The sequence below is a fragment of the Drosophila miranda genome (assembly GCF_003369915.1).
Source record: "Drosophila miranda strain MSH22 chromosome Y unlocalized genomic scaffold, D.miranda_PacBio2.1 Contig_Y3_pilon, whole genome shotgun sequence".
In the NCBI taxonomy this organism is placed as follows: domain Eukaryota; kingdom Metazoa; phylum Arthropoda; class Insecta; order Diptera; family Drosophilidae; genus Drosophila; species Drosophila miranda.
Window position 1 is genome coordinate 862,897 of NW_022881625.1, and position 68,808 is coordinate 931,704.

Here is a 68,808-nt window from a genome sequence, read left to right on the forward strand (position 1 = left end):
CCGGCTGCCCGCGAAGGTCGAGCCTCTCTGAATTTTTTTCTGCGTCTTCTGCTCCCTCGCTCTGTGCTGCGACGGATCAGCTGCTTGGAGCGCCGCTGCTTCGCCAGCCCAAATTGCTAGGCGCCAAATCTAGTGCAGGGAGAAAGAACCGTCTAACGTATTCGCCCCGATAGATCTGTGGTATCCCACTTTTTGTTCCTCTTACCCGTCAATCTTGGCCCCAGTGGCCGACCTAGCTTCAGTTATCGTAGTCCCGCGACTTTTGCTTTGCTGCTGCTGGATACCACTCGCGCTTTGACAATATTCTTTTCTTGACTTTGGAACTTTTTCATTAATGATTTTTGCCTGAGCCTGTTCGGGGCGATGTTGGTCGCTCGACATCCAATTCCAAAAGGAAGATGGACACGCTCCCATCCACTATGAGACCGGGCGGATCCGCTGGATGACGTTCGAATGTCATCGCTTTCTCCTCTTTCTCTTCACCTGCCATCAGCGTTAACTCACCCCCAGAGGGAGCCAACCTTTCAGAGCACCGTTTAAGAGCCCTGACTCCAAAACCCCCTGTAGCAGCGAGACTACGGCTGCCCATACAACGCCGTTGGCGGTCAATTTAGTTTACGCCCTCAGCTACAAGCCTCTTACAAAATACCCCCTGCCAAAGTCAGACTTGGGGATATTGCCTGCCTTGAGGAATCCACAAGGCTGACTGGCTTGTAGCTACACTTGCCGGATATCCTTCCGATGAGCTTTCCTTGCAGATCTTCCAGCTCATAAATCGAGTTCCCCACTTTCCGTCTAACTCGCGCCTTAAGAAACATTGGCCCTAGCTTAGCGTTGTAGCCGGCTTGAAAATTGCTTTGTTTAAAATTTCGCCGTAGCACTTCCTGCCCCACCTGGTACGATACTTCCTGTGTCCTCAGGTCATAATGCCGTCGATTTCGCTCCCATTGCTTCCGCATCACTTCACACGCTCTCTTTCTGACGATATCCAATGAATCCTCACGTGTGAAGGTAGCTGCCTTGTCCTCTAACATCCCGAATTTCCTCAGCAAAGAATACGTTGCGCCTGAAGACACCATCTGCTGGTCTAAAACCATATAGTAGGGCGTGGATCCTAACCCTGAGTGAACCGCCGACCTCAACGCACAGCATATTTTGCTAAGACTCTCATCCCAGACTTTCTGGTCACTGCGAATATACGACCGAATGGCAGCGATGACCGAACGGTTGACTCGCTCCGAAGCATTGGCTTGGGGAGCGTGGACAGCTGTTAGCGTGTGCGTTATTCGATGCCTTCTGAGCAGGCCTTGAAACTTCTCGGATCGAAATTGCGATCCGTTGTCAGATACAATTCCCTCTGGAACTCCGAAAGTATGGAATAACTCCTCCTCTAAATACCTCAGCACAACATCCGCATTTAATTTTTTTACAGCCTTGAGGAAAACAAATTTTGAATAATGGTCCAGGACAATAAAAATTCCTATATTTCCACTGCGAGACCTAGGATACGGACCTAAGAAATCAATATAGAGACGCTGGAAGAACCTTTGCGACTCGGCCGCTTTTCCCATCGGTGGACGTAACGGAGCGTTTGGAGCTTTTGACATTTTACATTGCTCGCAGGCTGCCACGTAGTCTTTTACGTCATTGACGAGTCCGGGCCAGAAATAATAACGCCGAATCCGCTCGAGTGTCTTGTGGACTCCACCATGGGAAGCCAGCGGATCATCGTGTGCTCTCTTAAGCACTTCTTTGACCATCCCCCTGGGTACCCACAACTTCCAAGCAAACGCGTCGTTAAGGATGTCTCCTTTTACATGCTCGGATCGCCGATAGATCAGAGAATCAACTATTTTAAGGTCGGGGAGTTGAGCCATATTGCTCTTAATTCCCTCCATCAGTTCCAAATATTCTCCCGATTTAAAATGAGCTGACTCAATGTCCACCAGCAAGCCATTGCTGAAATCCACTGCAGCCACTTGGTCATATGGGACCCTGGACAAGGCATCCGGAACAACATTCAGCTTCCCTCTTCTGTGTTGGATACTGAACCGGAAACCTTGCAGTTTTAAAGTCCATCTCGCTAACCTCGAATTCAAATCACTTTGAGACATGAGCCATTTCAGCGAGGCGTGATCCGTAATTACAGTGAACTCCTGACCCTCTACATAGGCTCTGAATCTTTTTATGCTCACCAGAGCAGCGAGACATTCCTGCTCTGTAACCGTATAGTTTCTTTGGGCTTTGTTAAGCTTCTTCGAAACAAAGGCTATCGGCAGTTCTTCCCCTTCGACCGACTTCTGTACCAGTACTCCGCCTACCCCGCTTTTACTGGCGTCGCAATGTATAAAAAATGGTTTGCTGAAGTCCGGACTTTACAAGACCGGAGCACTGCAAAGCATGCCCTTTAACCGCTCAAAAGCTTCCTTGGCTTCTGTTGTCATCACGATACAGACGCAAAGTTGTTTATGAATTTTCGATACCACCCTGCCAATCCCAGAAAGCTTCTCAACGCTTTCAACGACGTCGGCAATGGAAAATCCGAAATAGCCGAGACTTTTTCGGGGTCAGTGCGAATACCACCCTCTCCTATTATATGCCCTAGGTATCTCACAGAGCGCACACAGAATTTACTTTTCTCGATATTTAAGGTCAAGCCAGCTTCCCGAATCCGCGAGGCCACGGTGTCCAAAACGAGTAAATGTCTCTCAAACGTATCCGACACCAGCAATAAGTCGTCCAAATAAACGAAGACTTCGTTTCTAAGCGACGCAGGAATGACTTTATCCATTAAGCGTGTCATGGTTTGAGAGGCATTACAGAGACCAAACGGCATGACTTTATAATGATACAAGGGCCTCCCTGGAACCGTGAATGCAGTTTTACACCTAGATGCCGGATCCAAGGGGATCTGCCAATATGCATCCTTCAGGTCGAGACTACTTATGAACACTGCCTTCGGTAAACGGCTGAGAATGCCATCTATTTGGGGAAGGGGGTACGCATCTTTTTCCGTAACCTCATTCACTTTTCTGCTGTCCAAACAAACTCTGACTTTTCCCGGTTTCCGGACAAGTACTACTGGCGAGGACCAAGGACTCTCAGATTCCTCAATCACTTCTAGTTGAAGCATCCTGTCAATCTCAGTGTACAATAACTTCTCAATTGCCGGGGAAACTGGAAAATGACGCTGCTTAACGGGCTTCGCGTTTCCAGTGTCTATTGAGTGTGACAACACCGAAGTTTTCCCGAGACCCGATGTCGCAAATGATGGAAAACGTTGGACCATTCCCTGCAATTTCAATTCCTGAATGTCTGTCAGAACGTGCTGCTCTGTGGCGGCTGATATTTCCGCCACCTCTAAGGGTGGGGCAAAAGATCGAACGACATCCAAAAATCAATTCCTAAATAAACATCCTGACTTAACGAAGGGATTATGTATATATCTAATTCTTTACTTATACCTTTATACTCTATACTAGTCCTAAATTTACCAACTATTTTCTGATTACTTCCATCAGCGGTGCATGCCTTGGACAGCACCTTTTTAAACGGCTTCCTGCTGATAATATATTCTTTGGCCAGTTTCCCTCCGATGCAAGTCAGAGCAGCCCTGTATCGAGCAAACCCACTCGCTTATTATCCAGAAGACCAACTTCAGCATAAGGGCGTTTGTCCCCTTTGTTTCTTCTAATGCTATTTATGTACTTTACTGACTCCCAGAATTTTTTTAACCGCCGACTGCTGCGAGAACTTGTATTTGCTTTGTCGCCAAAGCTCGGAAACCCAATCTTCCTAGTATTTTCCAGCTTAGTATGCCAAAAATACTCTGGCTGACCAGCCGAAAGGGAGTGTGTCATTTCCCGCTCCCCACCACTGCTATATATCCTCACTCCTTTGTCGCCGCTTGCCGGTTGGGAACACTGGTCAGTGGACGAGATGCTGCAGTGCTCCTTTGCGCGTTTTTTTGGCATCGCGCACATGAAGGTTTATAGGCATTAGGAATACCGCATCCATAGCAAAAAATTTTCCTTTTTTCCGCGCAGTCTTGATACCTATGCCCCTCCTTCCTGCAATTCCAGCATACGAGAGCAAAAGCGCCTATCTCATCCTCTACCTCTCCTTCAGAAAATTCTACGGCATCATCGATGTTCGCTTCCTCCCAGAGCTCTGATATCTGATCTTAAAGACCGATGGTTTCTGATAACCATGATTCTTACGGACTTCTTCTAAAAAGCATTCCCTTTTCCTGCATATATCCCTCAAGGTTTCCATCGAATCTACCCGTATGTTAAGAATTTCATGCTGAATTTCCGGACGTAAATTACGCCTCACAATTTCAATCAGCGTCTTCTCACTAAGAGGCTGGGCGAGTCTATCAGTTAGCTTTAGGATGGCATCGTAGAAACTTTCGAACGTTTCTTTTTCCCTCTGTTTTCTATCCCTTATCATTTGGCGGATATCCACATCCGTTCTGGAGTCTCGGAATTGCTTCCTCAACGCAGCACAAAGCTCCTGCCAACGAACTACTCCTACCGACTTGTGATATCGCCAAAAGAAATCAGATGCCTTGCCATCAAATAGCGAATTCGCATTACCACACAGAAGTGAGAAATTTCCCTCTAACGTCTGATGAGTAAGGGCCTTAACTCTATAGATAAAGCTATCGATTCCTATTGTATCGGTGGTTCCTGAAAATCTTAATTTCCAGTTCGAAATTATGTGGCCTACTTTGTCTGGTCTTTGGGCCAATTCTGAACCTACCGATCGGGCGCTGGTAGCACGCGGAGGTAACCCCGGATCTGGTTGCTGCCCATTGATTCCTAGTAGCTGCTCCAAAGAAGTATTCCTGCTAGTATTTGGATTTGGCGTTTGTCTTTGCTGCTCCATATTATTTATGTGAGCTTCTACATTGGTTTGAATGAGATTCGCCATTTGTTCTGTCAACTGAGTTAACAGCTCGTTCTGCATAGCCTTGACAGCGGCTGCAATTTCGGCAGACGTCTGGCTCATCTCGACGATGGACGGGTTCTCGCTCGCACTTAGCTCTTCACTTCTCGTTTCGGCCAAATCTGATAAGCTATCTGCTCTTGGGATTGGTACGAGTCTAGATTGCTGCCTCGTTAACACAGATGTGCTAGCTTGATTTGTAATGGTTTGAGCTATGCAAACCGAATCACAAGTTGGGCAAGTTGTTTTAACAGTGAAATGCGTTTTTATACATGCCTTATGAAACGGATGCCCGCACTTCGTTTTATAATTTTCCCCAGTTCCCAACTCGGACTTGCATAAGCTGCATTCTATGCTTCGAGGAGGCACCCCTTTTCGTGGCGATCTATCCAGACCCATAGAACTATTTAATTTCTTCCCAGAATTAATTACATCATATTGCGGAATAACCCCCAATAAATGTATCAAATCTATTTATGTAGCCTGTATAATGAATGTACATATGTGAGTATATATAAAAAAAATATAACAAAAATAAGATATAAAAAAATTATAAAAAAAAATATAGAAGAAAATATAAAAATGTTTCTATAAAACAAATATATAAAGAAATTTAATTCTTTGAAATTATACCATCAAAAGAAAAGAATGATCTCCCGACTCCTAATAGCTCCCTGCAGAAGCTGCACACCAATTGTCCGCTTTTTTTTGGTAACGTCTAATAGCAAATTTATGAAACTGACCAACACAAATGAATCGTGGACAGGAGGCATTTCATGACAAAAAAACTCTCCTTGTTTCCTACTCGACTCAATTTCTCGATCACAAACAAATAGAAGAACTGCCATGTTTCCGTTCCAGTCCATCTGCCGTGGTCAGAGATTCATCCCTAAGGTTGAATCAACTTGATTTCCAATCGTCAGAATGGCTTTTCAACAAATAAAAGATAAAGTTAAGTGAAAACTATCGCTAGGTAAATGTGGTCAGAAGGCAACTGCTCGCAGCCGACCCATTCTGAATTCCTATGCATTCTATCCCAGTCGTCCCTTCACTTGTTGAAAATATAGAAATCCCGCTCGAACCCACATCTCACTGGACAGGTTATCGCCTCTGAGGCTAATTTGCCTGCATTCCAAGTTTTTGTCATGGTTCCATGCTCGCAGAAAACTTTGTAGTCAAACAGATATTTGCCATCAAAGCTATACGCTAACCAGCGTAAACTTTACGGACAGCTACCCTACGCTATTCACTCAGACAATACAAGGTTGTAAATAAGACAGATGGGAAAGAAGACAATTGTGGTCAATGTAATGTGTGAGTCCTCCTGGTATTAATTAATCGGAGTCAATCCGATGTACAACACAAGGTGGCCCCACGTTGGGCACCAAAAATAAAGATTTTCTTATTTATTACTAATGTTTAGCCCGATAGTGTCCCGTGAGTGCTATCCGGCGATTGCCTAAGCGCTCTCGGCGATACGCGTCGGTACCCCCGACCCCGTAGTAATTCTTAGTTCGACAGCGTCCCGTAAGTGCTATCCGGCGATTGCCTAGGCATTCTCGGCGATGCCTGTCGATATCCCCGACCCCCGTAGTAATTCTTAGTTCGGCGGCGTCCCGTAACTGCTATCCGGCGACTGCATAGGCATTCTCGGCGATACTTGTCGGTATTTCCGCATAGCAAAGTTCCCCTTTCCGAGTCGTATTAATTCTTAGGCCGACAAGGTCCCGTAAGTACCGTCCGGCGATAGCCTAGGTACTCTCGGCGATACTTGTCGGTATTCCCGCATAGCAAAGTTCCCCTTTCCGCGTCGTAGTAATTCTTAGGCCGACAGGGTCCCGTAAGTACCGTCCGGCGATAGCCTAGGTACTCTCGGCGATACTTGTCGGTATTCCCGCATAGCAAAGTTCCCCTTTCCGCGTCGTAGTAATTCTTAGGCCGACAGGGTCCCGTAAGTACCGTCCGGCGATAGCCTAGGTACTCTCGGCGATACTTGTCGGTATTCCCGCATAGCAAAGTTCCCCTTTCCGCGTCGTAGTAATTCTTAGGCCGACAGGGTCCCGTGAGTACCGTCCGGCGATAGCCTAGGTACTCTCGGCGATACTTGTCGGTATTCCCGCATAGCAAAGTTCCCCTTTCCGCGTCGTAGTAATTCTTAGGCCGACAGGGTCCCGTGAGTACCGTCCGGCGATAGCCTAGGTACTCTCGGCGATACTTGTCGGTATTCCCGCATAGCAAAGTTCCCCTTTCCGCGTCGTAGTAATTCTTAGGCCGACAGGGTCCCGTAAGTACCGTCCGGCGATAGCCTAGGTACTCTCGGCGATACTTGTCGGTATTCCCGCATAGCAAAGTTCCCCTTTCCGCGTCGTAGTAATTCTTAGGCCGACAGGGTCCCGTGAGTACCGTCCGGCGATAGCCTAGGTACTCTCGGCGATACTTGTCGGTATTCCCGCATAGCAAAGTTCCCCTTTCCGCGTCGTAGTAATTCTTAGGCCGACAGGGTCCCGTGAGTACCGTCCGGCGATAGCCTAGGTACTCTCGGCGATACTTGCCGGTATTTCCGCATAGCAAAGTCCCCTTTCCGCGTCGTAGTAATTCTTAGGCCGACAGGGTCCCGTGAGTACCGTCCGGCGATAGCCTAGGTACTCTCGGCGATACTTGTCGGTATTCCCGCATAGCAAAGTTCCCCTTTCCGCGTCGTAGTAATTCTTAGGCCGACAGGGTCCCGTGAGTACCGTCCGGCGATAGCCTAGGTACTCTCGGCGATACTTGTCGGTATTCCCGCATAGCAAAGTTCCCCTTTCCGCGTCGTAGTAATTCTTAGGCCGACAGGGTCCCGTGAGTACCGTCCGGCGATAGCCTAGGTACTCTCGGCGATACTTGTCGGTATTCCCGCATAGCAAAGTTCCCCTTTCCGCGTCGTAGTAATTCTTAGGCCGACAGGGTCCCGTGAGTACCGTCCGGCGATAGCCTAGGTACTCTCGGCGATACTTGTCGGTATTCCCGCATAGCAAAGTTCCCCTTTCCGCGTCGTAGTAATTCTTAGGCCGACAGGGTCCCGTGAGTACCGTCCGGCGATAGCCTAGGTACTCTCGGCGATACTTGCCGGTATTTCCGCATAGCAAAGTCCCCTTTCCGCGTCGTAGTAATTCTTAGGCCGACAGGGTCCCGTAAGTACCGTCCGGCGATAGCCTAGGTACTCTCGGCGATACTTGTCGGTATTCCCGCATAGCATAGTCCCCCTTTCCGCTTCGTAGTAACTCTCAGGCCGGCGGGGTTCCGTAAGTACTGTCCGGCGATAGCCTAGGTACTCTCGGCGACACCTGTCGGTATTATCGCATAGTAAAGACCTCCGTATTGATTCTGAGTTCGGTGGGGCCCTGAAGGCGCTATTCGGCGATAACCGGAATGTGTTTTCTTTTACAATGGATTGCGTCTTTTCAGTCCGTTCCCGTCCTCGAAACGGGCTTCATATAAGTGGCGGCGCAAGGCTGATCCTCATATCAGCATCAGCATAGGCCCTGTAGTTGGCTGGGTGCGTACCGCCGCAACTTTGGCATTTAGCTGGGTGCGGTGGACGAAACCACCGCACTTTACACAGACGAAGCCGCGTTGACAGAAGTTGTTAAACCGCCGCAACTTTGGCATTTAGCTGGGTGCGGTGGACGAAACCACCGCACTTTACACAGACGAAGCCGCGTTGAGAGAAGTTGTTAAACCGCCGCAATTCTCGCATTTAGCTGGGTGCGGTGGACGAAACCACCGCACTTTACACAGGCGAAGCCGCGTTGACAGTAGTTGTGTGTGGTTTAAGAAATCTTTGTGTTTTATGATTCTCTTTGTGGTTTGTGATTTGAATATATGTTTAGTGGCGCACAGAATTTTAATTTACATTGGCGAGAAAGAGGAAATAAAGCTTGTTGGTAGTGGTTGGGAAGGGGAATGTGAATGTGTGTGGGGCGAGTTGGGAAAATGGCTGCTTGGCTTGGCGTCGGCATTTTAATGTATTCCTTATTGGCGTTAATTAAGAATTTTTAACAGTTTAGTTGGGCGGCAAACAAGTTAAGGGGCTCGTTAGTCGCCCGACGTGTCACACCGCTTCATCTGCCTCGTCGATCATCTGTAACTGTATCTGTATCTGTACAAAGGAGCCTAGAATTTCTTAGATCTGTGTTCTTCTACCATCCTCTACATGGATTGGTTCCACATTAATCCTAAAGATGTACAAATTTTATAGCTTGAACAAAAAAAAAAAAACACATACAATATCGCATATCACATATTATGTTTTTTGTAGAGAGTGGGAGGGGGAGGGTTCCAAAGTATTTACACGGTCCAATGTTTGCACGTGTAATATAATGGAGATTCTCTTGGTAAAGATTTTATTCGTAATTTATTCGCCCAACTATCGAGAAAGACTCGCGTGTGCCGTACGATACGATATCGTCTGTGGGCTATATATGTATGTATATTGATGTGTGCATATGTATGTACAATCCGAAGAGAGGATTACTCTTGTTTTGTTCTCTTTCCTAGATGAACCTAGTGGTTCTGGAAGGGGGTGCTTAAACCTACGACGAAAGCTATAATCCAGTGGATGGGTCGGAATAGGTGTCCTGTTCCTCCGCTCAGACATAGACCTCTCCTGTCTTGGCCTCGGGACTGTGTTTGGCGAGGGTTGAGTTAGCACTCGTGGCCGTTGCCGTGGCGCCGCTCTGGGGCAGGGCGATCGTGCCACCGGATGAAGAGTTGTCCACTGTATCCACTGTGGGGGCTCCTGCCGAACGCACCGAGGAGCGCACTGTGGGGTCCTGCAGGTTGAAGCTCAGACTGAAGCTGTTGTTCCGCGAAATGTTGCCGTTGCCGCTGCCGTTCAGGGGCTTCACGGACAGGAGGGCCGTGGTGGTGATGCCGCCGCCGCCGCCCGCACCCGGCCCCACGGTCATGCCGTTGCTGGAGCCACTGTTGCTGTAGCCGTCCTGCTCCTGGGCCAGGTCCACGATGGACAGGGACGGAGGAAGCACTGAATGGAGAGCGAGACGGGGATCGTGGTGATGACGTCATTGGGCTCGTAGCCACTGGCCGTTGTCGTGATGGTCGGCAGCTGGGCGTTCGCCGCGATGGGAAGGATGCTCAGGGTCCCCGTGGGAATGTTGTACCCGCCGCCGCTGCTGTTGGCCATCGTGAAGGGAAACGACAGCGTGGTGGTGTTCGTGGCAGCGGAGAGGGCTACGGAATCGAGAATCGAAGGGAGAGAGATTGTGGTTGGAGTATCTGAATCTGCATCTGCGGGAGTATCTGTGCCCGGTACTCACTGCTGTGAACTCGCTGTAAATGATGACCACTGCGGGCAGGGTCAACGCCTTGACGCAGCACATGAGGAACCCAAAGAAGAGCCACGCGATCTCCCCGCAGGTGGAGAAGCGGAAGAGCTGCAGGAAGCCGATCGGCTGTGTGGGCTCCAGTCCTGCGGCCACCGGCGCCTCATCCAGGGACTTGCCATCGGTTGTCGTCGTGCCAGAAGCCTCGTCCATCTATCGGTACGACGAAGGACGGAGGAATAGTGTTACTCGAGCCAAGACCCGCGATTTATTCACAGACACGGACAGAGACAGACGGCACGCAAAGGTTAATTCAATTACTGCCACACTCTCAGAGGCATGTATCTGTATCTGTGGCTGTGGCAAGGGTACAGCAGCTACTTTGTATCTTTTGCCATAGTTCTCTCTCATTGACCCGCGGGGTTAACGAGTAATAGAATCTACCGTTTATTATTGGACATTCCAACGCCAATTTGGAGCGATTCGATTCGATTCCCTTTCAGAGGCCCGTACAGAAATCTGTGTGGCGCCATTCGCCCCCCTGCCCCCACTCCTTGTCGTGGGATGGATGATCACCTTTTAATTGATTTTCAACACTTTGATCCTTCAGATACTGTATCTATGCACTGATTTCTGCAGAAGATCCGTTACTGCTCACTCGGACCGCCCAAGCGCTGGATTCCCCGATGTGGATGCTGGACAGAGTACTCGGGCTTGGGCATGAGTACTCGTGAGTGTATCGTATCAATCGCTCGCTTTGGGGTTCACAATTCTATTTGATCTCCGCTTTCCGCTCTTGGGGTAGGTTCCGCCGAAAGAGGCGCTTCAATTTACAATGAGAGCAAAAGAGACATTCTGTAGAGGGTTTTTCTTTTCTTTGCTTTTCTTTTCTTTATTCTTTTTCTTTCATTTGGAGGGTGGAAGGTGCAACAATCTAAAACGGAGGCAGACTCTTGAGCCTCCTGCTGGTGCGGAGAGCTACGGGAGCGACTGCGGGAGCGACTCCGACCGACTCGCCTTCATCGTCCGAGCCCCCGAGCATTACGCTGTCCAAAGTAGTGCGGGACGCCCGCAGTGTCATCATGTGCCGGGGCTGCGTTCGCCCAAGGTGTTGCGCACCTTCAGGCAGCTCTTCTGCGACAGGGTTCTTTTTTTTTCGCCCGTACCCAGGGCGAGGACGCGGCGCTGGCACTCGCCGAATGCCACGGCATGGCTGCTGGTGGGCCCGTCGTCCTCATTGCCGGGCCGTTCAAAAATCGTCTCGAAACCGGTGGGCCTCGACTTTGCGATGGTCTGCGATGGCGCCTGAGAACCGGTGGTCGGCGTCAGGCTGGGCTTCTTGGCCAGGCGGCTGGGACTAAGACTGGGCCTGGCGGCGCTCTGGCTCTTGCTCTTGCAGGCGCGCGGCGGCATTTGGCGCCGAACCATAGTCGCGGTTGCCACAGATCCTGTATCCCCCGGTATACTCCCGGCTGAAATGAGACGAAATGAGAAATGAGTTACGACTGTCCGATGGCCGCAGAACCGAGTACTTCCTTTACCTTTAGCTTTGCCTTCAAGTTTTTTCTTTGCAGGCATTTCTCGTATCTTTTTCCGGCTTTTCCGTCTCCTGGGTAAACCTTTCGACTTCTCAAACGAGCAACGAGCAACGAGCCTCTTTGGGTTGAGGGCTCTCAGTGCTCCACAGGGGAGGGGCTGAGAGGCTGGGGTGTGAGCCGCCAGCAACCAAGCGCGTTGCTTTATTAATATTTGTGGGCAGTATATGTCTTAATTTAATTTCAATTCAACTTTAAACGACACTCAAACACACACTAGTACATTTGATGGCACATTAATTTACAAACATATAATCTGCAGCAACGAAACACTTGTAACATCGACTAGGCCCGCAGCCAGTAGGGGGGGGGGGGGGGGGGGGGGGGGGGGGGGGGGGGGGGGGGGGGGGGGGAAGGGAAAAAGAAAAAGAGAGGGACAAAATTTTCGGCACTTTGACGGAGGGACTAAACCTCAGACACGTCTCGACTCCACAACGTTCACGACACGACTTTCCATTTGCAAGTGTGTGTGTGTGTGTGGTGTGAGTCAAGAAAGTGAAGTGGGGCCACGCTCAAAAGTATGCTGTCTCTTCTTTGTAATTCTCCCTAACTTTAAATCTGATTTGCAATCCCCTGTGAGTTCGTCAACTTGATGTTTTGTTGGCTGTAATGCGGTATGTGGTCTTCAGTCCCCTCTACTACCCTTGCCGCCTGCTGAGGGCAGACGACTAGGAATGTAGCATGTACATGTGGGCGGGCAGTTTATAGGGGGCTTAGTTGTTTTATGCGAAGACTAGCATTTTTGGCTCAATTTAGGCCGTAGTGGTGGTGTGGCGGCAACTGATGCTGATTTGAAAGTCGATTTGAAACCGATAATCAATTGTCAGCACCGTTGCCGCCGAAGATTTATCACAGATTGTAATAATTTTGTAGTGGGGTGTCGGAGAACCGCACTAATTACGAAAATAACAATGGGGGGGGAAGAAGGGGTTAAAGAAATGAGATCGAAAATTTAGAAAGTGCAGTGTTGCAACACGTAGTCAATTGAGGAATAGATAAAGAGAAAAGGTAAACAATGCAGGTGCTTTGCGTGGAAAATAAGAGGAAATATACTAAATAAAAAGAGACAAACACTTGCAGAAATAACAATACAGATAAGTAGTAGACTGGAGTGAAGACGACGGAAAAACAGGTAATAAAAGAGATACTACACTGGAACAAAGACGAGACAAAACAGGTACAATTGATTTACGTTTACAATATTACAATAAACATAACAATTTAAAATAATGTCTATATCTTTTTCTATAATTACAGGGAAGACAAGAAACAGCGGAGCATCGGCCGGCATAGCAAAACACAATGCTTGTAAAGACATTGCGTTGCATACCGGCCGACCACGTCGTCACCCCTGGTCGTCGAAATTGGCGTCGTCCGAAGTCGTCAGAAGTAGGTGCAATTAGCACCTCGTCGTCGTTGTGGCTGTGGCTGCCCTCTTGGAGAACCAGTGGCACTGGTCCGGCCACCAACTAAGGACGATGGCGGACACGACACACATAACTCGAACGGCACAGGTCCGGCCGCCCAAGTGTAATGGATGTTTGTGTGTGTGTGTCTGAATGGCTGGCGGTAAGTATTTTGAGAGCCCTTTTTAATCGTATGTGTGGCTGATGGATTTTTCCTTTTCCAGGACCATAGGGCACTCTGAATGCCATGGCACTGGATCCGGCCACCAACTAAGGACGATGGCGGACACGACACACATAACTCGAACGGCACAGGTCCGGCCGCCCAAGTGTAATGGGTGTTTGTGTGTGTGTGTCTGTTTTTGGCTATTCTAGCAATCACCAACGCACTGCATTCGATTTGAATTTGTCAGGCCGTATGATTTTGCAAGTGTGTATGGCAGCATTTTTATTCGTTTATGTTTTATTTAATGGCTTTGATGGCGGCAGCGTCCGTTGTTCCTTTTTGTTGTGGCATGCGAGTGATATGCATACCTGCCCCGTATGATAAAGATTTTCGCCGTAATGTTTAGCCCGATAGTGTCCCGTGAGTGCTATCCGGCGATTGCCTAAGCGCTCTCGGCGATACGCGTCGGTACCCCCGACCCCCGTAGCGTCCCGTAAGTGCTATCCGGCGATTGCCTAGGCATTCTCGGCGATGCCTGTCGATATCCCCGACCCCCGTAGTAATTCTTAGTTCGGCGGCGTCCCGTAACTGCTATCCGGCGATTGCCTAGGCATTACTTGTCGGTATTTCCGCATAGCAAAGTTCCCCTTTCCGCGTCGTATTAATTCTTAGGCCGACAAGGTCCCGTAAGTACCGTCCGGCGATAGCCTAGGTACTCTCGGCGATACTTGTCGGTATTCCCGCATAGCAAAGTTCCCCTTTCCGCGTCGTAGTAATTCTTAGGCCGACAGGGTCCCGTAAGTACCGTCCGGCGATAGCCTAGGTACTCTCGGCGATTTTTGTCGGTATTTCCGCATAGCAAAGTCCCCCTTTCCGCGTCGTAGTAATTCTTAGGTCGACAGGGTCCCGTAAGTACCGTCCGGCGATAGCCTAGGTACTCTCGGCAATTCTTGTCGGTATTCCCGCATAGCAAAGTTCCCCTTTCCACGTCGTAGTAATTCTTAGGCCGACAGGGTCCCGTGAGTTCCGTCCGGCGATAGCCTAGGTACTCTCGGCGATACTTGCCGGTATTTCCGCATAGCAAAGTCCCCTTTCCGCGTCGTAGTAATTCTTAGGCCGACAGGGTCCCGTAAGTACCGTCCGGCGATAGCCTAGGGACTCTCGGCGATACTTGTCGGTATTCCCGCATAGCATAGTCCCCCTTTCCGCTTCGTAGTAACTCTCAGGCCGGCGGGGTCCCGTAAGTACTGTCCGGCGCTAGCCTAGGTACTCTCGGCGACACCTGTCGGTATTATCGCATAGTAAAGACCACCGCACTTTACACAGACGAAGCCGCGTTGACAGAAGTTGTTAAACCGCCGCAATTTTCGCATTTAGCTGGGTGCGGTGGACGAAACCACCGCACTTTACACAGGCGAAGCCGCGTTGACAGTAGTTGTGTGTGGTTTAAGAAATCTTTGTGTTTTATGATTCTCTTTGTGGTTTGTGATTTGAATATATGTTTAGTGGCGCACAGAATTTTAATTTACATTGGCGAGAAAGAGGAAATAAAGCTTGTCGGTAGTGTTTGGGAAGGGGAATGTGAATGTGTGTGGGGCGAGTTGGGAAAATGGCTGCTTGGCTTGGCGTCGGAATTTTAATGTTTTCCTTATTGGCGTTAATTAAGAATTTTTAACAGTTTAGTTGGGCGGCAAACAAGTTAAGGGGCTCGTTAGTCGCCCGACGTGTCATACCGCGTACAAAAGTGGCCGTGTGTCCATGGCTGTGTGTCCATGGCTGGCCAGCATTTCGGTGATGTATTGAGTCTCAATACCCACGCTACAAGGAGTGTAAACAGCAGCCTGAACAAGAGCCACGAGGAGGGGAATAGTCGGATCTCTCCCACTCCGACCAGTGACGCCGATGTGATCAACAACTCTCCCCGGCCAGCCCGAAGCCAACGCCTACAAGGGAGACCGAGAGAGAGGCCGCCGTCGCGAAACTGAGAGAGAGTTTTTCATTTAAAACAATGGGGGGAGCAACACCGGAACCAGATCCCACAGGAACACGACGAGCATCACTAGCATTAATACCGACGTCACACGAAGGGGAAATCGCAGCCAACAGAGAGCCAGGGCTGGAGCGATCCCATACCTTTGTCACACGAAGGGGAAATGGTAGCCGAGAGCGATCCCAATACCCACGCTACAAGGAGGGGAAACAGCAGCCGAGGAACTCCAGCGCCACCGCTCCTATACGCCATCTACTTATTTGTATATGTACTAAATTCAAATAATACATGCCATATTTTACATTTTACATGTAGTTGAAGTGTTTTTGGCTGAACAATGGGAAGGTAACACTAGTTACAGTAGTGGTAGGTATTCGGTATATTTTTTGCAAGTATTTTGAGTAAAGAAAGTTAAGATAACACTAGACTTAACATTAAAATGTGTTTTCTTTTACAATGGATTGCGTCTTTTCAGTCCGTTCCCGTCCTTGGAGCGGGCTTCATATAAGTGGCGGCGCAAGGCTGATCCTCATATCAGCATCAGCATAGGCCCTGTAGTTGGCTGGGTGCGTACCGCCGCAACTTTGGCATTTAGCTGGGTGCGGTGGACGAAACCACCGCACTTTACACAGACGAAGCCGCGTTGACAGAAGTTGTTAAACCGCCGCAATTTTCGCATTTAGCTGGGTGCGGTGGACGAAACCACCGCACTTTACACAGGCGAAGCCGCGTTGACAGTAGTTGTGTGTGGTTTAAGATATCTTTGTGTTTTATGATTCTCTTTGTGGTTTGTGATTTGAATATATGTTTAGTGGCGCACAGAATTTTAATTTACATTGGCGAGAAAGAGGAAATAAAGCTTGTCGGTAGTGGTTGGGAAGGGGAATGTGAATGTGTGTGGGGCGAGTTGGGAAAATGGCTGCTTGGCTTGGCGTCGGCATTTTAATGTATTCCTTATTGGCGTTAATTAAGAATTTTTAACAGTTTAGTTGGGCGGCAAACAAGTTAAGGGGCTCGTTAGTCGCCCGACGTGTCACACCGCTTCATCTGCCTCGTCGATCATCTGTAACTGTATCTGTATCTGTACAAAGGAGCCTAGAATTTCTTAGATCTGTGTTCTTCTACCATCCTCTACATGGATTGGTTCCACATTAATCCTAAAGATGCACAAATTTTATAGCTTGAACAAAAAAAAAAAAACACATACAATAATCGCATATCACATATTATGTTTTTTGTGGAGAGGGGGAGGGGGAGGGTTCCAAAGTATTTACACGGTCCAATGTTTGCACGGGTAATATAATGGAGATTCTCTTGGTAAAGATTTTATTCGTAATTTATTCGCCCAACTATCGAGAAAGACTCGCGTGTGCCGTACGATACGATCCATTACGATACGATATCGTCTGTGGGCTATATATGTATGTATATTGATGTGTGCATATGTATGTACAATCCGAAGAGAGGATTACTCTTGTTTTGTTCTCTTTCCTAGATGATAATATCGTATCAGTGGTTCTGGAAGGGGGTGCTTAAACCTACGACGAAAGCTATAATCCAGTGGATGGGTCGGAATAGGTGTCCTGTTCCTCCGCTCAGACATAGACCTCTCCTGTCTTGGCCTCGGGACTGTGTTTGGCGAGGGTTGAGGTAGCACTCGTGGCCGTTGCCGTTGCCGTGGCGCCGCTCTGGGGCAGGGCGATCGTGCCACCGGATGAAGAGTTGTCCACTGTATCCACTGTGGGGGCTCCTGCCGAACGCACCGAGGAGCGCACTGTGGGTTTCTGCAGGTTGAAGCTCAGACTGAAGCTGTTGTTCCGCGAAATGTTGCCGTTGCCGCTGCTGTTAAGGGGCTTCACGGACAGGAGGGCCGTGGTGGTGATGCCGCCGCCGCCGCCCGCACCCGGCCCCACGGTCATGCCGTTGCTGGAGCCACTGTTGCTGTAGCCGTCCTGCTCCTGGGCCAGGTCCACGATGGACAGGGACGAGGGGAAGCGCTGAATGGAGAGCGAGACGGGGATCGTGGTGATGACGTCATTGGGCTCGTAGCCACTGGTCGTTGTCGTGATGTTCGGCAGCTGGGCGTTCGCCGCGATGGGAAGGATGCTCAGGGTCCCCGTGGGAATGGTGTACCCGCCGCCGCTGCTGTTGGCCATCGTGAAGGGAAACGACAGCGTGGTGATGTTCGTGGCAGCGGAGAGGGCTACGGAATCGAGAATCGAAGGGAGAGAGATTGTGGTTGGAGTATCTGAATCTGCATCTGCGGGAGTATCTGTGCCCGGTACTCACTGCTGTGAACTCGCTGTAAATGATGACCACTGCGGGCAGGGTCAACGCCTTGACGCAGCACATGAGGAACCCAAAGAAGAGCCACGCGATCTCCCCGCAGGTGGAGAAGCGGAAGAGCTGCAGGAAGCCGATCGGCTGTGTGGGCTCCAGTCCTGCGGCCACCGGCTCCTCATCCAGGGACTTGCCATCGGTTGTCGTCGTGCCAGAAGCCTCGTCCATCTATCGGTACGACGAAGGACGGAGGAATAGTGTTACTCGAGCCAAGACCCGCGATTTATTCACAGACACGGACAGAGACAGACGGCACGCAAAGGTTAATTCAATTACTGCCACACTCTCAGAGGCATGTATCTGTATCTGTGGCTGTTGCAAGGGTACAGCAGCTACTTTGTATCTTTTGCCATAGTTCTCACTCATTGACCCGCGGGGTTAACGAGTAATAGAATCTACCGTTTATTATTGGACATTCCAACGCCAATTTGGAGCGATTCGATTCCCTTTCAGAGGCCCGTACAGAAATCTGTGTGGCGCCATTCGCCCCCTGCCCCCTCTCCTTGTCGTGGGATGGATGATCACCTTTTAATTGATTTTCAACACTTTGATCCTTCAGATACTGTATCTATGCATTGATTTCTGCAGAAGATCCGTTACTGCTCACTCGGACCGCCCAAGCGCGACTGCTGGAACACCGTCCGCGGAGCCACCCATTTATGATGATTCCCCGATGTGGATGCTGGACAGAGTACTCGGGCTTGGGCATGAGTACTCGTGAGTGTATCGTAATTGATCTCCTCTAATTGATCTCCGCTTTCCGCTCTTGGGGTAGGTTCCGCCGAAAGAGGCGCTTCAATTTACAATGAGAGCAAAAGAGACATTTTGTAGAGGGTTTTTCTTTTCTTTGCTTTTCTTTTCTTTATTCTTTTTCTATCATTTGGAGGGTGGAAGGTGCAACAATCTAAAACGGAGGCAGACTATTGAGCCTCCTGCTGGTGCGCAGCACGAATGGTGCCGGCTGATTTGTACCGGCATTTCCTCCAGCGGGAACGACTTCGGGAGCAGCTACGGGAGCGACTGCGGGAGCGACTCCGACCGACTCCGACTCCGAGCCCCCGAGCATTACGCTGTCCAAAGTAGTGCGGGACGCCCGCAGTGTCATCATGTGCCGGGTGCTGCGTTCGCCCAAGGTGTTGCGCACCTTCAGGCAGCTCTTCTGCGACAGGGTTCTTTTTTTTCGCCCGTACCCAGGGCGAGGACGCGGCGCTGGCACTCGCCGAATGCCACGGCATGGCTGCTGGTGGGCCCGTCGTCCTCATTGCCGGGCCGTTCAAAAATCGTCTCGAGACCGGTGGTCGGCGTCAGGCTGGGCTTCTTGGCCAGGCGGCTGGGACTAAGACTGGGCCTGGCGGCGCTCTGGCTCTTGCTCTTGCAGGCGCGCGGCGGCATTTGGCGCCGAACCATAGTCGCGGTTGCCACAGATCCTGTATCCCCCGGTATACTCCCGGCTGAAATGAGACGAAATGAGAAATGAGTTACGACTGTCCGATGGCCGCAGAACCGAGTACTTCCTTTACCTTTAGCTTTGCCTTCAAGTTTTTTCTTTGCAGGCATTTCTCGTATCTTTTTCCGGCTTTTCCGTCTCCTGGGTAACCCTTTCGACTTCTCAAACGAGCAACGAGCAACGAGCCTCTTTGGGTTGAAGGCTCTCAGTGCTCCACAGGGGAGGGGCTGAGAGGCTGGGGTGTGAGCCGCCAGCAACCAAGCGCGTTGCTTTATTAATATTTGTGGGCAGTATATATCTTAATTTAATTTATGTACATTTTTGTGTTTGTTTTACAATTCAACTTTAAACGACACTCAAACACACACTAATACATTTGATGGCACATTAATTTACAAACATATAATGTGCAGCAACGAAACACTTGTAACCTCAACTAGGCCCGCAGCCAGCAGGGGGGGGGAAGGGAAAAAGAAAAAGAGAGGGACAAAATATTCGGCACTTTGACGGAGGGACTAAACCTCAGACACGTCTCGATTCCACAACGTTCACGACACGAGTCAAGAAAGTGAAGTGGGGCCACGCTCAAAAGTATGCTGTCTCTTCTTTGTAATTCTCCCTAACTTAAAATTTGATTTGCAATCCCCTGTGAGTTCGTCAACTTGATGTTTTGTTGGCTGTAATGCGGTATGTGGTCTTCAGTCCCCTCTACTACCCTTGCCGCCTGCTGAGGGCAGACGACTAGGAATGTAGCATGTACATGTGGTCGGGCAGTTTATAGGGGCTTAGTTGTTTTATGCGAAGACTAGCATTTTTGGCTCAATTTAGGCCGTAGTGGTGGTGTGGCGGCAACTGATGCTGATTTAAAAGTCGATTTGAAACCGATAATCAATTGTCAGCACCGTTGCCGCCGAAGATTTATCACAGATTGTAATAATTTTGTAGTGGGGTGTCGGAGAACCGCACTAATTACGAAAATAACAATGGGGGGGGGGTGGGGAAGAAGGGGTTAAAGAAATGAGATCGAAAATTTAGAAAGTGCAGTGTTGCAACACGTAGTCAATTGAGGAATAGATAAAGAGAAAAGGTAAACAATGCAGGTGCTTTGCGTGGAAAATAAGAGGAAATATACTAAATAAAAAGAGACAAGCACTTGCAGAAATAACAATACAGATAAGTAGTAGACTGGAGTGAAGACGACGGAAAAACAGGTAATAAAAGAGATACTACACTGGAACAAAGACGAGACAAAACAGGTACAATTGATTTACGTTTACAATTTTACAATAAACATAACAATTTAAAATAATGTCTATATCTTTTTCTATAATTACAGGGAAGACAAGAAACAGCGGAGCATCGGCCGGCATAGCAAAACACAATGCTTGTAAAGACATTGCGTTGCATACCGGCCGAACCCGTCGTCCCCCCTGGTCGTCGAAATTGGCGTCGTCCGAAGTCGTCAGAAGTAGGTGCAATTAGCACCTCGTCGTCGTTGTGGCTGTGGCTGCCCTCTTGGAGAACCAGTGGCACTGGTCCGGCCACCAGCTGGGAGCCAGGAGTAGACGGCACACATATTACTGTGGCGACACGGGTCCGGCCGCCAAAGTGAAATGGATGTGAGTGTGGGTGTGCGTCGGCAATTGTGGCCCTAATGTAGAGCGAGTGGCACTGGTCCGGCCACCAACTAAGGACGATGGCGGACACGACACACATAACTCGAACGGCACAGGTCCGGCCGCCCAAGTGTAATGGATGTTTGTGTGTGTGTGTCTGAATGGCTGGCGGTAAGTATTTTGAGAGCCCTTTTTAATCGTATGTGTGGCTGATGGATTTTTCCTTTTCCAGGACCATAGGGCACTCTGAATGCCATGGCACTGGATCCGGCCACCAACTAAGGACGATGGCGGACACGACACACATAACTCGAACGGCACAGGTCCGGCCGCCCAAGTGTAATGGGTGTTTGTGTGTGTGTGTCTGTTTTTGGCTATTCTAGCAATCACCAACGCACTGCATTCGATTTGAATTTGTCAGGCCGTATGATTTTGCAAGTGTGTATGGCAGCATTTTTATTCGTTTATGTTTTATTTAATGGCTTTGATGGCGGCAGCGTCCGTTGTCCATTTTTGTTGTGGCATGCGAGTGATATGCATACCTGCCGCGTATGATAAAGATTTTCGCCGTAATGTTTAGCCCGATAGTGTCCCGTGAGTGCTATCCGGCGATTGCCTAAGCGCTCTCGGCGATACGCGTCGGTACCCCCGACCCCCGTAGTAATTCTTAGTTCGACAGCGTCCCGTAAGTGCTATCCGGCGATTGCCTAGGCATTCTCGGCGATGCCTGTCGATATCCCCGACCCCCGTAGTAATTCTTAGTTCGGCGGCGTCCCGTAAGTGCTATCCGGCGATTGCCTAGGCATTCTCGGCGATACTTGTCGGTATTTCCGCATAGCAAAGTTCCCCTTTCCGCGTCGTAGTAATTCTTAGGCCGACAGGGTCCCGTAAGTACCGTCCGGCAATAGCCTAGGTACTCTCGGCGATACTTGTCGGTATTCCCGCATAGCAAAGTTCCCCTTTCCGCGTCGTAGTAATTCTTAGGCCGACAGGGTCCAGTGAGTACCGTCCGGCGATAGCCTAGGTACTCTCGGCGATTATTGCCGGTATTTCCGCAAAGCAAAGTCCCCTTTCCGCGTCGTAGTAATTCTTAGGCCGACAGGGTCCCGTAAGTACCGTCCGGCGATAGCCTAGGTACTCTCGGCGATACTTGTCGGTATTCCCGCATAGCATAGTCCCCCTTTCCGCTTCGTAGTAACTCTCAGGCCGGCGGGGTCCCGTAAGTACGGCGACACCTGTCGGTATTATCGCATAGTAAAGACCTCCGTATTGATTCTGAGTTCGGTGGGGCCCTGAAGGCGCTATTCGGCGATAACCGGAGTGTTCTCGGTGAAACCAACTGCCCCGTCCCACGCTACGATCGCCCCCGTCCGCGGGACTGCGGCCCCGTCCCCCATCGTCGGTCCGAAATACGGAGTCCCGGCAAATTATTGCTGTAATTTCGACCCTGGAGTAGACTGAGATATGTACCCCAGCCCAGGATCGCTTCCTTACAAAAGTTAAGGTAACACTAGACTTAACATTAACATGTGTTTTCTTTTAAAATGGATTGCGTCTTTTCAGTCCGTTCCCGTCCTCGGAGCGGGCTTCATATAAGTGGCGGCGCAAGGCTGATCCTCATATCAGCATCAGCATAGGCCCTGTAGGCCCTCGGCGCATTTTAATGTTTTCCTTATTGGCGTTAATTAAGAATTTTTTACAGTTTAGTTGGGCGGCAAACAAGTTAAGGGGCTCGTTAGTCGCCCGACGTGTCACACCGCTTCATCTGCCTCGTCGATCATCTGTAACTGTATCTGTATCTGTACAAAGGAGCCTAGAATTTCTTAGATCTGTGTTCTTCTACCATCCTCTACATGGATTGGTTCCACATTAATCCTAAAGATGCACAAATTTTATAGCTGGAAAAAAAAAAAAAAACACATACAATAATCGCATATCACATATTATGTTTTTTGTGGAGAGGGGGAGGGGGAGGGTTCCAAAGTATTTACACGGTCCAATGTTTGCACGGGTAATATAATGGAGATTCTCTTGGTAAAGATTTTATTCGTAATTTATTCGCCCAACTATCGAGAAAGACTCGCGTGTGCCGTACGATACGATCCATTACGATACGATATCGTCTGTGGGCTATATATGTATGTATATTGATGTGTGCATATGTATGTACAATCCGAAGAGAGGATTACTCTTGTTTTGTTCTCTTTCCTAGATGATAATATCGTATCAGTGGTTCTGGAAGGGGGTGCTTAAACCTACGACGAAAGCTATAATCCAGTGGATGGGTCGGAATAGGTGTCCTGTTCCTCCGCTCAGACATAGACCTCTCCTGTCTTGGCCTCGGGACTGTGTTTGGCGAAGGTTGAGGTAGCACTCGTGGCCGTTGCCGTTGCCGTGGTGCCGCTCTGGGGCAGGGCGATCGTGCCACCGGATGAAGAGTTGTCCACTGTATCCACTGTGGGGGCTCCTGCCGAACGCACCGAGGAGCGCACTGTGGGGTCCTGCAGGTTGAAGCTCAGACTGAAGCTGTTGTTCCGCGAAATGTTGCCGTTGCCGCTGCCGTTCAGGGGCTTCACGGACAGGAGGGCCGTGGTGGTGATGCCGCCGCCGCCGCCCGCACCGGCCCCACGGTCATGCCGTTGCTGGAGCCATTGTTGCTGTAGCCGTCCTGCTCCTGGGCCAGGTCCACGATGGACAGGGACGAGGGAAAGCGCTGAATGGAGAGCGAGACGGGGATCGTGGTGATGACGTCATTGGGCTCGTAGCCACTGGCCGTTGTCGTGATGGTCGGCAGCTGGGCGTTCGCCGCGATGGGAAGGATGCTCAGGGTCCCCGTGGGAATGGTGTACCCGCCGCCGCTGCTGTTGGCCATCGTGAAGGGAAACGACAGCGTGGTGATGTTCGTGGCAGCGGAGAGGGCTACGGAATCGAGAATCGAAGGGAGAGAGATTGTGGTTGGAGTATCTGAATCTGCATCTGCGGGAGTATCTGTGCCCGGTACTCACTGCTGTGAACTGGCTGTAAATGATGACCACTGCGGGCAGGGTCAACGCCTTGACGCAGCACATGAGGAACCCAAAGAAGAGCCACGCGATCTCCCCGCAGGTGGAGAAGCGGAAGAGCTGCAGGAAGCCGATCGGCTGTGTGGGCTCCAGTCCTGCGGCCACCGGCGCCTCATCCAGGGACTTGCCATCGGTTGTCGTCGTGCCAGAAGCCTCGTCCATCTATCGGTACGACGAAGGACGGAGGAATAGTGTTACTCGAGCCAAGACCCGCGATTTATTCACAGACACGTACAGAGACAGACGGCACGCAAAGGTTAATTCAATTACTGCCACACTCTCAGAGGCATGTATCTGTATCTGTGGCTGTGGCAAGGGTACAGCAGCTACTTTGTATCTTTTGCCATAGTTCTCTCTCGTTGACCCGCGGGGTTAACGAGTAATAGAATCAACCGTTTATTATTGGACATTCCAACGCCAATTTGGAGCGATTCGATTCGATTCCCTTTCAGAGGCCCGTACAGAAATCTGTGTGGCGCCATTCGCCCCCTGCCCCCTCTCCTTGTCGTGGGATGGATGATCACCTTTTAATTGATTTTCAACACTTTTTGATCCTTCAGATACTGTATCTATGCACTGATTTCTGCAGAAGATCCGTTACTGCTCACTCGGACCGCCCAAGCGCGACTTTTCTATCATTTGGAGGGTGGAAGGTGCAACAATCTAAAACGGAGGCAGACTCTTGAGCCTCCTGCTGGTGCGCAGCACGAATGGTGCCGGCTGATTTGTACCGGCATTTCCTCCAGCGGGAACGACTTCGGGAGCAGCTACGGGAGCGACTGCGGGAGCGACTCCGACCGACTCGCCTTCATCGTCCGAGCCCCCGAGCATTACGCTGTCCAAAGTAGTGCGGGACGCCCGCAGTGTCATCATGTGCCGGGTGCTGCGTTCGCCCAAGGTGTTGCGCACCTTCAGGCAGATCTTCTGCGACAGGGTTGTTTTTTTTCGCCCGTACCCAGGGCGAGGACGCGGCGCTGGCACTCGCCGAATGCCACGGCATGGCTGCTGGTGGGCCCGTCGTCCTCATTGCCGGGCCGTTCAAAAATCGTCTCGAGACCGGTGGGCCTCGACTTTGCGATGGTCTGCGATGGCGCCTGAGAACCGGTGGTCGGCGTCAGGCTGGGCTTCTGGGCCAAGGGAAAAGAGAGGGACAAAATATTCGGCACTTTGACGGAGGGACTAAACCTCAGACACGTCTCGACTCCACAACGTTCACGACACGACTTTCCATTTGCAAGTGTGTGTGTGTGCGTGGTGGGAGTCAACGCTCAAAAGTATGCTGTCTCTTCTTTGTAATTCTCCCTAACTTAAAATTTGATTTGCAATCCCCTGTGAGTTCGTCAACTTGATGTTTTGTTGGCTGTAATGCGGTATGTGGTCTTCAGTCCCCTCTACTACCCTTGCCGCCTGCTGAGGGCAGACGACTAGGAATGTAGCATGTACATGTGGGCGGGCAGTTTATAGGGGGCGTAGTTGTTTTATGCGAAGACTAGCATTTTTGGCTCAATTTAGGCCGTAGTGGTGGTGTGGCGGCAACTGATGCTGATTTGAAAGTCGATTTGAAACCGATAATCAATTGTCAGCACCGTTGCCGCCGAAGATTTATCACAGATTGTAATAATTTTGTAGTGGGGTGTCGGAGAACCGCACTAATTACGAAAATAACAATGGGGGGGGAAGAAGGGGTTAAAGAAATGAGATCGAAAATTCAGAAAGGGCAGTGTGGCAACACGTAGTCAATTGAGGAATAGATAAAGAGAAAAGGTAAACAATGCAGGTGCTTTGCGTGGAAAATAAGAGGAAATAAACTAAATAAAAAGAGACAAGCACTTGCAGAAATAACAATACAGATAAGTAGTAGACTGGAGTGAAGACGACGGAAAAACAGGTAATAAAAGAGATACTACACTGGAACAAAGACGAGACAAAACAGGTACAATTGATTTACGTTTACAATATTACAATAAACATAACAATTTAAAATAATGTCTATATCTTTTTCTATAATTACAGGGAAGGCAAGAAACAGCGGAGCATCGGCCGGCATAGCAAAACACAATGCTTGTAAAGACATTGCGTTGCATACCGGCCGACCCCGTCGTCCCCCCTGGTCGTCGAAATTGGCGTCGTCAGACGTAGGTGCAATTAGCACCTCGTCGTCGTTGTGGCTGTGGCTGCCCTCTTGGAGAACCAGTGGTACTGGTCCGGCCACCAGCTGGGAGCCAGGAGTAGACGGCACACATATTACTGTGGCGACACGGGTCCGGCCGCCAAAGTGAAATGGATGTGAGTGTGTGTGTGCGTCGGCAATTGTGGCCCTAATGTAGAGCGAGTGGCACTGGTCCGGCCACCAACTAAGGACGATGGCGGACACGACACTCATAACTCGAACGGCACAGGTCCGGCCGCCCAAGTGTAATGGATGTTTGTGTGTGTGTGTCTGAATGGCTGGCGGTAAGTATTTTGAGAGCCCTTTTTAATCGTATGTGTGGCTGATGGATTCTTCCTTTTCCAGGACCGTAGGGCACTCTGAATGCCATGGCACTGGATCCGGCCACCAACTAAGGACGATGGCGGACACGACACACATAACTCGAACGGCACAGGTCCGGCCGCCCAAGTGTAATGGGTGTTTGTGTGTGTGTGTCTGTTTTTGGCTATTCTAGCAATCACCAACGCACTGCATTCGATTTGAATTTGTCAGGCCGTATGATTTTGCAAGTGTGTATGGCAGCATTTTTATTCGTTTATGTTTTATTTAATGGCTTTGATGGCGGCAGCGTCCGTTGTTCATTTTTGTTGTGGCATGCGAGTGATATGCATACCTGCCCCGTATGATAAAGATTTTCGCCGTAATGTTTAGCCCGATAGTGTCCCGTGAGTGCTATCCGGCGGTTGCCTAAGCGCTCTCGGCGATACGCGTCGGTACCCCCGACCCCCGTAGTAATTCTTAGTTCGACAGCGTCCCGTAAGTGCTATCCGGCGATTGCCTAGGCATTCTCGGCGATGCCTGTCGATATCCCCGACCCCCGTAGTAATTCTTAGTTCGGCGGCGTCCCGTAAGTGCTATCCGGCGATTGCCTAGGCATTCTCGGCGATACTTGTCGGTATTTCCGCATAGCAAAGTTCCCCTTTCCGCGTCGTAGTAATTCTTAGGCCGACAGGGTCCCGTAAGTACCGTCCGGCGATAGCCTAGGTACTCTCGGCGACACCTGTCGGTATTATCGCATAGTAAAGACCTCCGTATTGATTCTGAGTTCGGTGGGGCCCTGAAGGCGCTATTCGGCGATAACCGGAGTGTTCTCGGTGAAACCAACTGCCCCGTCCCACGCTACGATCGCCCCCGTCCGCGGGACTGCGGCCCCGTCCCCCATCGTCGGTCCGAAATACGGAGTCCCGGCAAATTATAAATATTGCTGTAATTTCGACCCTGGAGTAGACTGAGATATGTACCACAGCCCAGGATCGCTTCCTTACAAAAGTTAAGGTAACACTAGACTTAACATTAACATGTGTTTTCTTTTACAATGGATTGCGTCTTTTCAGTCCGTTCCCGTCCTCGGAGCGGGCTTCATATAAGTGGCGGCGCAAGGCTGATCCTCATATCAGCATCAGCATAGGCGCTGTAGTTGGCTGGGTGCGTACCGCCGCTACGGAATCGAGAATCGAAGGGAGAGAAATTGTGGTTGGAGTATCTGAATCTGCATCTGCGGGAGTATCTGTGCCCGGTACTCACTGCTGTGAACTCGCTGTAAATGATGACCACTGCGGGCAGGGTCAACGCCTTGACGCAGCACATGAGGAACCCAAAGAAGAGCCACGCGATCTCCCCGCAGGTGGAGAAGCGGAAGAGCTGCAGGAAGCCGATCGGCTGTGTGGGCTCCAGTCCTGCGGCCACCGGCGCCTCATCCAGGGACTTGCCATCGGTTGTCGTCGTGCCAGAAGCCTCGTCCATCTATCGGTACGACGAAGGACGGAGGAATAGTGTTACTCGAGCCAAGACCCGCGATTTATTCACAGACACGTACAGAGACAGACGGCACGCAAAGGTTAATTCAATTACTGCCACACTCTCAGAGGCATGTATCTGTATCTGTGGCTGTGGCAAGGGTACAGCAGCTACTTTGTATCTTTTGCCATAGTTCTCTCTCGTTGACCCGCGGGGTTAACGAGTAATAGAATCTACCGTTTATTATTGGACATTCCAACGCCAATTTGGAGCGATTCGATTCGATTCCCTTTCAGAGGCCCGTACAGAAATCTGTGTGGCGCCATTCGCCCCCTGCCCCTCTCCTTGTCGTGGGATGGATGATCACCTTTTAATTGATTTTCAACACTTTTTGATCCTTCAGATACTGTATCTATGCACTGATTTCTGCAGAAGATCCGTTACTGCTCACTCGGACCGCCCAAGCGCGACTGCTGGAACACCGTCCGCGGAGCCACCCATTTATGTTGATTCCCCGATGTGGATGCTGGACAGAGTACTCGGGCTTGGGCATGAGTACTCGTGAGTGTATCGTATCAATCGCTCGCTTTGGGGTTCACAATTCTATTTGATCTCCGCTTTCCGCTCTTGGGGTAGGTTCCGCCGAAAGAGGCGCTTCAATTTACAATGAGAGCAAAAGAGACATTCTGTAGAGGGTTTTTCTTTTCTTTGCTTTTCTTTTCTTTATTCTTTTTCTATCATTTGGAGGGTGGAAGGTGCAACAATCTAAAACGGAGGCAGACTCTTGAGCCTCCTGCTGGTGCGCAGCACGAATGGTGCCGGCTGATTTGTACCGGCATTTCCTCCAGCGGGAACGACTTCGGGAGCAGCTACGGGAGCGACTGCGGGAGCGACTCCGACCGACTCGCCTTCATCGTCCGAGCCCCCGAGCATTACGCTGTCCAAAGTAGTGCGGGACGCCCGCAGTGTCATCATGTGCCGGGTGCTGCGTTCGCCCAAGGTGTTGCGCACCTTCAGGCAGATCTTCTGCGACAGGGTTGTTTTTTTTCGCCCGTACCCAGGGCGAGGACGCGGCGCTGGCACTCGCCGAATGCCACGGCATGGCTGCTGGTGGGCCCGTCGTCCTCATTGCCGGGCCGTTCAAAAATCGTCTCGAGACCGGTGGGCCTCGACTTTGCGATGGTCTGCGATGGCGCCTGAGAACCGGTGGTCGGCGTCAGGCTGGGCTTCTTGGCCAGGCCAAGGGAAAAGAGAGGGACAAAATATTCGGCACTTTGACGGAGGGACTAAACCTCAGACACGTCTCGACTCCACAACGTTCACGACACGACTTTCCATTTGCAAGTGTGTGTGTGTGCGTGGTGGGAGTCAAGAAAGTGAAGTGGGGCCACGCTCAAAAGTATGCTGTCTCTTCTTTGTAATTCTCCCTAACTTAAAATTTGATTTGCAATCCCCTGTGAGTTCGTCAACTTGATGTTTTGTTGGCTGTAATGCGGTATGTGGTCTTCAGTCCCCTCTACTACCCTTGCGCCTGCTGAGGGCAGACGACTAGGAATGTAGCATGTACATGTGGGCGGGCAGTTTATAGGGGGCGTAGTTGTTTTATGCGAAGACTAGCATTTTTGGCTCAATTTAGGCCGTAGTGGTGGTGTGGCGGCAACTGATGCTGATTTGAAAGTTGATTTGAAACCGATAATCAATTGTCAGCACCGTTGCCGCCGAAGATTTATCACAGATTGTAATAATTTTGTAGTGGGGTGTCGGAGAACCGCACTAATTACGAAAATAACAATGGGGGGGGAAGAAGGGGTTAAAGAAATGAGATCGAAAATTCAGAAAGTGCAGTGTTGCAACACGTAGTCAATTGAGGAATAGATAAAGAGAAAAGGTAAACAATGCAGGTGCTTTGCGTGGAAAATAAGAGGAAATATACTAAATAAAAAGAGACAAGCACTTGCAGAAATAACAATACAGATAAGTAGTAGACTGGAGTGAAGACGACGGAAAAACAGGTAATAAAAGAGATACTACACTGGAACAAAGACGAGACAAAACAGGTACAATTGATTTACGTTTACAATATTACAATAAACATAACAATTTAAAAAAATGTCTATATCTTTTTCTATAATTACAGGGAAGACAAGAAACAGCGGAGCATCGGCCGGCATAGCAAAACACAATGCTTGTAAAGACATTGCGTTGCATACCGGCCGACCCCGTCGTCCCCCCTGGTCGTCGAAATTGGCGTCGTCAGACGTAGGTGCAATTAGCACCTCGTCGTCGTTGTGGCTGTGGCTGCCCTCTTGGAGAACCAGTGGTACTGGTCCGGCCACCAGCTGGGAGCCAGGAGTAGACGGCACACATATTACTGTGGCGACACGGGTCCGGCCGCCAAAGTGAAATGGATGTGAGTGTGTGTGTGCGTCGGCAATTGTGGCCCTAATGTAGAGCGAGTGGCACTGGTCCGGCCACCAACTAAGGACGATGGCGGACACGACACACATAACTCGAACGGCACAGGTCCGGCCGCCCAAGTGTAATGGATGTTTGTGTGTGTGTGTCTGAATGGCTGGCGGTAAGTATTTTGAGAGCCCTTTTTAATCGTATGTGTGGCTGATGGATTTTTCCTTTTCCAGGACCGTAGGGCACTCTGAATGCCATGGCACTGGATCCGGCCACCAACTGAGGACGATGGCGGACACGACACACATAACTCGAACGGCACAGGTCCGGCCGCCCAAGTGTAATGGGTGTTTGTGTGTGTGTGTCTGTTTTTGGCTATTCTAGCAATCACCAACGCACTGCATTCGATTTGAATTTGTCAGGCCGTATGATTTTGCAAGTGTGTATGGCAGCATTTTTATTCGTTTATGTTTTATTTAATGGCTTTGATGGCGGCAGCGTCCGTTGTTCATTTTTGTTGTGGCATGCGAGTGATATGCATACCTGCCCCGTATGATAAAGATTTTCGCCGTAATGTTTAGCCCGATAGTGTCCCGTGAGTGCTATCCGGCGGTTGCCTAAGCGCTCTCGCGATACGCGTCGGTACCCCCGACCCCCGTAGTAATTCTTAGTTCGACAGCGTCCCGTAAGTGCTATCCGGCGATTGCCTAGGCATTCTCGGCGATGCCTGTCGATATCCCCGACCCCCGTAGTAATTCTTAGTTCGGCGGCGTCCCGTAACTGCTATCCGGCGATTGCCTAGGCATTCTCGGCGATACTTGTCGGTATTTCCGCATAGCAAAGTTCCCCTTTCCGCGTCGTAGTAATTCTTAGGCCGACAGGGTCCCGTAAGTACCGTCCGGCGATAGCCTAGGTACTCTCGGCGACACCTGTCGGTATTATCGCATAGTAAAGACCTCCGTATTGATTCTGAGTTCGGTGGGGCCCTGAAGGCGCTATTCGGCGATAACCGGAGTGTTCTCGGTGAAACCAACTGCCCCGTCCCACGCTACGATCGCCCCCGTCCGCGGGACTGCGGCCCCGTCCCCCATCGTCGGTCCGAAATACGGAGTCCCGGCAAATTATAAATATTGCTGTAATTTCGACCCTGGAGTAGACTGAGATATGTACCACAGCCCAGGATCGCTTCCTTACAAAAGTTAAGGTAACACTAGACTTAACATTAACATGTGTTTTCTTTTACAATGGATTGCGTCTTTTCAGTCCGTTCCCGTCCTCGGAGCGGGCTTCATATAAGTGGCGGCGCAAGGCTGATCCTCATATCAGCATCAGCATAGGCCCTGTAGTTGGCTGGGTGCGTACCGCCGCTACGGAATCGAGAATCGAAGGGAGAGAGATTGTGGTTGGAGTATCTGAATCTGCATCTGCGGGAGTACTCACTGCCCGGTACTCACTGCTGTGAACTCGCTGTAAATGATGACCACTGCGGGCAGGGTCAACGCCTTGACGCAGCACATGAGGAACCCAAAGAAGAGCCACGCGATCTCCCCGCAGGTGGAGAAGCGGAAGAGCTGCAGGAAGCCGATCGGCTGTGTGGGCTCCAGTCCTGCGGCCACCGGCGCCTAATCCAGGGACTTGCCATCGGTTGTCGTCGTGCCAGAAGCCTCGTCCATCTATCGGTACGACGAAGGACGGAGGAATAGTGTTACTCGAGCCAAGACCCGCGATTTATTCACAGACACGTACAGAGACAGACGGCACGCAAAGGTTAATTCAATTACTGCCACACTCTCAGAGGCATGTATCTGTATCTGTGGCTGTGGCAAGGGTACAGCAGCTACTTTGTATCTTTTGCCATAGTTCTCTCTCGTTGACCCGCGGGGTTAACGAGTAATAGAATCTACCGTTTATTATTGGACATTCCAACGCCAATTTGGAGCGATTCGATTCGATTCCCTTTCAGAGGCCCGTACAGAAATCTGTGTGGCGCCATTCGCCCCCTGCCCCTCTCCTTGTCGTGGGATGGATGATCACCTTTTAATTGATTTTCAACACTTTTTGATCCTTCAGATACTGTATCTATGCACTGATTTCTGCAGAAGATCCCTTACTGCTCACTCGGACCGCCCAAGCGCGACTGCTGGAACACCGTCCGCGGAGCCACCCATTTATGTTGATTCCCCGGTGTGGATGCTGGACAGAGTACTCGGGCTTGGGCATGAGTACTCGTGAGTGTATCGTATCAATCGCTCGCTTTGGGGTTCACAATTCTATTTGATCTCCGCTTTCCGCTCTTGGGGTAGGTTCCGCCGAAAGAGGCGCTTCAATTTACAATGAGAGCAAAAGAGACATTCTGTAGAGGGTTTTTCTTTTCTTTGCTTTTCTTTTCTTTATTCTTTTTCTATCATTTGGAGGGTGGAAGGTGCAACAATCTAAAACGGAGGCAGACTCTTGAGCCTCCTGCTGGTGCGCAGCACGAATGGTGCCGGCTGATTTGTACCGGCATTTCCTCCAGCGGGAACGACTTCGGGAGCAGCTACGGGAGCGACTGCGGGAGCGACTCCGACCGACTCGCCTTCATCGTCCGAGCCCCCGAGCATTACGCTGTCCAAAGTAGTGCGGGACGCCCGCAGTGTCATCATGTGCCGGGTGCTGCGTTCGCCCAAGGTGTTGCGCACCTTCAGGCAGATCTTCTGCGACAGGGTTGTTTTTTTTCGCCCGTACCCAGGGCGAGGACGCGGCGCTGGCACTCGCCGAATGCCACGGCATGGCTGCTGGTGGGCCCGTCGTCCTCATTGCCGGGCCGTTCAAAAATCGTCTCGAGACCGGTGGGCCTCGACTTTGCGATGGTCTGCGATGGCGCCTGAGAACCGGTGGTCGGCGTCAGGCTGGGCTTCTTGGCCAGGCCAAGGGAAAAGAGAGGGACAAAATATTCGGCACTTTGACGGAGGGACTAAACCTCAGACACGTCTCGACTCCACAACGTTCACGACACGACTTTCCATTTGCAAGTGTGTGTGTGTGCGTGGTGGGAGTCAAGAAAGTGAAGTGGGGCCACGCTCAAAAGTATGCTGTCTCTTCTTTGTAATTCTCCCTAACTTAAAATTTGATTTGCAATCCCCTGTGAGTTCGTCAACTTGATGTTTTGTTGGCTGTAATGCGGTATGTGGTCTTCAGTCCCCTCTACTACCCTTGCCGCCTGCTGAGGGCAGACGACTAGGAATGTAGCATGTACATGTGGGCGGGCAGTTTATAGGGGGCGTAGTTGTTTTATGCGAAGACTAGCATTTTTGGCTCAATTTAGGCCGTAGTGGTGGTGTGGCGGCAACTGATGCTGATTTGAAAGTTGATTTGAAACCGATAATCAATTGTCAGCACCGTTGCCGCCGAAGATTTATCACAGATTGTAATAATTTTGTAGTGGGGTGTCGGAGAACCGCACTAATTACGAAAATAACAATGGGGGGGAAGAAGGGGTTAAAGAAATGAGATCGAAAATTCAGAAAGTGCAGTGTTGCAACACGTAGTCAATTGAGGAATAGATAAAGAGAAAAGGTAAACAATGCAGGTGCTTTGCGTGGAAAATAAGAGGAAATATACTAAATAAAAAGAGACAAGCACTTGCAGAAATAACAATACAGATAAGTAGTAGACTGGAGTGAAGACGACGGAAAAACAGGTAATAAAAGAGATACTACACTGGAACAAAGACGAGACAAAACAGGTACAATTGATTTACGTTTACAATATTACAATAAACATAACAATTTAAAAAAATGTCTATATCTTTTTCTATAATTACAGGGAAGACAAGAAACAGCGGAGCATCGGCCGGCATAGCAAAACACAATGCTTGTAAAGACATTGCGTTGCATACCGGCCGACCCCGTCGTCCCCCCTGGTCGTCGAAATTGGCGTCGTCAGACGAAGGTGCAATTAGCACCTCGTCGTCGTTGTGGCTGTGGCTGCCCTCTTGGAGAACCAGTGGTACTGGTCCGGCCACCAGCTGGGAGCCAGGAGTAGACGGCACACATATTACTGTGGCGACACGGGTCCGGCCGCCAAAGTGAAATGGATGTGAGTGTGTGTGTGCGTCGGCAATTGTGGCCCTAATGTAGAGCGAGTGGCACTGGTCCGGCCACCAACTAAGGACGATGGCGGACACGACACACATAACTCGAACGGCACAGGTCCGGCCGCCCAAGTGTAATGGATGTTTGTGTGTGTGTGTCTGAATGGCTGGCGGTAAGTATTTTGAGAGCCCTTTTTAATCGTATGTGTGGCTGATGGATTTTTCCTTTTCCAGGACCATAGGGCACTCTGAATGCCATGGCACTGGATCCGGCCACCAACTAAGGACGATGGCGGACACGACACACATAACTCGAACGGCACAGGTCCGGCCGCCCAAGTGTAATGGGTGTTTGTGTGTGTGTGTCTGTTTTTGGCTATTCTAGCAATCACCAACGCACTGCATTCGATTTGAATTTGTCAGGCCGTATGATTTTGCAAGTGTGTATGGCAGCATTTTTATTCGTTTATGTTTTATTTAATGGCTTTGATGGCGGCAGCGTCCGTTGTTCATTTTTGTTGTGGCATGCGAGTGATATGGATACCTGCCCCGTATGATAAAGATTTTCGCCGTAATGTTTAGCCCGATAGTGTCCCGTGAGTGCTATCCGGCGGTTGCCTAAGCGCTCTCGGCGATACGCGTCGGTACCCCCGCCCCCGTAGTAATTCTTAGTTCGACAGCGTCCCGTAAGTGCTATCCGGCGATTGCCTAGGCATTCTCGGCGATGCCTGTCGATATCCCCGACCCCCGTAGTAATTCTTAGTTCGGCGGCGTCCCGTAACTGCTATCCGGCGATTGCCTAGGCATTCTCGGCGATACTTGTCGGTATTTCCGCATAGCAAAGTTCCCCTTTCCGCGTCGTAGTAATTCTTAGGCCGACAGGGTCCCGTAAGTACCGTCCGGCGATAGCCTAGGTACTCTCGGCGACACCTGTCGGTATTATCGCATAGTAAAGACCTCCGTATTGATTCTGAGTTCGGTGGGGCCCTGAAGGCGCTATTCGGCGATAACCGGAGTGTTCTCGGTGAAACCAACTGCCCCGTCCCACGCTACGATCGCCCCCGTCCGCGGGACTGCGGCCCCGTCCCCCATCGTCGGTCCGAAATACGGAGTCCCGGCAAATTATAAATATTGCTGTAATTTCGACCCTGGAGTAGACTGAGATATGTACCACAGCCCAGGATCGCTTCCTTACAAAAGTTAAGGTAACACTAGACTTAACATTAACATGTGTTTTCTTTTACAATGGATTGCGTCTTTTCAGTCCGTTCCCGTCCTCGGAGCGGGCTTCATATAAGTGGCGGCGCAAGGCTGATCCTCATATCAGCATCAGCATAGGCCCTGTAGTTGGCTGGGTGCGTACCGCCGCAACTTTGGCATTTAGCTGGGTGCGGTGGACGAAACCACCGCACTTTACACAGACGAAGCCGCGTTGACAGAAGTTGTTAAACCGCCGCAACTTTGGCATTTAGCTGGGTGCGGTGGACGAAACCACCGCACTTTACACAGACGAAGCCGCGTTGACAGAAGTTGTTAAACCGCCGCAATTTTCGCATTTAGCTGGGTGCGGTGGACGAAACCACCGCACTTTACACAGGCGAAGCCGCGTTGACAGTAGTTGTGTGTGGTTTAAGAAATCTTTGTGTATTATGATTCTCTTTGTGGTTTGTGATTTGAATATATGTTTAGTGGCGCACAGAATTTTAATTTACTTTGGCGAGAAAGAGGAAATAAAGCTTGTCGGTAGTGGTTGGGAAGGGGAATGTGAATGTGTGTGGGGCGAGTTGGGAAAATGGCTGCTTGGCTTGGCGTCGGCATTTTAATGTATTCCTTATTGGCGTTAATTAAGAATTTTTAACAGTTTAGTTGGGCGGCAAACAAGTTAAGGGGCTCGTTAGTCGCCCGACGTGTCACACCGCTTCATCTGCCTCGTCGATCATCTGTAACTGTATCTGTATCTGTACAAAGGAGCCTAGAATTTCTTAGATCTGTGTTCTTCTACCATCCTCTACATGGATTGGTTCCACATTAATCCTAAAGATGCACAAATTTTATAGCTTGAACAAAAAAAAAAAAAACACATACAATAATCGCATATCACATATTATGTTTTTTGTGGAGAGGGGGAGGGGGAGGGTTCCAAAGTATTTACACGGTCCAATGTTTGCACGGGTAGGTTAGGTTAGTGTAGTGTATTGACACTCAGACTTAAGCACGCGTTGTCTTCAAAATTCTCTTTTATTCTATCTCCCTTGGATGGTGTGACCGTATATAGATATTAATATAATACCTAACACGCCTCTCCTTAGATGTTTAATATACATGTCATTTACAAATCTATTTTCTTATAACAATTTGATTTGTGTACTTAATCTAATTAGCGTATATAAAATTTATGTGATTTCGTATTTTTCTTTCTTCTTAATCTGTTTAGTATTTGTTTCAGTGTTTAATTTGTACATAATTTGATTTCATAATTCCTTTCTTTATATTATTTTATTGTTAAATACGCTTTACTACCTTCCCTGCCTCACGTGGTCTCAACTCTCTCCTGGTGGGTGTTGGTTGAGAAACTATTTGTTCATTGTTGGCTTTGGAATTGTCATCTACTGAACAATTGCTTTCGACATCAGGTGTTTTCGCATTAGGCGATGTATGATTGTTAGTGCTTTGGTTTCTAATTTGATCCAGGTGACGTTTTATTTCTCTGTTATTGTTCGCCAAAATACAACAATACGAACGCGGGCCCAGTTGTTGTTTTACAGTTGCCTGAGTCCAGCTTGCTTTGTTAGGATTTTTGTAGTCCCTAACCATAACTTTTTGACCCTTTAAAAATTCTGTGCTTCGTCTACCTTTGTGATTTACAACACACTCAGTCTGTTTTTTATTTATTATGCTTTCGACCGTAGGTGGTTTTAACAACGAAAATCTTGTTTTTAGTGTACGACCAAAAAATAATTTAGCAGGAGATTCGCCCGTAGTACAATGAATCGTATTTCGGTAATCGATCAAAAATCTATTTAAAATTGTATTAAAATCTTGTCTTTCATTAGCCTTTATGTTTGCATATAGTGATTTCTTAACAGTCTTTACAAAATTTTCTGCTTGACCATTAGTCGCTGGATGTCCTGGAGCAGTAAAAATGTGATTAACACCATTGTTTTTCATAAACGTTTTAACTTCATCAGAAGTAAACTGTCGTCCATTGTCACTAACTAACACGTCTGGTAAACCATATCGACAAAATACTTCTCTAAGCTTGTTGATAGTAAACAATGAAGTTATTTCCTTCGTTTTGAATACTTCTGCCCATTTTGTATAAGAATCTATAATAACCAATAAATGAAAACCTCTAATTGGTCCTGCAAAGTCTATGTGTACTCGACTCCAAGCCTTTCCTGTGGATTTCCACGGTATTAACAGACTCTTTTCTGGACTTGATTGTAGTTCCTGACAAGGAATACAATCTCGAATTAATTTCTCAATTTCAGAATCCATGCAAGGCCACCACACATAAGAACGTGCTAACATTTTGGTTTTTACTATTCCCAAATGCGATGCATGAAATTCTGCTAAAATAGCTTGTCTCAGTTTGGTTGGAATTACTACTCTGTGTCCCCATAAGATACAATCATATTCCACTGAAAGTTCATTTGTTTTAGAGATGTAGGCAGAAAACTCGCTGCCTTTTAATCTTGTCTTCGAACCAGTGTTAATTGCCTCACAAACTTTTGATAATATTGGGTCACGTCGTGTTTCACGAGCTATTTCTTTGAAGCTAATTTTGAACACCTTTTCGGACTGTATAAAATGTATGTAATTATAGTCTTCGTTTGGTACAGCCGTTTCCCATTGAGGCATTCTTGAGAGTCCATCTGCTATATTTAAGGTCCCCTTTATTTGTTCAACTGTATATTGAAAACCTGACAAAGTCAGTGCCCATCTTTGCATTCGTGCAGAGGCCATCAATGGAAGTCCTTTCAGGTCTCCAAATATGCTTAGTAATGGTTTGTGATCTGTTCGAAGGATGAACTTGTTTCCTAAAAGATACTGTCTTAATTTACTCACACAGAACACTATAGCCAGGGCCTCTTTCTCGATTGTACTGTAATTATGCTCGCTTTTGGATAATGCTCTTGATACAAATGCTATTGGTTTGATATCTTCATTGCATTTATGTGATAAAACACCTGAAACTGCATGACTGCTAGCATCAGTCGTTAATACTAACGGTTGATCTGGGTTGTAGTGAACTAAAACTTGTTCAGAAGTTACTTCTTTCTTTACCTCTTCATATGCACTCTGACATTCGCGTGTCCAATTAAATTTTGTATTTTTCTTTAATAATGCATATAAAGGACTCATTATCTGAGCGAAATTATTGATAAACTTTGAATAATAATTTACCATGCCTATGAAAGCTCTAAGCTGTGATACGTTTTACGGAGCCGGTGCAAACAATACACTCGCAACTCTATCATTGTTTTTGCTCAGTCCTATCCTGTCAATTGAAAATCCTAGGTAACAAATTTTGGATTTAAAGAACTCACATTTCTTGTCATTTAATTTAAGTCCAACTGATTTCAGTTTTCTAAGTACAGCTTTTAGGTTTGAAATATGTTCTTGAAGATCTCGTCCTGTAACTGTTATGTCATCTTGATAAACCACAACTCCTCGCATACCCTGAAACAACCCTTCCATTGTTTTTTGAAAAATAGCTGCTGCAGTTTTTATACCAAATGGTAAGCGTTTAACTTTCAATAGTCCAATATGTGTGCTCCAAGTACACAAATTTTGAGATTGCTCATCTAAATTTAGCTGATTGTAAGCATTTGACAGGTCAAGTTTTGAATACAGTGTACCCCCTTCAAGCGCTGCAAAAATGTCGTCTATTCGATGTAGTGGATACTTTACGTCGACTAAAGACCGGTTTAATGTAACCTTATAGTCACCACAAATTCGTATGTCACCGTTTGGTTTTAAAATCGGTACCAAAGGTGTTGCCCATTCAGAACTAACAACTTGCTCTAAAATTCCATCATCTATGAATTTTCGTAACTGCACTTCAATCTTTTCTTTCCATGCTAATGGTACTGACCTAGGCTTGAAAAATATTGGTTTTGCATCTTCTTTTAATAGTAACGATATCGTATTCGTAGTATATGAACCTAAACGAGGCTCAAAAACTTCAGCAAACTCCGATTTAATCTGTTCTGTAATTACAGAATTTGGTTCATTTACGTACACATTGTTCACCTGCATTAACTCAAAATTAAAAGCTCTCAAAAATGTTCTACCTAGCAAAGGTGGACTCACTGCATTGGTTACAACAACAACAATTTGTTTTTTTAGACCTCGATATTCGATCGTTGCATCGTACTCACCAATAACTTTGATTGAATCTCCATTGTAATCTACATATGGAACTAGACATTTTCTAAGTGGTCTGCTGGTATTTAAGCTTTCGTAAAATGTTTTTGGAACCAATGTGCACGGTGCACCAGTGTCGCAAGCAATTTTCGTTATGTTTCCATCAATTTTTACAGGTAAATAATATACTCCACTAGTTGAGGTTGTATCAACGCTATAGATAGAAAAGTTATAATTATCATTATCAAAATTATTATCAGAATAGGTGTCATGTTTTGTTTGAGATACATAATTTACGGATTTTTTTGATTTATTTTTACAAATGCTCGCCAAGTGACCTATTTTTCCAAAGCTGTGACATTTGCATGCCTTATACTTGCAATTGTTTGAGTTATGATTTCGCCAGCCACAGTGTGTGCATGGCTGCTGCTTCTTTTCTCTGCCAGCGTCGCAGTCGTTTTCGCCGTCGCCGTCACCGTCGCTTCTGCCGCCTCTGTAACTCACGTTTCGGTTGCCCTTGAAATGACTTCTGCCGTTGCTCTTTGCTTGATCTCTGTTCTCGCCTCTTTGCCTCTGCCATTGACTAGTCCCGTTCTTTTGATGCATGTAGTTGACGTTGTGTTCTGTCTTCCTTGTGCTGATCTTCGTCTCCATGATCATCGCCTTCTTGAGTGCATCAGCCAGAGTTAGATTTTCGTCTTCTTCACATATTCTTTCATATATAGGGTTGGGAAGGCTCATCACAAATTGGTTTAATACAAACGCTTCCAGATTTGAGCCAAATTTGCATTCCAATGCCAATTGTTTAACTCGAGCATACCACTCCGCTACAGTCTCATCTTCACTTTTTGTGGACATGTGAAATTTTTTTCTTTCTCTGAATATGAGTGTAGGTGGTGTGTAGTGTGTTTTTAAAATTTCACATAATTCTTTGTATGCTTTTGATACCGGATTGCACAAACTATGTAGTACAGTGTAAGCCGCTGTACCGATCGACTTCAACAAAACTGCCTTTTTTGTGTTTTCCTCTTTCACATTCAATTCGCACAAATGTATGTCGAATTTTTCCTTCCAAATGCAGAACGTTTCTTGGTGTGGCGAAAACTCAGCAATTGTTGCCATTTGATAGAATGTTGGTGCTTCATTTTTCGTCATGTTGCTATTCATATATTATATGCACTTTTAACATGTGTATGTATATTAATACGTTTTATTTTATCCTCGTCGCCAATTATGTAGTGTATTGACACTCAGACTTAAGCACAAACTATGTAGTACAGTGTAAGCCGCTGTACCGATCGACTTCAACAAAACTGCCTTTTTTGTGTTTTCCTCTTTCACATTCAATTCGCACAAATGTATGTCGAATTTTTCCTTCCAAATGCAGAACGTTTCTTGGTGTGGCGAAAACTCAGCAATTGTTGCCATTTGATAGAATGTTGGTGCTTCATTTTTCGTCATGTTGCTATTCATATATTATATGCACTTTTAACATGTGTATGTATATTAATACGTTTTATTTTATCCTCGTCGCCAATTATGTAGTGTATTGACACTCAGACTTAAGCACGCGTTGTCTTCAAGATTCTCTTTTATTCTATCTCCCTTGGATGGTGTGACCGTATATAGATATTAATATAATACCTAACAGTTAGGTTAAGGCGGTAGCCGGGAGGGGGGGGATAAGAGCCTCCCGCCCCCAAGCTCACTTGGACCTATAAAAGGTCCGTTGTGTTGCCGCATGGGCATGTGCCCCTTCGCGTTGCCCGAACCGTGAGAGCATACTACTGCAGGTTAAGGGCAGTCCCATCCGGTGGCTTGGATGTATTTGGACAAGGTCCCTGGTTTGATTACGGACAGGTCCGAAATGTCCGTGAGGAAAGCGGCCCCGAGAATACGAAGACGACGATTTCCAAGGGCTGGGCAGTGGCAGAAGAAGTGGGGGACCGATTCCTCCTCCTCCTCGTCGCGACAACTCCTGCAGAAGTCGTTATGAGGGATTGACAGTCTAGACGCGTGAGTGCCGATCTGCCAGTGTCCCGTAATGGCTCTAGTAACTGCAGAGCACTGTGCTCTGCTGAGTTTATACAGCTCTGCTGAGCGCTTCTTCGATCGATATGGCCATATCAATCTTGAGACTTTACAGGAAACGGTTTGCTGCCATCTCCTATTGGCATTTTGCTCGAACAATTCGTGCGTTAGGAGCCTGCAGGTAGCCAAGGGCATCGCTACTTGCTCCCTCTCCGGTAGGAGAGGAATCGTAGTACCCTGCCTGGCTAGCTCGTCGGCGGCGTCATTCCCCTCGATGTCCCTGTGGCCGGGGACCCATATAAGGAAGAGATCTAACTGCTCTGCGATCTCGTGCAGAGACCTGCGGCAGTCATTTACAGTCGCTGAGTTCGACGATATTGAGCCTAGAGCTTTGATAGCTGCTTGGCTGTCCGAGAAGACGCACACTAAGTGCGTATCTAGAAGTAATTTGGAGACAATCGAAATGGCCTCCTTGATGGCTTCAACCTCCGCTTGGAACACACTACAGTGATCCGGGAGCCTGAAGCAATGACTGATGTTCAGCTCGCTGCAGTAGACTCCGCCTCCCACGCGGCCGTCTAGCTTTGAGCCATCAGTGTAGAAGTGGACCGCATTTGCAGGTCCTGGTTCGCCCATCTCCCAGTCCTCCCTAGATGGGATTGATACCTGGAAGGGCGTCGAGAGGTGATCACTGGGGATACAGTAATCTGTCCTCTCTGGTAATTGCGGGAGTCTCATCAGGATTCCCGAGTGCCCAACCGCGGATGCTTTCCACAGTCTGGCTTCTCTCATTCTGAGGGCGGAAAGTGTTGCCACCTTCTTTCCCATGAGATCCACAGGGAGGAGGTCCAGCACAGTATCCAGGGCTTCCCCTGGAGTAGTGCGTAGCCCGCCAGTTATGCATAGCTCTGCCATGCGTTGAACTCTGCTGAGTTTATTGAGGCATGTCCTTCTGTCCAAGGCTGGCCACCATACCACCACTCCATAGAGCATGATTGGTCGTATGATGGCGGTGTAGAGCCACCGAACTATATAGGGGGTCATTCCCCATTTTAGTCCGATGGCTTTCCTGCAGGTATAGAGGGCCACTGTGGCCTTCTTTACTCTATCCTCTATGCTCAATTTCCAATCGAGCTTTCTATCGAGGATTAGGCCAAGATACTTGGCGTTGTTGCTGAAGACTAGCGTTTCCCCACATAGTCTTGGGGGAATCAGTACCGGAACTTTGTACTTCCTAGTGAAAAGCACCAGTTCCGTTTTAGACGGGTTGACGCCTAACCCGCATTTGTCTGCCCATTTCGACATTTTCGTGAGAGTACTTGTCATGCACTCACACAATGTCTGCGGAAATTTTCCGGAGAATGCTATGGCAACATCGTCCGCGTACGCCACCACACGGCAGCCACCCCCCTCTATCTCCCGCAGCAGTGTGTTCACTGCCACGTTCCATAGGAGGGGCGAGAGGACTCCGCCCTGCGGTGTGCCTCTGCTGACAAATCTGGTACACGTTGACGTCCCCAGTGATGCCTCAACCGTCCTGCATTGTAGCATCTGATCGATCAGGCTCACCGTCCTGGAGTCAACGCCCAGATCCGTCAGTGCGCCCGTGATGGCGGTCGGAAGGATGTTGTTAAAGGCGCCTTCTATGTCGAGGAAGGCTACTAGGGTGTACTCCTTAAAATTAAGGGATGCTTCGATGATCGATGTGATCGAGTGTAGGGCCGTTTCGGTGGATCTTCCCTTCCGATAGGCATGCTGGGAGTCTGAGATCAGACTGGACGGAATGCACGCCGTTAGATGCAGCCCCAGGAGCCGCTCCATCGCCTTTAGAAGAAAAGACGATAGACTTATGGGTCTGAAATCTTTTGGGGCAGTGTGCGAGGGCTTGCCTGCCTTGGGTATGAATACGACTTTGGTCTGAAGCCAGGTGTCAGGAATGCACCCGTGGGAGAAGATTCCCTCGTAAATTATTTTGAGCCAGTTAATGGCTTTATGTCCCGCGTGAATCAGTTGGGCAGGGAAAATGCCGTCTGGCCCCGCGGACTTGTAGGGTTTAAAGCTTCTGATCGCCCAGGAAATGTTTTCCTGGCTTAGCAGTCCCAAGATGGCATTTGAGGCGACAGAAGGAGGCGCGAGGTAGTTGGGTCTGTTTTCATCGCAGCCAGGGAAGTGGGTATTTAGGAGAAGATTTAGCGACTCCTCGCTGGACGTAGTCCACGACTGGTCGGTGTTCTTCAAGTAGCCCAGGGTGGGTGTTGTCTTCGAGAGAACTCTGCGCAAGCGTGAGGCTTCTGAGTTACTCTCGATTTCGCTGCAGAACTTACGCCAGGAGGCGCGTTTGGCTTTTCTAAGTTCTTTGTTGTAGGTTGACAGACTGGCCTTGTATTCGGCCCAGTTTTGCTCAACGTTTTCAGCCTTAGCTTTATTGAAGAGTCTCCGGGAGGCTTTCCGGAGTTCACCCAGTTTCGGATTCCACCATTCAGGTTTCTTCCGGCCTCTGTTCTTGCCAGAGGGGCATGCTTTGTCGAGCGCCTTATTGCAGGCGTCGGTAAAGATCTTAAGAAGACGAGTCGTGGCCTCCGTGGAGAACTCCTCCTCAGATGGGGGCTCAGGGAGAACACGACAGAGGTAATCAGAGTACCGAGTCCAGTTTGTCCGCCTGATGTTTCGGAATCGGACTGGCTTCGGTACTGAGAAGGAGAAGACAGTTTGCACGGGTAATATAATGGAGATTCTCTTGGTAAAGATTTTATTCGTAATTTATTCGCCCAACTATCGAGAAAGACTCGCGTGTGCCGTACGATACGATCCATTACGATACGATATCGTCTGTGGGCTATATATGTATGTATATTGATGTGTGCATATGTATGTACAATCCGAAGAGAGGATTACTCTTGTTTTGTTCTCTTTCCTAGATGATAATATCGTATCAGTGGTTCTGGAAGGGGGTGCTTAAACCTACGACGAAAGCTATAATCCAGTGGATGGGTCGGAATAGGTGTCCTGTTCCTCCGCTCAGACATAGACCTCTCCTGTCTTGGCCTCGGGACTGTGTTTGGCGAGGGTTGAGGTAGCACTCGTGGCCGTTGCCGTTGCCGTGGCGCCGCTCTGGGGCAGGGCGATCGTGCCACCGGATGAAGAGTTGTCCACTGTATCCACTGTGGGGGCTCCTGCCGAACGCACCGAGGAGCGCACTGTGGGGTCCTGCAGGTTGAAGCTCAGACTGAAGCTGTTGTTCCGCGAAATGTTGCCGTTGCCGCTGCTGTTCAGGGGCTTCACGGACAGGAGGGCCGTGGTGGTGATGCCGCCGCCGCCGCCCGCACCCGGCCCCACGGTCATGCCGTTGCTGGAGCCGTCCTGCTCCTGGGCCAGGTCCACGATGGACAGTGACGAGGGAAAGCGCTGAATGGAGTATCTGTGCCCGGTACTCACTGCTGTGAACTCGCTGTAAATGATGACCACTGCGGGCAGGGTCAACGCCTTGACGCAGCACATGAGGAACCCAAAGAAGAGCCACGCGATCTCCCCGCAGGTGGAGAAGCGGAAGAGCTGCAGGAAGCCGATCGGCTGTGTGGGCTCCAGTCCTGCGGCCACCGGCGCCTCATCCAGGGACTTGCCATCGGTTGTCGTCGTGCCAGAAGCCTCGTCCATCTATCGGTACGACGAAGGACGGAGGAATAGTGTTACTCGAGCCAAGACCCGCGATTTATTCACAGACACGGACAGAGACAGACGGCACGCAAAGGTTAATTCAATTACTGCCACACTCTCAGAGGCATGTATCTGTATCTGTGGCTGTGGCAAGGGTACAGCAGCTACTTTGTATCTTTTGCCATAGTTCTCTCTCATTGACCCGCGGGGTTAACGAGTAATAGAATCTACCGTTTATTATTGGACATTCCAACGCCAATTTGGAGCGATTCGATTCGATTCCCTTTCAGAGGCCCGTACAGAAATTTGTGTGGCGCCATTCGCCCCCTGCCCCCTCTCCTTGTCGTGGGATGGATGATCACCTTTTAATTGATTTTCAACACTTTGATCCTTCAGATACTGTATCTATGCACTGATTTCTGCAGAAGATCCGTTACTGCTCACTCGGACCGCACAAGCGCTGGATTCCCCGATGTGGATGCTGGACAGAGTACTCGGGCTTGGGCATGAGTACTCGTGAGTGTATCGTATCAATCGCTCGCTTTGGGGTTCACAATTCTATTTGATCTCCGCTTTCCGCTCTTGGGGTAGGTTCCGCCGAAAGAGGCGCTTCAATTTACAATGAGAGCAAAAGAGACATTCTGTAGAGGGTTTTTCTTTTCTTTGCTTTTCTTTTCTTTATTCTTTTTCTTTCATTTGGAGGGTGGAAGGTGCAACAATCTAAAACGGAGGCAGACTCTTGAGCCTCCTGCTGGTGCGCAGCACGAATGGTGCCGGCTGATTTGTACCGGCATTTCCTCCAGCGGGAACGACTTCGGGAGCAGCTACGGGAGCGACTGCGGGAGCGACTCCGACCGACTCGCCTTCATCGTCCGAGCCCCCGAGCATTACGCTGTCCAAAGTAGTGCGGGACGCCCGCAGTGTCATCATGTGCCGGGGCTGCGTTCGCCCAAGGTGTTGCGCACCTTCAGGCAGCTCTTCTGCGACAGGGTTCTTTTTTTTTCGCCCGTACCCAGGGCGAGGACGCGGCGCTGGCACTCGCCGAATGCCACGGCATGGCTGCTGGTGGGCCCGTCGTTCTCATTGCCGGGCCGTTCAAAAATCGTCTCGAAACCGGTGGGCCTCGACTTTGCGATGGTCTGCGATGGCGCCTGAGAACCGGTGGTCGGCGTCAGGCTGGGCTTCTTGGCCAGGCGGCTGGGACTAAGACTGGGCCTGGCGGCGCTCTGGCTCTTGCTCTTGCAGGCGCGCGGCGGCATTTGGCGCCGAACCATAGTCGCGGTTGCCACAGATCCTGTATCCCCCGGTATACTCCCGGCTGAAATGAGACGAAATGAGAAATGAGTTACGACTGTCCGATGGCCGCAGAACCGAGTACTTCCTTTACCTTTAGCTTTGCCTTCAAGTTTTTTCTTTGCAGGCATTTCTCGTATCTTTTTCCGGCTTTTCCGTCTCCTGGGTAAACCTTTCGACTTCTCAAACGAGCAACGAGCAACGAGCCTCTTTGGGTTGAGGGCTCTCAGTGCTCCACAGGGGAGGGGCTGAGAGGCTGGGGTGTGAGCCGCCAGCAACCAAGCGCGTTGCTTTATTAATATTTGTGGGCAGTATATGTCTTAATTTAATTTCAATTCAACTTTAAACGACACTCAAACACACACTAGTACATTTGATGGCACATTAATTTACAAACATATAATCTGCAGCAACGAAACACTTGTAACATCGACTAGGCCCGCAGCCAGAAGGGGGGGGGGGGGGGGGGGGGTGGGGATGGGAAAAAGAAAAAGAGAGGGACAAAATTTTCGGCACTTTGACGGAGGGACTAAACCTCAGACACGTCTCGACTCCACAACGTTCACGACACGACTTTCCATTTGCAAGTGTGTGTGTGTGTGTGGTGTGAGTCAAGAAAGTGAAGTGGGGCCACGCTCAAAAGTATGCTGTCTCTTCTTTGTAATTCTCCCTAACTTAAAATCTGATTTGCAATCCCCTGTGAGTTCGTCAACTTGATGTTTTGTTGGCTGTAATGCGGTATGTGGTCTTCAGTCCCCTCTACTACCCTTGCCGCCTGCTGAGGGCAGACGACTAGGAATGTAGCATGTACATGTGGGCGGGCAGTTTATAGGGGGCTTAGTTGTTTTATGCGAAGACTAGCATTTTTGGCTCAATTTAGGCCGTAGTGGTGGTGTGGCGGCAACTGATGCTGATTTGAAAGTCGATTTGAAACCGATAATCAATTGTCAGCACCGTTGCCGCCGAAGATTTATCACAGATTGTAATAATTTTGTAGTGGGGTGTCGGAGAACCGCACTAATTACGAAAATAACAATGGGGGGGGAAGAAGGGGTTAAAGAAATGAGATCGAAAATTTAGAAAGTGCAGTGTTGCAACACGTAGTCAATTGAGGAATAGATAAAGAGAAAAGGTAAACAATGCAGGTGCTTTGCGTGGAAAATAAGAGGAAATATACTAAATAAAAAGAGACAAACACTTGCAGAAATAACAATACAGATAAGTAGTAGACTGGAGTGAAGACGACGGAAAAACAGGTAATAAAAGAGATACTACACTGGAACAAAGACGAGACAAAACAGGTACAATTGATTTACGTTTACAATATTACAATAAACATAACAATTTAAAATAATGTCTATATCTTTTTCTATAATTACAGGGAAGACAAGAAACAGCGGAGCATCGGCCGGCATAGCAAAACACAATGCTTGTAAAGACATTGCGTTGCATACCGGCCGACCCCGTCGTCCCCCCTGGTCGTCGAAATTGGCGTCGTCCGAAGTCGTCAGAAGTAGGTGCAATTAGCACCTCGTCGTCGTTGTGGCTGTGGCTGCCCTCTTGGAGAACCAGTGGCACTGGTCCGGCCACCAACTAAGGACGATGGCGGACACGACACACATAACTCGAACGGCACAGGTCCGGCCGCCCAAGTGTAATGGATGTTTGTGTGTGTGTGTCTGAATGGCTGGCGGTAAGTATTTTGAGAGCCCTTTTTAATCGTATGTGTGGCTGATGGATTTTTCCTTTTCCAGGACCATAGGGCACTCTGAATGCCATGGCACTGGATCCGGCCACCAACTAAGGACGATGGCGGACACGACACACATAACTCGAACGGCACAGGTCCGGCCGCCCAAGTGTAATGGGTGTTTGTGTGTGTGTGTCTGTTTTTGGCTATTCTAGCAATCACCAACGCACTGCATTCGATTTGAATTTGTCAGGCCGTATGATTTTGCAAGTGTGTATGGCAGCATTTTTATTCGTTTATGTTTTATTTAATGGCTTTGATGGCGGCAGCGTCCGTTGTTCATTTTTGTTGTGGCATGCGAGTGATATGCATACCTGCCCCGTATGATAAAGATTTTCGCCGTAATGTTTAGCCCGATAGTGTCCCGTGAGTGCTATCCGGCGATTGCCTAAGCGCTCTCGGCGATACGCGTCGGTACCCCCGACCCCCGTAGCGTCCCGTAAGTGCTATCCGGCGATTGCCTAGGCATTCTCGGCGATGCCTGTCGATATCCCCGACCCCCGTAGTAATTCTTAGTTCGGCGGCGTCCCGTAACTGCTATCCGGCGATTGCCTAGGCATTACTTGTCGGTATTTCCGCATAGCAAAGTTCCCCTTTCCGCGTCGTATTAATTCTTAGGCCGACAAGGTCCCGTAAGTACCGTCCGGCGATAGCCTAGGTACTCTCGGCGATACTTGTCGGTATTCCCGCATAGCAAAGTTCCCCTTTCCGCGTCGTAGTAATTCTTAGGCCGACAGGGTCCCGTAAGTACCGTCCGGCGATAGCCTAGGTACTCTCGGCGATTTTTGTCGGTATTTCCGCATAGCAAAGTCCCCCTTTCCGCGTCGTAGTAATTCTTAGGTCGACAGGGTCCCGTAAGTACCGTCCGGCGATAGCCTAGGTACTCTCGGCGATACTTGTCGGTATTCCCGCATAGCAAAGTTCCCCTTTCCACGTCGTAGTAATTCTTAGGCCGACAGGGTCCCGTGAGTACCGTCCGGCGATAGCCTAGGTACTCTCGGCGATACTTGCCGGTATTTCCGCATAGCAAAGTCCCCTTTCCGCGTCGTAGTAATTCTTAGGCCGACAGGGTCCCGTAAGTACCGTCCGGCGATAGCCTAGGTACTCTCGGCGATACTTGTCGGTATTCCCGCATAGCATAGTCCCCCTTTCCGCTTCGTAGTAACTCTCAGGCCGGCGGGGTCCCGTAAGTACTGTCCGGCGCTAGCCTAGGTACTCTCGGCGACACCTGTCGGTATTATCGCATAGTAAAGACCACCGCACTTTACACAGACGAAGCCGCGTTGACAGAAGTTGTTAAACCGCCGCAATTTTCGCATTTAGCTGGGTGCGGTGGACGAAACCACCGCACTTTACACAGGCGAAGCCGCGTTGGCAGTAGTTGTGTGTGGCTTAAGAAATCTTTGTCTTTTATGATTCTCTTTGTGGTTTGTGATTTGAATATATGTTTAGTGGCGCACAGAATTTTAATTTACATTGGCGAGAAAGAGGAAATAAAGCTTGTCGGTAGTGTTTGGGAAGGGGAATGTGAATGTGTGTGGGGCGAGTTGGGAAAATGGCTGCTTGGCTTGGCGTCGGAATTTTAATGTTTTCCTTATTGGCGTTAATTAAGAATTTTTAACAGTTTAGTTGGGCGGCAAACAAGTTAAGGGGCTCGTTAGTCGCCCGACGTGTCATACCGCGTACAAAAGTGGCCGTGTGTCCATGTGTGTCCATGGCTGGCCAGCATTTCGGTGATGTATTGAGTCTCAATACCCACGCTACAAGGAGTGTAAACAGCAGCCTGAACAAGAGCCACGAGGAGGGGAATAGTCGGATCTCTCCCACTCCGACCAGTGACGCCGATGTGATCAACAACTCTCCCCGGCCAGCCCGAAGCCAACGCCTACAAGGGAGACCGAGAGAGAGGCCGCCGTCGCGAAACTGAGAGAGAGTTTTTCATTTAAAACAATGGGGGGAGCAACACCGGAACCAGATCCCACAGGAACACGACGAGCATCACTAGCATTAATACCGACGTCACACGAAGGGGAAATCGCAGCCAACAGAGAGCCAGGGCTGGAGCGATCCCATACCTTTGTCACACGAAGGGGAAATGGTAGCCGAGAGCGATCCCAATACCCACGCTACAAGGAGGGGAAACAGCAGCCGAGGAACTCCAGCGCCACCGCTCCTATACGCCATCTACTTATTTGTATATGTACTAAATTCAAATAATACATGCCATATTTTACATTTTACATGTAGTTGAAGTGTTTTTGGCTGAACAATGGGAAGGTAACACTAGTTACAGTAGTGGTAGGTATTCGGTATATTTTTTGCAAGTATTTTGAGTAAAGAAAGTTAAGATAACACTAGACTTAACATTAAAATGTGTTTTCTTTTACAATGGATTGCGTCTTTTCAGTCCGTTCCCGTCCTTGGAGCGGGCTTCATATAAGTGGCGGCGCAAGGCTGATCCTCATATCAGCATCAGCATAGGCCCTGTAGTTGGCTGGGTGCGTACCGCCGCAACTTTGGCATTTAGCTGGGTGCGGTGGACGAAACCACCGCACTTTACACAGACGAAGCCGCGTTGACAGAAGTTGTTAAACCGCCGCAATTTTCGCATTTAGCTGGGTGCGGTGGACGAAACCACCGCACTTTACACAGGCGAAGCCGCGTTGACAGTAGTTGTGTGTGGTTTAAGATATCTTTGTGTTTTATGATTCTCTTTGTGGTTTGTGATTTGAATATATGTTTAGTGGCGCACAGAATTTTAATTTACATTGGCGAGAAAGAGGAAATAAAGCTTGTCGGTAGTGGTTGGGAAGGGGAATGTGAATGTGTGTGGGGCGAGTTGGGAAAATGGCTGCTTGGCTTGGCGTCGGCATTTTAATGTATTCCTTATTGGCGTTAATTAAGAATTTTTAACAGTTTAGTTGGGCGGCAAACAAGTTAAGGGGCTCGTTAGTCGCCCGACGTGTCACACCGCTTCATCTGCCTCGTCGATCATCTGTAACTGTATCTGTATCTGTACAAAGGAGCCTAGAATTTCTTAGATCTGTGTTCTTCTACCATCCTCTACATGGATTGGTTCCACATTAATCCTAAAGATGCACAAATTTTATAGCTTGAACAAAAAAAAAAAAACACATACAATAATCGCATATCACATATTATGTTTTTTGTGGAGAGGGGGAGGGGGAGGGTTCCAAAGTATTTACACGGTCCAATGTTTGCACGGGTAATATAATGGAGATTCTCTTGGTAAAGATTTTATTCGTAATTTATTCGCCCAACTATCGAGAAAGACTCGCGTGTGCCGTACGATACGATCCATTACGATACGATATCGTCTGTGGGCTATATATGTATGTATATTGATGTGTGCATATGTATGTACAATCCGAAGAGAGGATTACTCTTGTTTTGTTCTCTTTCCTAGATGATAATATCGTATCAGTGGTTCTGGAAGGGGGTGCTTAAACCTACGACGAAAGCTATAATCCAGTGGATGGGTCGGAATAGGTGTCCTGTTCCTCCGCTCAGACATAGACCTCTCCTGTCTTGGCCTCGGGACTGTGTTTGGCGAGGGTTGAGGTAGCACTCGTGGCCGTTGCCGTTGCCGTGGCGCCGCTCTGGGGCAGGGCGATCGTGCCACCGGATGAAGAGTTGTCCACTGTATCCACTGTGGGGGCTCCTGCCGAACGCACCGAGGAGCGCACTGTGGGGTTCTGCAGGTTGAAGCTCAGACTGAAGCTGTTGTTCCGCGAAATGTTGCCGTTGCCGCTGCTGTTCAGGGGCTTCACGGACAGGAGGGCCGTGGTGGTGATGCCGCCGCCGCCGCCCGCACCCGGCCCCACGGTCATGCCGTTGCTGGAGCCACTGTTGCTGTAGCCGTCCTGCTCCTGGGCCAGGTCCACGATGGACAGGGACGAGGGGAAGCGCTGAATGGAGAGCGAGACGGGGATCGTGGTGATGACGTCATTGGGCTCGTAGCCACTGGTCGTTGTCGTGATGTTCGGCAGCTGGGCGTTCGCCGCGATGGGAAGGATGCTCAGGGTCCCCGTGGGAATGGTGTACCCGCCGCCGCTGCTGTTGGCCATCGTGAAGGGAAACGACAGCGTGGTGATGTTCGTGGCAGCGGAGAGGGCTACGGAATCGAGAATCGAAGGGAGAGAGATTGTGGTTGGAGTATCTGAATCTGCATCTGCGGGAGTATCTGTGCCCGGTACTCACTGCTGTGAACTCGCTGTAAATGATGACCACTGCGGGCAGGGTCAACGCCTTGACGCAGCACATGAGGAACCCAAAGAAGAGCCACGCGATCTCCCGCAGGTGGAGAAGCGGAAGAGCTGCAGGAAGCCGATCGGCTGTGTGGGCTCCAGTCCTGCGGCCACCGGCGCCTCATCCAGGGACTTGCCATCGGTTGTCGTCGTGCCAGAAGCCTCGTCCATCTATCGGTACGACGAAGGACGGAGGAATAGTGTTACTCGAGCCAAGACCCGCGATTTATTCACAGACACGGACAGAGACAGACGGCACGCAAAGGTTAATTCAATTACTGCCACACTCTCAGAGGCATGTATCTGTATCTGTGGCTGTTGCAAGGGTACAGCAGCTACTTTGTATCTTTTGCCATAGTTCTCACTCATTGACCCGCGGGGTTAACGAGTAATAGAATCTACCGTTTATTATTAGACATTCCAACGCCAATTTGGAGCGATTCGATTCGATTCCCTTTCAGAGGCCCGTACAGAAATCTGTGTGGCGCCATTCGCCCCCTGCCCCCTCTCCTTGTCGTGGGATGGATGATCACCTTTTAATTGATTTTCAACACTTTGATCCTTCAGATACTGTATCTATGCATTGATTTCTGCAGAAGATCCGTTACTGCTCACTCGGACCGCCCAAGCGCGACTGCTGGAACACCGTCCGCGGAGCCACCCATTTATGATGATTCCCCGATGTGGATGCTGGACAGAGTACTCGGGCTTGGGCATGAGTACTCGTGAGTGTATCGTAATTGATCTCCTCTAATTGATCTCCGCTTTCCGCTCTTGGGGTAGGTTCCGCCGAAAGAGGCGCTTCAATTTACAATGAGAGCAAAAGAGACATTTTGTAGAGGGTTTTTCTTTTCTTTGCTTTTCTTTTCTTTATTCTTTTTCTATCATTTGGAGGGTGGAAGGTGCAACAATCTAAAACGGAGGCAGACTATTGAGCCTCCTGCTGGTGCGCAGCACGAATGGTGCCGGCTGATTTGTACCGGCATTTCCTCCAGCGGGAACGACTTCGGGAGCAGCTACGGGAGCGACTGCGGGAGCGACTCCGACCGACTCGCCTTCATCGTCCGAGCCCCCAGCATTACGCTGTCCAAAGTAGTGCGGGACGCCCGCAGTGTCATCATGTGCCGGGTGCTGCGTTCGCCCAAGGTGTTGCGCACCTTCAGGCAGCTCTTCTGCGACAGGGTTCTTTTTTTTCGGCCGTACCCAGGGCGAGGACGCGGCGCTGGCACTCGCCGAATGCCACGGCATGGCTGCTGGTGGGCCCGTCGTCCTCATTGCCGGGCCGTTCAAAAATCGTCTCGAGACCGGTGGGCCTCGACTTTGCGATGGTCTGCGATGGCGCCTGAGAACCGGTGGTCGGCGTCAGGCTGGGCTTCTTGGCCAGGCGGCTGGGACTAAGACTGGGCCTGGCGGCGCTCTGGCTCTTGTTCTTGCAGGCGCGCGGCGGCATTTGGTGCCGGCTGAAATGAGACGAAATGAGAAATGAGTTACGACTGTCCGATGGCCGCAGAACCGAGTACTTCCTTTACCTTTAGCTTTGCCTTCAAGTTTTTTCTTTGCAGGCATTTCTCGTATCTTTTTCCGGCTTTTCCGTCTCCTGGGTAAACCTTTCGACTTCTCAAACGAGCAACGAGCAACGAGCCTCTTTGGGTTGAGGGCTCTCAGTGCTCCACATGGGAGGGGCTGAGAGGCTGGGGTGTGAGCCGCCAGCAACCAAGCGCGTTGCTTTATTAATATTTGTGGGCAGTATAAGTCTTAATTTAATTTATGTACATTTTTGTGTTTTTCTTACAATTCAACTTTAAACGACACTCAAACACACACTAGTACATTTGATGGCACATTAATTTACAAACATATAATCTGCAGCAACGAAACACTTGTAACCTCGACTAGGCCCGCAGCCAGCAGGGTGGGGGGGGGGGGGGAAAGGGAAAAAGAAAAAGAGAGGGACAAAATATTCGGCACTTTGACGGAGGGACTTATCCTCAGACACGTCTCGACTCCACAACGTTCACGACACGACTTTCCATTTGCAAGTGTGTGTGTGTGTGTGGTGTGAGTCAAGAAAGTGAAGTGGGGCCACGCTCAAAAGTATGCTGTCTCTTCTTTGTAATTCTCCCTAACTTAAAATTTGATTTGCAATCCCCTGTGAGTTCGTCAACTTGATGTTTTGTTGGCTGTAATGCGGTATGTGGTCTTCAGTCCCCTCTACTACCCTTGCCGCCTGCTGAGGGCAGACGACTAGGAATGTAGCATGTACATGTGGTCGGGCAGTTTATAGGGGCTTAGTTGTTTTATGCGAAGACTAGCATTTTTGGCTCAATTTAGGCCGTAGTGGTGGTGTGGCGGCAACTGATGCTGATTTGAAAGTCGATTTGAAACCGATAATCAATTGTCAGCACCGTTGCCGCCGAAGATTTATCACAGATTGTAATAATTTTGTAGTGGGGTGTCGGAGAACCGCACTAATTACGAAAATAACAATGGGGGGGGAAGAAGGGGTTAAAGAAATGAGATCGAAAATTTAGAAAGTGCAGTGTTGCAACACGTAGTCAATTGAGGAATAGAAAAAGAGAAAAGGTAAACAATGCAGGTGCTTTGCGTGGAAAATAAGAGGAAATATACTAAATAAAAAGAGACAAACACTTGCAGAAATAACAATACAGATAAGTAGTAGACTGGAGTGAAGACGACGGAAAAACAGGTAATAAAAGAGATACTACACTGGAACAAAGACGAGACAAAACAGGTACAATTGATTTACGTTTACAATATTACAATAAACATAACAATTTAAAATAATGTCTATATCTTTTTCTATAATTACAGGGAAGACAAGAAACAGCGGAGCATCGGCCGGCATAGCAAAACACAATGCTTGTAAAGACATTGCGTTGCATACCGGCCGACCCCGTCGTCCCCCCTGGTCGTCGAAATTGGCGTCGTCCGAAGTCGTCAGAAGTAGGTGCAATTAGCACCTCGTCGTCGTTGTGGCTGTGGCTGCCCTCTTGGAGAACCAGTGGCACTGGTCCGGCCACCAACTAAGGACGATGGCGGACACGACACACATAACTCGAACGGCACAGGTCCGGCCGCCCAAGTGTAATGGATGTTTGTGTGTGTGTGTCTGAATGGCTGGCGGTAAGTATTTTGAGAGCCCTTTTTAATCGTATGTGTGGCTGATGGATTTTTCCTTTTCCAGGACCATAGGGCACTCTGAATGCCATGGCACTGGATCCGGCCACCAACTAAGGACGATGGCGGACACGACACACATAACTCGAACGGCACAGGTCCGGCCGCCCAAGTGTAATGGGTGTTTGTGTGTGTGTGTCTGTTTTTGGCTATTCTAGCAATCACCAACGCACTGCATTCGATTTGAATTTGTCAGGCCGTATGATTTTGCAAGTGTGTATGGCAGCATTTTTATTCGTTTATGTTTTATTTAATGGCTTTGATGGCGGCAGCGTCCGTTGTTCCTTTTTGTTGTGGCATGCGAGTGATATGCATACCTGCCCCGTATGATAAAGATTTTCGCCGTAATGTTTAGCCCGATAGTGTCCCGTGAGTGCTATCCGGCGATTGCCTAAGCGCTCTCGGCGATACGCGTCGGTACCCCCGACCCCCGTAGCGTCCCGTAAGTGCTATCCGGCGATTGCCTAGGCATTCTCGGCGATGCCTGTCGATATCCCCGACCCCCGTAGTAATTCTTAGTTCGGCGGCGTCCCGTAACTGCTATCCGGCGATTGCCTAGGCATTACTTGTCGGTATTTCCGCATAGCAAAGTTCCCCTTTCCGCGTCGTATTAATTCTTAGGCCGACAAGGTCCCGTAAGTACCGTCCGGCGATAGCCTAGGTACTCTCGGCGATACTTGTCGGTATTCCCGCATAGCAAAGTTCCCCTTTCCGCGTCGTAGTAATTCTTAGGCCGACAGGGTCCAGTGAGTACCGTCCGGCGATAGCCTAGGTACTCTCGGCGATTATTGCCGGTATTTCCGCATAGCAAAGTCCCCTTTCCGCGTCGTAGTAATTCTTAGGCCGACAGGGTCCCGTAAGTACCGTCCGGCGATAGCCTAGGTACTCTCGGCGATACTTGTCGGTATTCCCGCATAGCATAGTCCCCCTTTCCGCTTCGTAGTAACTCTCAGGCCGGCGGGGTCCCGTAAGTACGGCGACACCTGTCGGTATTATCGCATAGTAAGACCTCCGTATTGATTCTGAGTTCGGTGGGGCCCTGAAGGCGCTATTCGGCGATAACCGGAGTGTTCTCGGTGAAACCAACTGCCCCGTCCCACGCTACGATCGCCCCCGTCCGCGGGACTGCGGCCCCGTCCCCCATCGTCGGTCCGAAATACGGAGTCCCGGCAAATTATTGCTGTAATTTCGACCCTGGAGTAGACTGAGATATGTACCCCAGCCCAGGATCGCTTCCTTACAAAAGTTAAGGTAACACTAGACTTAACATTAACATGTGTTTTCTTTTAAAATGGATTGCGTCTTTTCAGTCCGTTCCCGTCCTCGGAGCGGGCTTCATATAAGTGGCGGCGCAAGGCTGATCCTCATATCAGCATCAGCATAGGCCCTGTAGGCCCTCGGCGCATTTTAATGTTTTCCTTATTGGCGTTAATTAAGAATTTTTAACAGTTTAGTTGGGCGGCAAACAAGTTAAGGGGCTCGTTAGTCGCCCGACGTGTCACACCGCTTCATCTGCGTCGTCGATCATCTGTAACTGTATCTGTATCTGTACAAAGGAGCCTAGAATTTCTTAGATCTGTGTTCTTCTACCATCCTCTACATGGATTGGTTCCACATTAATCCTAAAGATGCACAAATTTTATAGCTGGAACAAAAAAAAAAAACACATACAATAATCGCATATCACATATTATGTTTTTTGTGGAGAGGGGAGGGGGAGGGTTCCAAAGTATTTACACGGTCCAATGTTTGCACGGGTAATATAATGGAGATTCTCTTGGTCAAGATTTTATTCGTAATTTATTCGCCCAACTATCGAGAAAGACTCGCGTGTGCCGTACGATACGATCCATTACGATACGAAATCGTCTGTGGGCTATATATGTATGTATATTGATGTGTGCATATGTATGTACAATCCGAAGAGAGGATTACTCTTGTTTTGTTCTCTTTCCTAGATGATAATATCGTATCAGTGGTTCTGGAAGGGGGTGCTTAAACCTACGACGAAAGCTATAATCCAGTGGATGGGTCGGAATAGGTGTCCTGTTCCTCCGCTCAGACATAGACCTCTCCTGTCTTGGCCTCGGGACTGTGTTTGGCGAAGGTTGAGGTAGCACTCGTGGCCGTTGCCGTTGCCGTGGTGCCGCTCTGGGGCAGGGCGATCGTGCCACCGGATGAAGAGTTGTCCACTGTGGGGGCTCCTGCCGAACGCACCGAGGAGCGCACTGTGGGGTCCTGCAGGTTGAAGCTCAGACTGAAGCTGTTGTTCCGCGAAATGTTGCCGTTGCCGCTGCCGTTCAGGGGCTTCACGGACAGGAGGGCCGTGGTGGTGATGCCCCCGCCGCCGCCCGCCCCGGCCCCACGGTCATGCCGTTGCTGGAGCCATTGTTGCTGTAGCCGTCCTGCTCCTGGGCCAGGTCCACGATGGACAGGGACGAGGGAAAGCGCTGAATGGAGAGCGAGACGGGGATCGTGGTGATGACGTCATTGGGCTCGTAGCCACTGGCCGTTGTCGTGATGGTCGGCAGCTGGGCGTTCGCCGCGATGGGAAGGATGCTCAGGGTCCCCGTGGGAATGGTGTACCCGCCGCCGCTGCTGTTGGCCATCGTGAAGGGAAACGACAGCGTGGTGATGTTCGTGGCAGCGGAGAGGGCTACGGAATCGAGAATCGAAGGGAGAGAGATTGTGGTTGGAGTATCTGAATCTGCATCTGCGGGAGTATCTGTGCCCGGTACTCACTGCTGTGAACTGGCTGTAAATGATGACCACTGCGGGCAGGGTCAACGCCTTGACGCAGCACATGAGGAACCCAAAGAAGAGCCACGCGATCTCCCCGCAGGTGGAGAAGCGGAAGAGCTGCAGGAAGCCGATCGGCTGTGTGGGCTCCAGTCCTGCGGCCACCGGCGCCTCATCCAGGGACTTGCCATCGGTTGTCGTCGTGCCAGAAGCCTCGTCCATCTATCGGTACGACGAAGGACGGAGGAATAGTGTTACTCGAGCCAAGACCCGCGATTTATTCACAGACACGTACAGAGACAGACGGCACGCAAAGGTTAATTCAATTACTGCCACACTCTCAGAGGCATGTATCTGTATCTGTGGCTGTGGCAAGGGTACAGCAGCTACTTTGTATCTTTTGCCATAGTTCTCTCTCGTTGACCCGCGGGGTTAACGAGTAATAGAATCAACCGTTTATTATTGGACATTCCAACGCCAATTTGGAGCGATTCGATTCGATTCCCTTTCAGAGGCCCGTACAGAAATCTGTGTGGCGCCATTCGCCCCCTGCCCCCTCTCCTTGTCGTGGGATGGATGATCACCTTTTAATTGATTTTCAACACTTTTTGATCCTTCAGATACTGTATCTATGCACTGATTTCTGCAGAAGATCCGTTACTGCTCACTCGGACCGCCCAAGCGCGACTTTTCTATCATTTGGAGGGTGGAAGGTGCAACAATCTAAAACGGAGGCAGACTCTTGAGCCTCCTGCTGGTGCGCAGCACGAATGGTGCCGGCTGATTTGTACCGGCATTTCCTCCAGCGGGAACGACTTCGGGAGCAGCTACGGGAGCGACTGCGGGAGCGACTCCGACCGACTCGCCTTCATCGTCCGAGCCCCCGAGCATTACGCTGTCCAAAGTAGTGCGGGACGCCCGCAGTGTCATCATGTGCCGGGTGCTGCGTTCGCCCAAGGTGTTGCGCACCTTCAGGCAGATCTTCTGCGACAGGGTTGTTTTTTTTCGCCCGTACCCAGGGCGAGGACGCGGCGCTGGCACTCGCCGAATGCCACGGCATGGCTGCTGGTGGGCCCGTCGTCCTCATTGCCGGGCCGTTCAAAAATCTGTCTCGAGACCGGTGGGCCTCGACTTTGCGATGGTCTGCGATGGCGCCTGAGAACCGGTGGTCGGCGTCAGGCTGGGCTTCTGGGCCAAGGGAAAAGAGAGGGACAAAATATTCGGCACTTTGACGGAGGGACTAAACCTCAGACACGTCTCGACTCCACAACGTTCACGACACGACTTTCCATTTGCAAGTGTGTGTGTGTGCGTGGTGGGAGTCAACGCTCAAAAGTATGCTGTCTCTTCTTTGTAATTCTCCCTAACTTAAAATTTGATTTGCAATCCCCTGTGAGTTCGTCAACTTGATGTTTTGTTGGCTGTAATGCGGTATGTGGTCTTCAGTCCCCTCTACTACCCTTGCCGCCTGCTGAGGGCAGACGACTAGGAATGTAGCATGTACATGTGGGCGGGCAGTTTATAGGGGGCGTAGTTGTTTTATGCGAAGACTAGCATTTTTGGCTCAATTTAGGCCGTAGTGGTGGTGTGGCGGCAACTGATGCTGATTTGAAAGTCGATTTGAAACCGATAATCAATTGTCAGCACCGTTGCCGCCGAAGATTTATCACAGATTGTAATAATTTTGTAGTGGGGTGTCGGAGAACCGCACTAATTACGAAAATAACAATGGGGGGGGAAGAAGGGGTTAAAGAAATGAGATCGAAAATTCAGAAAGTGCAGTGTGGCAACACGTAGTCAATTGAGGAATAGATAAAGAGAAAAGGTAAACAATGCAGGTGCTTTGCGTGGAAAATAAGAGGAAATAAACTAAATAAAAAGAGACAAGCACTTGCAGAAATAACAATACAGATAAGTAGTAGACTGGAGTGAAGACGACGGAAAAACAGGTAATAAAAGAGATACTACACTGGAACAAAGACGAGACAAAACAGGTACAATTGATTTACGTTTACAATATTACAATAAACATAACAATTTAAAATAATGTCTATATCTTTTTCTATAATTACAGGGAAGGCAAGAAACAGCGGAGCATCGGCCGGCATAGCAAAACACAATGCTTGTAAAGACATTGCGTTGCATACCGGCCGACCCCGTCGTCCCCCCTGGTCGTCGAAATTGGCGTCGTCAGACGTAGGTGCAATTAGCACCTCGTCGTCGTTGTGGCTGTGGCTGCCCTCTTGGAGAACCAGTGGTACTGGTCCGGCCACCAGCTGGGAGCCAGGAGTAGACGGCACACATATTACTGTGGCGACACGGGTCCGGCCGCCAAAGTGAAATGGATGTGAGTGTGTGTGTGCGTCGGCAATTGTGGCCCTAATGTAGAGCGAGTGGCACTGGTCCGGCCACCAACTAAGGACGATGGCGGACACGACACACATAACTCGAACGGCACAGGTCCGGCCGCCCAAGTGTAATGGATGTTTGTGTGTGTGTGTCTGAATGGCTGGCGGTAAGTATTTTGAGAGCCCTTTTTAATCGTATGTGTGGCTGATGGATTTTTCCTTTTCCAGGACCGTAGGGCACTCTGAATGCCATGGCACTGGATCCGGCCACCAACTAAGGACGATGGCGGACACGACACACATAACTCGAACGGCACAGGTCCGGCCGCCCAAGTGTAATGGGTGTTTGTGTGTGTGTGTCTGTTTTTGGCTATTCTAGCAATCACCAACGCACTGCATTCGATTTGAATTTGTCAGGCCGTATGATTTTGCAAGTGTGTATGGCAGCATTTTTATTCGTTTATGTTTTATTTAATGGCTTTGATGGCGGCAGCGTCCGTTGTTCATTTTTGTTGTGGCATGCGAGTGATATGCATACCTGCCCCGTATGATAAAGATTTTCGCCGTAATGTTTAGCCCGATAGTGTCCCGTGAGTGCTATCCGGCGGTTGCCTAAGCGCTCTCGGCGATACGCGTCGGTACCCCCGACCCCCGTAGTAATTCTTAGTTCGACAGCGTCCCGTAAGTGCTATCCGGCGATTGCCTAGGCATTCTCGGCGATGCCTGTCGATATCCCCGACCCCCGCAGTAATTCTTAGTTCGGCGGCGTCCCGTAACTGCTATCCGGCGATTGCCTAGGCATTCTCGGCGATACTTGTCGGTATTTCCGCATAGCAAAGTTCCCCTTTCCGCGTCGTAGTAATTCTTAGGCCGACAGGGTCCCGTAAGTACCGTCCGGCGATAGCCTAGGTACTCTCGGCGACACCTGTCGGTATTATCGCATAGTAAAGACCTCCGTATTGATTCTGAGTTCGGTGGGGCCCTGAAGGCGCTATTCGGCGATAACCGGAGTGTTCTCGGTGAAACCAACTGCCCCGTCCCACGCTACGATCGCCCCCGTCCGCGGGACTGCGGCCCCGTCCCCCATCGTCGGTCCGAAATACGGAGTCCCGGCAAATTATAAATATTGCTGTAATTTCGACCCTGGAGTAGACTGAGATATGTACCACAGCCCAGGATCGCTTCCTTACAAAAGTTAAGGTAACACTAGACTTAACATTAACATGTGTTTTCTTTTACAATGGATTGCGTCTTTTCAGTCCGTTCCCGTCCTCGGAGCGGGCTTCATATAAGTGGCGGCGCAAGGCTGATCCTCATATCAGCATCAGCATAGGCGCTGTAGTTGGCTGGGTGCGTACCGCCGCTACGGAATCGAGAATCGAAGGGAGAGAGATTGTGGTTGGAGTATCTGAATCTGCATCTGCGGGAGTATCTGTGCCCGGTACTCACTGCTGTGAACTCGCTGTAAATGATGACCACTGCGGGCAGGGTCAACGCCTTGACGCAGCACATGAGGAACCCAAAGAAGAGCCACGCGATCTCCCCGCAGGTGGAGAAGCGGAAGAGCTGCAGGAAGCCGATCGGCTGTGTGGGCTCCAGTCCTGCGGCCACCGGCGCCTCATCCAGGGACTTGCCATCGGTTGTCGTCGTGCCAGAAGCCTCGTCCATCTATCGGTACGACGAAGGACGGAGGAATAGTGTTACTCGAGCCAAGACCCGCGATTTATTCACAGACACGTACAGAGACAGACGGCACGCAAAGGTTAATTCAATTACTGCCACACTCTCAGAGGCATGTATCTGTATCTGTGGCTGTGGCAAGGGTACAGCAGCTACTTTGTATTTTTTGCCATAGTTCTCTCTCGTTGACCCGCGGGGTTAACGAGTAATAGAATCTACCGTTTATTATTGGACATTCCAACGCCAATTTGGAGCGATTCGATTCGATTCCCTTTCAGAGGCCCGTACAGAAATCTGTGTGGCGCCATTCGCCCCCTGCCCCCTCTCCTTGTCGTGGGATGGATGATCACCTTTTAATTGATTTTCAACACTTTTTGATCCTTCAGATACTGTATCTATGCACTGATTTCTGCAGAAGATCCGTTACTGCTCACTCGGACCGCCCAAGCGCGACTGCTGGAACACCGTCCGCGGAGCCACCCATTTATGTTGATTCCCCGATGTGGATGCTGGACAGAGTACTCGGGCTTGGGCATGAGTACTCGTGAGTGTATCGTATCAATCGCTCGCTTTGGGGTTCACAATTCTATTTGATCTCCGCTTTCCGCTCTTGGGGTAGGTTCCGCCGAAAGAGGCGCTTCAATTTACAATGAGAGCAAAAGAGACATTCTGTAGAGGGTTTTTCTTTTCTTTGCTTTTCTTTTCTTTATTCTTTTTCTATCATTTGGAGGGTGGAAGGTGCAACAATCTAAAACGGAGGCAGACTCTTGAGCCTCCTGCTGGTGCGCAGCACGAATGGTGCCGGCTGATTTGTACCGGCATTTCCTCCAGCGGGAACGACTTCGGGAGCAGCTACGGGAGCGACTGCGGGAGCGACTCCGACCGACTCGCCTTCATCGTCCGAGCCCCCGAGCATTACGCTGTCCAAAGTAGTGCGGGACGCCCGCAGTGTCATCATGTGCCGGGTGCTGCGTTCGCCCAAGGTGTTGCGCACCTTCAGGCAGATCTTCTGCGACAGGGTTGTTTTTTTCGCCCGTACCCAGGGCGAGGACGCGGCGCTGGCACTCGCCGAATGCCACGGCATGGCTGCTGGTGGGCCCGTCGTCCTCATTGCCGGGCCGTTCAAAAATCGTCTCGAGACCGGTGGGCCTCGACTTTGCGATGGTCTGCGATGGCGCCTGAGAACCGGTGGTCGGCGTCAGGCTGGGCTTCTTGGCCAGGCCAAGGGAAAAGAGAGGGACAAAATATTCGGCACTTTGACGGAGGGACTAAACCTCAGACACGTCTCGACTCCACAACGTTCACGACACGACTTTCCATTTGCAAGTGTGTGTGTGTGCGTGGTGGGAGTCAAGAAAGTGAAGTGGGGCCACGCTCAAAAGTATGCTGTCTCTTCTTTGTAATTCTCCCTAACTTAAAATTTGATTTGCAATCCCCTGTGAGTTCGTCAACTTGATGTTTTGTTGGCTGTAATGCGGTATGTGGTCTTCAGTCCCCTCTACTACCCTTGCCGCCTGCTGAGGGCAGACGACTAGGAATGTAGCATGTACATGTGGGCGGGCAGTTTATAGGGGGCGTAGTTGTTTTATGCGAAGACTAGCATTTTTGGCTCAATTTAGGCCGTAGTGGTGGTGTGGCGGCAACTGATGCTGATTTGAAAGTTGATTTGAAACCGATAATCAATTGTCAGCACCGTTGCCGCCGAAGATTTATCACAGATTGTAATAATTTTGTAGTGGGGTGTCGGAGAACCGCACTAATTACGAAAATAACAATGGGGGGAAGAAGGGGTTAAAGAAATGAGATCGAAAATTCAGAAAGTGCAGTGTTGCAACACGTAGTCAATTGAGGAATAGATAAAGAGAAAAGGTAAACAATGCAGGTGCTTTGCGTGGAAAATAAGAGGAAATATACTAAATAAAAAGAGACAAGCACTTGCAGAAATAACAATACAGATAAGTAGTAGACTGGAGTGAAGACGACGGAAAAACAGGTAATAAAAGAGATACTACACTGGAACAAAGACGAGACAAAACAGGTACAATTGATTTACGTTTACAATATTACAATAAACATAACAATTTAAAAAAATGTCTATATCTTTTTCTATAATTACAGGGAAGACAAGAAACAGCGGAGCATCGGCCGGCATAGCAAAACACAATGCTTGTAAAGACATTGCGTTGCATACCGGCCGACCCCGTCGTCCCCCCTGGTCGTCGAAATTGGCGTCGTCAGACGTAGGTGCAATTAGCACCTCGTCGTCGTTGTGGCTGTGGCTGCCCTCTTGGAGAACCAGTGGTACTGGTCCGGCCACCAGCTGGGAGCCAGGAGTAGACGGCACACATATTACTGTGGCGACACGGGTCCGGCCGCCAAAGTGAAATGGATGTGAGTGTGTGTGTGCGTCGGCAATTGTGGCCCTAATGTAGAGCGAGTGGCACTAGTCCGGCCACCAACTAAGGACGATGGCGGACACGACACACATAACTCGAACGGCACAGGTCCGGCCGCCCAAGTGTAATGGATGTTTGTGTGTCTGTGTCTGAATGGCTGGCGGTAAGTATTTTGAGAGCCCTTTTTAATCGTATGTGTGGCTGATGGATTTTTCCTTTTCCAGGACCGTAGGGCACTCTGAATGCCATGGCACTGGATCCGGCCACCAACTGAGGACGATGGCGGACACGACACACATAACTCGAACGGCACAGGTCCGGCCGCCCAAGTGTAATGGGTGTTTGTGTGTGTGTGTCTGTTTTTGGCTATTCTAGCAATCACCAACGCACTGCATTCGATTTGAATTTGTCAGGCCGTATGATTTTGCAAGTGTGTATGGCAGCATTTTTATTCGTTTATGTTTTATTTAATGGCTTTGATGGCGGCAGCGTCCGTTGTTCATTTTTGTTGTGGCATGCGAGTGATATGCATACCTGCCCCGTATGATAAAGATTTTCGCCGTAATGTTTAGCCCGATAGTGTCCCGTGAGTGCTATCCGGCGGTTGCCTAAGCGCTCTCGGCGATACGCGTCGGTACCCCCGACCCCCGTAGTAATTCTTAGTTCGACAGCGTCCCGTAAGTGCTATCCGGCGATTGCCTAGGCATTCTCGGCGATGCCTGTCGATATCCCCGACCCCCGTAGTAATTCTTAGTTCGGCGGCGTCCCGTAACTGCTATCCGGCGATTGCCTAGGCATTCTCGGCGATACTTGTCGGTATTTCCGCATAGCAAAGTTCCCCTTTCCGCGTCGTAGTAATTCTTAGGCCGACAGGGTCCCGTAAGTACCGTCCGGCGATAGCCTAGGTACTCTCGGCGACACCTGTCGGTATTATCGCATAGTAAAGACCTCCGTATTGATTCTGAGTTCGGTGGGGCCCTGAAGGCGCTATTCGGCGATAACCGGAGTGTTCTCGGTGAAACCAACTGCCCCGTCCCACGCTACGATCGCCCCCGTCCGCGGGACTGCGGCCCCGTCCCCCATCGTCGGTCCGAAATACGGAGTCCCGGCAAATTATAAATATTGCTGTAATTTCGACCCTGGAGTAGACTGAGATATGTACCACAGCCCAGGATCGCTTCCTTACAAAAGTTAAGGTAACACTAGACTTAACATTAACATGTGTTTTCTTTTACAATGGATTGCGTCTTTTCAGTCCGTTCCCGTCCTCGGAGCGGGCTTCATATAAGTGGCGGCGCAAGGCTGATCCTCATATCAGCATCAGCATAGGCCCTGTAGTTGGCTGGGTGCGTACCGCCGCAACTTTGGCATTTAGCTGGGTGCGGTGGACGAAACCACCGCACTTTACACAGACGAAGCCGCGTTGACAGAAGTTGTTAAACCGCCGCAACTTTGGCATTTAGCTGGGTGCGGTGGACGAAACCACCGCACTTTACACAGACGAAGCCGCGTTGACAGAAGTTGTTAAACCGCCGCAATTTTCGCATTTAGCTGGGTGCGGTGGACGAAACCACCGCACTTTACACAGGCGAAGCCGCGTTGACAGTAGTTGTGTGTGGTTTAAGAAATCTTTGTGTATTATGATTCTCTTTGTGGTTTGTGATTTGAATATATGTTTAGTGGCGCACAGAATTTTAATTTACTTTGGCGAGAAAGAGGAAATAAAGCTTGTCGGTAGTGGTTGGGAAGGGGAATGTGAATGTGTGTGGGGCGAGTTGGGAAAATGGCTGCTTGGCTTGGCGTCGGCATTTTAATGTATTCCTTATTGGCGTTAATTAAGAATTTTTAACAGTTTAGTTGGGCGGCAAACAAGTTAAGGGGCTCGTTAGTCGCCCGACGTGTCACACCGCTTCATCTGCCTCGTCGATCATCTGTAACTGTATCTGTATCTGTACAAAGGAGACTAGAATTTCTTAGATCTGTGATCTTCTACCATCCTATACATGGATTGGTTCCACATTAATCCTAAAGATGCACAAATTTTATAGCTTGAACAAAAAAAAAAAAAACACATACAATAATCGCATATCACATATTATGTTTTTTGTGGAGAGGGGGAGGGGGAGGGTTCCAAAGTATTTACACGGTCCAATGTTTGCACGGGTAGGTTAGGTTAGTGTAGTGTATTGACACTCAGACTTAAGCACGCGTTGTCTTCAAAATTCTCTTTTATTCTATCTCCCTTGGATGGTGTGACCGTATATAGATATTAATATAATACCTAACACGCCTCTCCTTAGATGTTTAATATACATGTCATTTACAAATCTATTTTCTTATAACAATTTGATTTGTGTACTTAATCTAATTAGCGTATATAAAATTTATGTGATTTCGTATTTTTCTTTCTTCTTAATCTGTTTAGTATTTGTTTCAGTGTTTAATTTGTACATAATTTGATTTCATAATTCCTTTCTTTATATTATTTTATTGTTAAATACGCTTTACTACCTTCCCTGCCTCACGTGTCTCAACTCTCTCCTGTGGGTGTTGGTTGAGAAACTATTTGTTCATTGTTGGCTTTGGAATTGTCATCTACTGAACAATTGCTTTCGACATCAGGTGTTTTCGCATTAGGCGATGTATGATTGTTAGTGCTTTGGTTTCTAATTTGATCCAGGTGACGTTTTATTTCTCTGTTATTGTTCGCCAAAATACAACAATACGAACGCGGGCCCAGTTGTTGTTTTACAGTTGCCTGAGTCCAGCTTGCTTTGTTAGGATTTTTGTAGTCCCTAACCATAACTTTTTGACCCTTTAAAAATTCTGTGCTTCGTCTACCTTTGTGATTTACAACACACTCAGTCTGTTTTTTATTTATTATGCTTTCGACCGTAGGTGGTTTTAACAACGAAAATCTTGTTTTTAGTGTACGACCAAAAAATAATTTAGCAGGAGATTCGCCCGTAGTACAATGAATCGTATTTCGGTAATCGATCAAAAATCTATTTAAAATTGTATTAAAATCTTGTCTTTCATTAGCCTTTATGTTTGCATATAGTGATTTCTTAACAGTCTTTACAAAATTTTCTGCTTGACCATTAGTCGCTGGATGTCCTGGAGCAGTAAAAATGTGATTAACACCATTGTTTTTCATAAACGTTTTAAAATCATCAGAAGTAAACTGTCGTCCATTGTCACTAACTAACACGTCTGGTAAACCATATCGACAAAATACTTCTCTAAGCTTGTTGATAGTAAACAATGAAGTTATTTCCTTCGTTTTGAATACTTCTGCCCATTTTGTATAAGAATCTATAATAACCAATAAATGAAAACCTCTAATTGGTCCTGCAAAGTCTATGTGTACTCGACTCCAAGCCTTTCCTGTGGATTTCCACGGTATTAACAGACTCTTTTCTGGACTTGATTGTAGTTCCTGACAAGGAATACAATCTCGAATTAATTTCTCAATTTCAGAATCCATGCAAGGCCACCACACATAAGAACGTGCTAACATTTTGGTTTTTACTATTCCCAAATGCGATGCATGAAATTCTGCTAAAATAGCTTGTCTCAGTTTGGTTGGAATTACTACTCTGTGTCCCCATAAGATACAATCATATTCCACTGAAAGTTCATTTGTTTTAGAGATGTAGGCAGAAAACTCGCTGCCTTTTAATCTTGTCTTCGAACCAGTGTTAATTGCCTCACAAACTTTTGATAATATTGGGTCACGTCGTGTTTCACGAGCTATTTCT

General features: G+C 49.1%; 8 protein-coding genes across 8 annotated transcripts; all 8 read right to left on the reverse strand.

Annotated features, from left to right (window-relative positions):
- Positions 1 to 9,979: 9,979 nt before the first annotated feature.
- LOC117194452 (multidrug resistance protein homolog 65-like) lies at positions 9,980 to 10,938 on the reverse strand. The gene is made up of 3 exons (XM_033399019.1): positions 10,848 to 10,938; positions 10,266 to 10,484; positions 9,980 to 10,179 (listed from the first exon to the last, which is right to left on the reverse strand). Exons 2-3 carry the CDS (start codon positions 10,482 to 10,484, stop codon positions 10,084 to 10,086), a joined length of 315 nt encoding a protein of 104 aa, XP_033254910.1. The 5' UTR covers positions 10,848 to 10,938; the 3' UTR covers positions 9,980 to 10,083.
- Positions 10,939 to 11,351: 413 nt separating this feature from the next.
- LOC117194530 lies at positions 11,352 to 11,879 on the reverse strand. The gene is made up of 2 exons (XM_033399080.1): positions 11,813 to 11,879; positions 11,352 to 11,743 (listed from the first exon to the last, which is right to left on the reverse strand). The coding sequence occupies exons 1-2, from the start codon at positions 11,847 to 11,849 to the stop codon at positions 11,352 to 11,354; spliced, it is 429 nt and encodes a 142-aa protein (XP_033254971.1). The 5' UTR covers positions 11,850 to 11,879.
- Positions 11,880 to 16,660: 4,781 nt separating this feature from the next.
- On the reverse strand, positions 16,661 to 17,883 carry LOC117194453. The gene is made up of 2 exons (XM_033399020.1): positions 17,718 to 17,883; positions 16,661 to 17,631 (listed from the first exon to the last, which is right to left on the reverse strand). Exon 2 carries the CDS (start codon positions 17,582 to 17,584, stop codon positions 17,024 to 17,026), a length of 561 nt encoding a protein of 186 aa, XP_033254911.1. The 5' UTR covers positions 17,585 to 17,631; positions 17,718 to 17,883; the 3' UTR covers positions 16,661 to 17,023.
- A 1,031-nt stretch (positions 17,884 to 18,914) lies between these two features.
- LOC117194531 lies at positions 18,915 to 19,503 on the reverse strand. The gene is made up of 2 exons (XM_033399081.1): positions 19,289 to 19,503; positions 18,915 to 19,219 (listed from the first exon to the last, which is right to left on the reverse strand). The coding sequence occupies exons 1-2, from the start codon at positions 19,323 to 19,325 to the stop codon at positions 18,915 to 18,917; spliced, it is 342 nt and encodes a 113-aa protein (XP_033254972.1). The 5' UTR covers positions 19,326 to 19,503.
- Positions 19,504 to 23,522: 4,019 nt separating this feature from the next.
- LOC117194451 (multidrug resistance protein homolog 65-like) lies at positions 23,523 to 28,419 on the reverse strand. Its single transcript, XM_033399018.1, has 3 exons — positions 28,210 to 28,419; positions 27,630 to 27,848; positions 23,523 to 23,750 (listed from the first exon to the last, which is right to left on the reverse strand). The coding sequence occupies exons 2-3, from the start codon at positions 27,846 to 27,848 to the stop codon at positions 23,655 to 23,657; spliced, it is 315 nt and encodes a 104-aa protein (XP_033254909.1). The 5' UTR covers positions 28,210 to 28,419; the 3' UTR covers positions 23,523 to 23,654.
- A 17,882-nt stretch (positions 28,420 to 46,301) lies between these two features.
- LOC117194532 lies at positions 46,302 to 46,829 on the reverse strand. Its single transcript, XM_033399082.1, has 2 exons — positions 46,763 to 46,829; positions 46,302 to 46,693 (listed from the first exon to the last, which is right to left on the reverse strand). Exons 1-2 carry the CDS (start codon positions 46,797 to 46,799, stop codon positions 46,302 to 46,304), a joined length of 429 nt encoding a protein of 142 aa, XP_033254973.1. The 5' UTR covers positions 46,800 to 46,829.
- A 4,753-nt stretch (positions 46,830 to 51,582) lies between these two features.
- Positions 51,583 to 52,724, reverse strand: LOC117194449. Its single transcript, XM_033399016.1, has 2 exons — positions 52,640 to 52,724; positions 51,583 to 52,553 (listed from the first exon to the last, which is right to left on the reverse strand). The coding sequence occupies exon 2, from the start codon at positions 52,504 to 52,506 to the stop codon at positions 51,946 to 51,948; it is 561 nt and encodes a 186-aa protein (XP_033254907.1). The 5' UTR covers positions 52,507 to 52,553; positions 52,640 to 52,724; the 3' UTR covers positions 51,583 to 51,945.
- Positions 52,725 to 58,312: 5,588 nt separating this feature from the next.
- LOC117194450 (multidrug resistance protein homolog 65-like) lies at positions 58,313 to 63,211 on the reverse strand. The gene is made up of 3 exons (XM_033399017.1): positions 63,002 to 63,211; positions 62,421 to 62,639; positions 58,313 to 58,540 (listed from the first exon to the last, which is right to left on the reverse strand). The coding sequence occupies exons 2-3, from the start codon at positions 62,637 to 62,639 to the stop codon at positions 58,445 to 58,447; spliced, it is 315 nt and encodes a 104-aa protein (XP_033254908.1). The 5' UTR covers positions 63,002 to 63,211; the 3' UTR covers positions 58,313 to 58,444.
- Between the last annotated feature and the right edge of the window lie 5,597 nt (positions 63,212 to 68,808).

Excerpts from the sequence above, each read along its gene's own strand:
- LOC117194451 (XM_033399018.1), bottom strand. The coding sequence starts at position 27,848 with ATGGACGAGGCTTCTGGCACGACGACAACCGATGGCAAGTCCCTGGAT. Across the intron at positions 23,751-27,629 it reads TTTACAGCGAGTTCACAGCA|CCCTCTCCGCTGCCACGAAC; the intron begins GTGAGTACCGGG and ends TCGATTCCGTAG.
- LOC117194453 (XM_033399020.1), bottom strand. The coding sequence starts at position 17,584 with ATGGCCAACAGCAGCGGCGGCGGGTACACCATTCCCACGGGGACCCTG.
- LOC117194452 (XM_033399019.1), bottom strand. The coding sequence starts at position 10,484 with ATGGACGAGGCTTCTGGCACGACGACAACCGATGGCAAGTCCCTGGAT. Across the intron at positions 10,180-10,265 it reads TTTACAGCGAGTTCACAGCA|CCCTCTCCGCTGCCACGAAC; the intron begins GTGAGTACCGGG and ends TCGATTCCGTAG.
- LOC117194530 (XM_033399080.1), bottom strand. The coding sequence starts at position 11,849 with ATGCCTGCAAAGAAAAAACTTGAAGGCAAAGCTAAAG. Across the intron at positions 11,744-11,812 it reads ACTTGAAGGCAAAGCTAAAG|CCGGGAGTATACCGGGGGAT; the intron begins GTAAAGGAAGTA and ends GTCTCATTTCAG.
- LOC117194450 (XM_033399017.1), bottom strand. The coding sequence starts at position 62,639 with ATGGACGAGGCTTCTGGCACGACGACAACCGATGGCAAGTCCCTGGAT. Across the intron at positions 58,541-62,420 it reads TTTACAGCGAGTTCACAGCA|CCCTCTCCGCTGCCACGAAC; the intron begins GTGAGTACCGGG and ends TCGATTCCGTAG.
- LOC117194449 (XM_033399016.1), bottom strand. The coding sequence starts at position 52,506 with ATGGCCAACAGCAGCGGCGGCGGGTACACCATTCCCACGGGGACCCTG.
- LOC117194532 (XM_033399082.1), bottom strand. The coding sequence starts at position 46,799 with ATGCCTGCAAAGAAAAAACTTGAAGGCAAAGCTAAAG. Across the intron at positions 46,694-46,762 it reads ACTTGAAGGCAAAGCTAAAG|CCGGGAGTATACCGGGGGAT; the intron begins GTAAAGGAAGTA and ends GTCTCATTTCAG.
- LOC117194531 (XM_033399081.1), bottom strand. The coding sequence starts at position 19,325 with ATGCCTGCAAAGAAAAAACTTGAAGGCAAAGCTAAAG. Across the intron at positions 19,220-19,288 it reads ACTTGAAGGCAAAGCTAAAG|CCGGGAGTATACCGGGGGAT; the intron begins GTAAAGGAAGTA and ends GTCTCATTTCAG.